Genomic DNA, 72,089 nt, shown 5'->3' with positions numbered 1-72,089 from the left:
ACAATGCAGGAGCCCACTGATCTGCTCAACAACAATCACTCATCACAACATCTCGCTACACTCTGTCCTTTGCTCTTCAAAAACATGCCCTTCAGCTCTCAACCTTCTATTCCAAAGGCTCTCTTGGCCTCTTACACCGCAACATAGGAACTTTCAACCTTTCTCATAGTAGCACTAACTCTCTCGGGGTCTTTCCTATGCAAAATAAATTTCCATGCTTTCTCTGTAGAACTGGTTCACTCAGCCTCATACAACAACACACCAACACACAAAGCTCTCCTCAAAACTCTCTCAAAAATGTTTCATTCCCCCTACATTGCTAAATGGAAATCAATGGTTTTGTTCTTCTACTGTGCTCTACACAATGATGCCTCTGATTCCTGTATCCTCACTGCCCAAGTGTACCTCGACATGGATCTACATTCTTCTTTTGCATTTGATTAGGCCACTACTACCTCATTAAACTCAGAGTAAGAGGTCCTGAGCATTTCTCCATAATGATAGTTAATTCTTAGTCCATCTGCACACTCTAGTGAGGCTCTTCATTCTTACTAACAACTCTCTGAGCTTATTAGTACTTCATCATGGATTCTCTACACTTCATTTAATTTTTGAGGCATGCATGGGAAGGTCAGGGTTGGATTTCTTTCAACTCAAAACATGCCAGATGTTTTTCCCTGCAAATCATGGTCCTCACTACCTTGACCCAAAAATCTATGTATATGTCTCCTCCCTTCGATAATTGTCATTTAATCCATCAACTAACTCCTCTACTCGATCATGGTCCTTGTTGTCGAATCATCCATTTTCCATATATCTCTATGTTGCCTTTAGCTCCTTATTGCTTATATTTTATCACATTCCTCCATGTGACCGCTGTCTGTGACCACCGACTTCATTCTCCTCTGTATTGCAGTATCAGAGCTCCTACATTTTGTAACTTTCATTATAATGACCTTCCGAAATAACAAGCTTCTGATTGGCCTTTAGCTCGTTTTTTCTTTAGGCCCTTATTTCATTTCCTCTATTGGACTACTGCTTGTGACCAGTGGCTTCATACTCCATTACGGTGTTATATCAGATCCCTTGCATATCGTAACTTTATTAAATAGACCTTATGAAATTGCGAGCTGCTGATTGGCCTTTAACCCCTTCTTCTTAGCCCCTTATCGTTTCTCCTCCATGGGACCGCGAGCTATGACAAACGGTATAGCCCTTGGGTGTTGCAATATCAGAGCCACCATATCTCATAAATTTTATTCAAATGATGTTACAAGGTTGCGAGGTTCTAAGATCCTTTTTCTTGGCACTTTCCTATTTTTCCTCCATGGGACTAGGCTCTGTAACCAGTGGCTTAGCTTTTAGGTGCTAAGGCCTTGTGTTCCTGCTGGGGGCCTATCTTCCTTTATTAAGTCCTCTTCACCCTTGGTTCCTTGGATCCAACATGATCAAGTGTCAAAACACCATCGGAGCCCCCTTTCATTAGACATTTCTTCATAGGGAATTCAGATAGGAGTTATGGAATATCCATCCTCCGACATACTCCATAATGCTTAGGTTCTATCCCCACTCTGCACCCTTGGTTCTCCAGGCTTCATGATCACGTGCTAGGCTCATTAGAGCCCCTTTCATTGTAACTTTTATTAAAGGGAATTTACATAGGAGTTATGAAACTCCAAGGTCCGAAATAATTCATAGCAACTAGGTGCTTAATCCTGCACCGCGCCCTCGATTTTATTAGACTCGCGTGACCAGGCGTCAGTCCATCAGAGCTCCTTCATACATAATTTTCAAATAAACTTTTAGAGTGGAGTTCTGAAATCCTTGAACTCTAAAATTTTTACCTTTGAGTGACGTGACGCTGACATCATCACTCTACGTGGTGCCTCCTCAGTAGTGACACGTGTCACCCAGATTAGGCCCACTAGGCCACCCAAAATGCCTAATCTTCCTGCTACATATCCTGCCATATGACCACGTCATGAGTGTGTCATCTGCAACCTCAGCCCCATAGGTCCAATAAACTACTGCCATGTGTCCACCTGGAGGAGAGAGAAAGGGGTCCATCAGACTTTTTTTTTTAGATGAAATCCTTTATAAATATTTGGTATGCATCCCTCAGAACTTAACATTATCAGAGATTTTAAATAATTCATTTGTGAAGAAGTTTAGAGGTTTCGATGGCCCAATGCTCCAAGGTTTCCATGATCCCATCCTTGTTAGAAAATTATACATTACAAAGCAATGGAACACATAAAATATATTGCAGAAATACAAACACAGAAAACGCATAAAACAAGAGAGACACAGATATACATGGTTCACCCAATTTGGGCTACGTTCATGGAGAAACAGCCAGTCCTTCCTTTTATATTATTCAACAAAATGATGAGATACAACCTACAACAGATCTAATGTAATTCCCTCTTTGCTCTCCCACAATCTCCTCTCTCTTTCTCACTCAGAATACACATCTACATAGACATGATACAATTCCCTCATATATAGTGAGGGGTTGCCTTCTAGGGAAAAAAACCCTAAATTAAACATAACTTCTATCGTAAGATCTATGCCTAATGAACAACCCAAATTGACTACGAAATTACAACATTTTACAAGGCAATTTTACATCTATTTTTAGATTTGGGGGTGCTGCCCCTGATCCCTCGCCAAGGGGGGGCTCCTGAAGATCGATGCTGCCCCCCTTGGACCCCCCTTGTAGCACAAATATTACAAGCGACATTTCCACCACATTACGAATTGGGGTCCAATGCGGTGATACCTCTGAATAAAGAAGATAATTAGGATCCACACCCAACAATCCTTCCAATATGCTGCCTGCTCATCCCTTTCGATATTGGGTCCCGATGCTCTAACCCTTTCGATATCGAGCCTTCCGAAATTTGGCTGCCGATGTTTTGTGGTCTCGAGGTTTCAAACCTCCGATGTTTCAATTTTTCGACCTCTGATATGTTGTCTTCCGAAATTGGCATACTTTTCATATTCCATTTCCAATATCGGGTTTCAAAATTCAGCCTCCTCTCAAGGACATCAAGGTCCTAACTTCTGTAGGTTTTAACCTCATATAGAAATTACCTGCATACGAATTCTAAAACACAGAAAATAAACAATGCGAAAGCATAACACATAAAACACATATACACAGAGATTTTCCCCTAGATCCCAAAACCGGGACTACCAGCTTGATTTTTCATTATGTTCCTTTCAATGTTATAATACATATTTATACATGCCGAAACATCTAATACCATGGACCGAAAACCATCGCATCCAAAAACACGTGCAAAAATCATGCACAAAACCATAGGTGGGTCCGCCCAACCTAACATAGGGTCCAAAACCAAAATTTTCCGAGGCGCTGCCCCAGACCCCATAAAGTGGGGTTACGAGTGCACCTCAAACCCCCTGTGACCCACCCTCGCTACACAATTGGCGCAACTAAGGGGGTGCTCTGCCCCCCTATAACCCCCCGGTTAACTACGTGGGCTAGTTGTGGAAAGAATATAACACAACCCAACATTCTCCCACTTGTTGTTTTTTTTCCACAAGGGGCCACAAGAGAGCTTAGTCATTTTTCTAGCCCTGAAACACCCATTGTTTCTCTACACCAAGAGAACTTCTCAAAGCTCACAGATTTTGTCAATGCATCTGCAATATTCTTCAAAGTGTCCACCTTTACCAGCAACACCTTTTTGTCTTCTACCATATCCCTCACAAAGTGATACTGAACATCAATGTGCTTTGTCTTTGAATGATATGCAGGGTTCTTTGCCAAGAAAATTGAACTTGGGCTGTCACAGTCTATCTTTATAGCTTCCTGTACTAACGCCATACTTGAACACAATCTCTACAACCAAACTGCTTCCTTGCTTGCATGAGTGGCGGCCATGTATTCTGCCTCTGTAGTTGATAGTGCCACTACAGATTGTTTCTTACTCATTCAACTGACTACACCTCCAAATAGGTTAAACACATACCCACTTGTAGATCTTCTCTGATCCAAACCTCTAGCCCAGTCTGCATCAACAAAGCCATGAATATCCAACACTCTGTCCAATCCTAGTCTTCCTTGGTAGCACAAACCATAATCACTAGTGCCACGTAAATACCTAGAAGCTCGCTTCACTGTTGTCTAGTGCTCCTTCCCTGGTTTTAACATAAACCTGCTCCATACTCCCACTGCATGTGTAATTTCTGGTCTAGTACAGACCATTGCATACATCATGCTACTGACTGCACTTGCATATGTAACACGGGACATGTCCTCTTCCTCTTCTTGTGTCTTGGGACACTGTTCAGCAGATAACCTCACACCTACAGGAATAGGAACCTTCACCAGTTTACTATCCTGCATATTAAACCTCTGCAGTATTGTCTCAACATACTTCCTCTAGTTTAACCAGAGCTTCCTCTTTGTACGATCTCTTTTAATTTCCATGCCCAAAATATAGTTTGCAGCACGAAAATATTTCATGTCAAATTTGGAGGAAAATTGGGTCTTCAAATCCTGGATAATTTCTTTGTCATTTCCAACCAGCAACATATCATCCACATACAAGACTAGATAAATAAAACGGTCAACAATTAATTTAAAATACACACAGTGATCTGCTTTGCTTCTGGTGAAGCCAAGTCCCCGTATAAATGTATCAAATTTTTGATACCACATCCTTGGTGACTGTTTTAACCCATACAGAGACTTCTTTAACTTGCATACCAGTTCTTTCTTACCCTTCACCACAAAGCCTTCAGGTTGCTTCATCTAGATCTCCTCTTCAAGATCCCCGTGAAGAAATGTTGTCTTCACATCCATCTATTCTACCTCAAAATCAAAAGCAGCAGCAACAAATAAAAGTAATCTAATAGAAGTTACCTTGGCAACAGGAGAAAAAATATCACAAAAATCAATTCCCCGCACCTGGGAATAACCTTTTGCTACCAACCAAGCTTTGTATTTCTCCACTTTTCCTTCTGCATTTGTCTTCTTTTTGAACACCCATTTGTTGCCAATGGGTTTCCTTCCAGCCGGCAACTTCACCAGATCCAAAGCCTCATTTTTGTGCAAAGATGCCATTTCATCAACCATGGCCTCTTTCCAGAGTTTTCCATCCTCTGAATCCACTGCTTCCTTCACAGTTCTAGGATCATCATCAGTAACAGACAAAGAAAAATTTGAACAGAAAGCAGATGGATTATACCTTTCTGGCTACCTTCTTTCTCAAACTGATCTTCTCACAACCGGAGTTTGTGGTTCTTCATCTTCTGATTCCTCCTCTTCTAAGGAGTCTGATTCTTCCTCCTTTAGCTCAAACTCAATCTTCTCAGGTTCCTTTGGTTGGACTTCATGTTTAATAACATGTTTCACCTCTTTGAACACCACATCTTGGCTGTACACAACCTTCCTTGTTACTGGGTTCCAAAGCTTATAACCATTTAAACCATCTTTATACCCAATAAAGATGCACTTTTAAGATTTACTATCCAACTTGGTTCTTTTCTCCTTTGGAACATGTACATATGCATCACATCCAAATACCCTTAGATGTGAAAGAGAGGGTTTCTTACCAGTCCATACCTCTTGTGGAGTCTTATCCTCCAACGCTGATGAAAGCGACCTGTTGACCAGGTAACATGCAATATCCACCGCCTCTACCCAGAATTCCTGTCCTAACCCAGCACCACTGAGCATGCTTCCTTCCCTTTCCATCAACGTCTTGTTCATTCTTTCTGTAACTCCATTTTGCTGAGGTGTATATGGAGTAGTCTTCTACCGTGATATACCACACTTCTTACAGAATTCTTCAAATTCCTTGCTGCAAAACTCTCCACCATTATCTGTCCTCAGCACCTTTATCTTCTTCTCTGTCTGGTTTTCCACCAGAGCCTTAGATTCTTTGAACCTATCAAAGAATTCAAATTTATTCTTAAGAAAATATATCCATGTATTCCTTGAGAAGTCATCTATAAATGATACATAGTACACAGACTTACCCAGTGATGGAACCTTCACAGTTCCAAACACATCACTGTGCACAAGCTCTAATATCTGTTTCGCCCTCTTACCACTAGAGGGGAAACTCACCCGAATCTGCTTCCCATATACACAATTTTCACAGAAATCAAAATCCAAAGAGCTATTACTCATACCTTTACCATGAAGTATTCGAAGGCCCTTCTCTCTAATATGTCCAAGCCTTTGATGCCACAGCATGGTCTTCTCTCCAGAGACCACTAAATTTTCTGCTCCACTTTCAGGAACCATAGAACTATTACACCCAACAATAATAGTGCTACCTTTCAGCTTGTACAGAGTTCCAATTTGAACTCCCCTCATCAATACCAGTGCTCCCCGAACTATTTTGAAGGCCTGTATCCTTCTCGAACACTGTTTTTACACCTGCATCATCCAACTTACAGAAATTAGATTTCTAGCTAATGTAGGAATATAACACATATTTCATTAAATTTGGAAGTATTCAATGGATCTAGAATATATAAATTTAACTAGATTAAGTTTTTTCAAAATGGGGAATTATAAATTCACATAGTTTACTAATTTTAATGTAGATATTCATCATTTTTTGTGAAAAAAATTATCATGATAAACTTTATTAAACAAATTCATATAAACTTGCAAAAACAAATCTTTCACGTCTTAATCTTGGATTCCTTACATTATCTATTTTCATATTTTTATGGTTTGTATTAAAATATAAGTTTGTTAAGGTTATTTTATGAAAAGAATGATGTGTATTTTACTATTATTAACCCATTTAATTATAATTTGGTATAGTAAATATCATGTATGTGTTAAGTTACAATTATTACTAAGACAATGTTGGCACAATTTAAAAGTCTATCACCTTTGCAACACTAGTAATATCATTGAAGATTTAAAAAATCTCATAGATCATCGAGTTTATACTCATATTGGATTTAAATTTCAAAATATTTGTGACGCTACCAACCTTCTTGATCTTTTAACTAAACAAAATTATGATGAGCTTGAACACTTCTTTTAATGCTTTTTGAGCATAACAATAAAATTCGAAATAATTTTGGGTAATATCTTTTTGCCTTCTTATATACCATATTTGGTCTTAGTGGATGATAATCATCATTATCACCATTATCATTTCATACTATTGTAGGAAATTTGCACCATTTTAGAGTTGAGGAGAAATGTTTTTTTAGGATCAAATTAAATGTTGAATGCGATAGTAGCATAATTTATTTTTATTTGTTATTTGTACTTTTGTGTTAAAAACTAAGTTGATTGAGGCTTACTTAATGAATAATAGATTAATATGCAAGATACATATTAAGTATAAAATTATTTAATGACAAATGATCATAGTAATGTGTCCAATATATACCAACATAGATCCATCTTAAGTACGAATGTAGGGATCAAATTTCTTCATGTGCAAACATTTTTAGTGTAAAATACAATGTGTTATTTTTCATTGTTGAAACTGTATTTTTGAATGCTAAATAGAGTATACATAAGACCAATAAAAATTTTAACCATAAAAACTTCTTTTTTATATATATAGATATATATGAAGTTGAAATTGACATAAATTAGTTAATATAGATCTTCAAATAGTTTATTTGAATCTCTAGCTGAAATATTTTTGAAAAGTATAACATTTAAACATCTAATTCACAATATTTTTTTTCTTCTAATTACTTTACAACATATTCATTTTTTTATTTTTCTATTTAAAACATAATTTTTATTTTAAAGGGGCACAAACGGACAGACAAACTTACACATATCCTCATACTAGGTTGTAGGATGAGCCTCTCAACTCAATTACTAATCATTTTAATGATTAAAACCAATCACGAATTAGAATAGTAACAAAGTAGTACAATTTGATTATTTTCAAATACAAGAGGAAAGAGAGAAAATTGACTAAACTATTTATTACAAATGTTTAGTTTTTGTTCCTGTAGTGTTTAAGGATATTGTATTGAAAACAACATATTAACATTCATCTAAAACTTAGATCTCTTACATTATTTCTATTATCATTAATATTTATATTTATGTATTAAATTTGACTCATGAATAATAGATTTTGTAAAAAAATTCTTACCTATAAAGTTTTTTAACAATATATTAATATTGTTTTCTTACTATTATTGACCATTTTAAATTGACACTAACTGCTTTTCCTAAGTTGAGTACAAATTTATTATAATAGTACAATGTTGGCACCACTTCAAAATCTATAAGAGGAAATATTTTATAAGTCTAGTTGTGTTGTTCAATGATCAAAATATTTTTTTTATAAATTAGAGTGCAACAAAATAGCAAATTTGATTTATATCAATTATAATAAGGAATATTAAGGAAAACTCACTTCAAACATTATTACAAGTGTCTAGCATCTATTCATTAAGTGTTTAAATGATTTATATTAAATAGAATACTAATTAGGTACCCCACTATTGTTTTAATAGACCAAGTTTAGAAGATGTTTTTAAGTGTATTATTGAATTTGATTATGCATATTTGATATGGTGAGAAGTCATGTTGGTCAAATAAAGCTTTGAAAACTTAAATATTTTATGGAAACTTAAATATTTTATGGCAATGTCATGTAATTTGTATCAACACATGATTACATTGAAATACTAAATAATATAAAACTCCAAAAATAATATGAAGATAATATTTTATATACAACAAATATTGAAAAGTGTGTCTGAATGTATATTAATAGATCCTTCAAAAAAAATTACATTCATGAATCATATAAACCTAATCTTAAGATATTTGTTCTTGCAATGTTCTTTCTTTGGCATCCATGCCCACACTATGGTATTAATTAGAATAGAACCAAGTTCTATGTCATCAGGATTTGGTATCCAATATTGCTCTAAAAAATTTCCATTGTATTTCCCTTACATAGGCTTCGACTAGTCAACCTTTACATTAAGATTCTCAATTTCATTATACCTAAAGATATCTGAGATGGATTTTGCCATCCAAATCATCTCTTCTGCATCCTCATTTCCTGATCTAACTAGCAACATCCTTCCTTTCTCAACATCAATCATCGGATTGAATGTTAGCTTTGGCTTGTTTCATTTGGATCCAACATATATTGGTTCATGTATCGCATTATCAAAATCTCCATCCATAATACTTGAGATTACATGGAGTGCATTACAATCAACATCAATGCTTTGCCTTCTCTTGGGCCAGAAATCCTCAGAAGATGAATCACTTCCATCTATTATTCTGTGATCATTTTAGATTCCATCTAATGTATCAAGAACTCTTTCCCAATACACTACTTTATTTTTCCATTCCTCTATAACAATTGGTGAATCCTCATTCCCGATAGTGTCTTTCCACATTTTTATGTATGATGTTATCCCTTCGTTTAGTTCTTTTAAATAGACATCATTCTGTTTGGAAGCTCAGAAAGATGTCTTCCCTATGGGAATTATCGGTCGACCTTCATCATCTCCATATCTCAACTTGTTCTGACCACTTAGTATCTCTAATTGATTCTTTGTACCTTAGTATTGAAACATCATTGAGTACAAGAAATTGGAAGTATTGGACATTAAGATGTCCAACTAGTGCATTTTTCGCTCCTTTGTGTATCCATTAAGGAAACTTTTGAAGTCATAGAATTTGTCAATAAGTATAGGTGGAAACACTCGATTTTCTTCAATTATGCAATATGTATCCATCATTTCAGGTTAAGAATATATATCTTTACTTTTGAGGTTGGAAGACATTCTTATGTAGGTTCCATCTATGTATTCATGGGTGTGCCCCACAGGCAAGAACCCAACCTCAATAGTGATGAAGACACCAAGTGCAGTTAAAAGTGATGAGACAACAAAAGATAGCGATTCTTATTATCACTTGCTGCATTGTCCAACTGTAACAACAAATGTCGAGGAAGAGGTTTAAAATCAACATTTTGAATTGTTGATCTTCCATGAGATATAAAATCATCCTTGTACACTTGACATTTTGAGTAAATAGACGTGTCAAGTAATGCATTTGTAAGTGGGTTTCTTGAACTTCCACTTTCATAAAGTGGATCACCATACATATCCATTTGTGAGTCTTCAAGGTCCCTTAAGCACTTTGCAAGGGATGTAATAGTAAATTGTGATCCCATATGTACAAATGGTAAAGAGAAATGACCAAAACCTCTTGTCTTATGCCCATGTGTAAGCATACCTATCAATGGAAAACCTAAATTTGTTCCTACAATAGATTTTGATTTGACACATTGCCTTGGGATTGAAGTCTTTGTTTCGTCCATTTTATCATGGATAATGCTCAAATACTCCTTTGGAAACCGCTCTAACATAATTATGTGGGCATAGTAGCATTATCTTCCACACATAGCAATCTTGTTATGTTTGTTCAACCTACCTCGTGCCTTTTCTTCCAACTCTTTTGTAGTTTCTGACTTCATTTGTGCTTTCAACACAATACATTCACTGCATTTACTGAAGTTGGGGTTCTTTGAAAATGCCACATCTCGAAGCTTAGTATCCCACATCTTGCTCATTGTTGATTGTGATATTGATGGGTAATTGAGCTTTTGAAGAGCCTCATTGATCTCTTTTAACAAATAATTTTGTGTGTAAGTCGAAGGAAGCAATCTTAAAGGAGAATATGTTCCATCTTCTTCAACTTGACATGTTTGGTTTGGTGAAAATTCTGAATTATCCATTACAATTTTGTGCAATATTTCTATGGCTGCCTTTGTGTGAGCTCATGCTTTGCATGTGTTGGTGTTCCCATGAATAACTTTGATCTATCCATGTTGGAAATAATGTTGGTAGTTATAGAATGTGCTTTGAGGAATCTTATGTATCTTATACCAGGCTTTCTTACAAATAATATTCCCATTAAATATCATGTCCTTTACATTTCTAGCAATAGGTGGTAGGCCATGGCCATGGCTCTTTCACATGACTGTGTTTGACATGAGTGAATTCAAGACAAATTCCCTAATACCATTTTTATTTATTTGTCTCATACCCTTCCTAGAACCTGCAATGGCCTTCCGATCCACATGTTGAAGACAATATTTTCTACAACATACACCTGCTGCCAAAAGTCGAATTGCTTTCACTTCATCTATTTTTGTTTGACATTTTGCGATCTTTTTTGTAGCCATAACTCGTTTAATCCTTTTATATGGCCTTGTTACATGCATATCAACTGAGTTTCTATCTATTTCATTACAAAGATACCCCTCCCATTTGTTTAAGGGATTTGTGTCCTCTATAACATCCCATATCACCATTTCCTTGGGTGGCTCCTTGAACTTTTCCTTGACCCTTGATATCACACCTTTGTTGTCCACCAACTTATTTATTGGCCATCTAACCAAAAAATATATAGACTTATCCCCAATTCTTTATATCTCACAATTTCCATCTATCTCTTCCAAAAAAACACCAAATTCCATTTCACCTAGTGTTTCACCCTCAACAATGTGCTCCTCGCAGACATTAACTAGCATTCCTTTGGCAATGCACATGCATGTTCCCATGCATTCATCTGTAAGAGAAACCTTTGTACATATGAATCTAACCCTATCTTGGGGAATATTTATTGCCTGATCATGACAGTGAGGCTCCAAATCTGATTCTCGCCAAATCTCATAAGATTCCAATGCACCCCCTAATGTATGCTCAAATCCTGTTGGATGTGGTAGAGGAGGATCATGTTTTAACACCTTCTCAATTTGAACCACTATGCATCCTTTATTTACCATATTTCTATGCACTTTATGCCCAAGCTTTGTATTGAATATGTAGCCCTCACCCAACTTCAATCCATGTTGCAAAAGATCTACCTTGTCTCCAATAGAAAATGTAGAAGAAACATTTGCACCTATAAACGAATGTAAATAAGGTTAGTATTTACTCAATAAAACATTTATTATACTATCAGTAATATTTAACACATGCCTCAATATTTTGATTTACCTATGTTGTGCCTCAAATCTATGATCTTCCATGGATGTATGTCCCCTTCATTAACATCCTCATCAATCAAATGTGGTTGAGTGATACCAATTATCAAAATTGTAACATAACCTGCATTAACCCTTTCTTCGACATAATAAGTTCTAGACTCTACAAGTTCGACCCTTCCTAGCCCAATGACCTGATCATTAATAAGGAGATCAACATAGTCCCCTTTTGCCAAAATTATATTTTCCATTGTAGCTTGTATCAATTCTGTAACAAAAATTAAATCGTAACATGTAATTAAAAGGTTGAACCATGTAAAGTGTGACTTTATATTTTCGCACAAACACAACTTACAAAAAAGTAATATAGATGCAATAATTTAAATAGTATGGTAGTCATATTGTATGTAATAAAACATTGTTTCCCACCATCTAGTGCCTACTACCAAAAATTACTTTACATACAAATTATACCAAAAAAAATATATGAAGACCGGGCAATTAGAGATATAGATAGTATCATAGAATGAAAAATATAACCTCGTATCAAACCACCAAGTTCCTATTTAACTTTAGAAATGACACTTGTAGTCTTGATGCATGTTTATGAATAATGATCATAAGAAATTTGTAGAAGTTGAAGAACCAAAACATGGTCCTTTGGAAAATATAAGAAATTCCAAGATCGATGCTACATAAGATGTCTAAAATCCCCATGAGAAGGAGAAATTATATTTATATTTCACTTAGTAAATATGTTTGATGTTTGAACTTGATAATCGAAAGCCAAACTAGAGGTTTTCTTCCAAATAAAAGTTTTGGTACTGTAAATACTAGGTAATTCTCATTTTTATTCTAAAAGCAAAGAAATTGCATTGGAAGAAAATTATAGTATACCTCAATAAGACATTTATTCATAAACTTCAAAATTATACAAAGCTCACATTATTCTCCATGGATCAAATAATTATGATTGGATTATTGTGTTTGTGCCAAAAGGAAAGCTATACCGTTATCTTTCCTTCCAACTCAAGCACAAATGTAGTGCCAACAATAACATATATTTATATACGATTATTTTGCACTATCATTGATCTTCATAAATTGTTCCAAATTCAATAAAAAGGCACATCAAAAGCTATAACTCTAACCATTGTGATTATTTAAACAATGTCACTCCTAGAGCATTGGTTGCATAAGCGTAATGGTGTCTATAAGAAAGTTACTAATCGCTAGGTATCCTTCTTGCATAATCACAAATGCACTGCCAAGAATAATATCAGAGCACTAACCTTGGTGAGAGTGAAATCTTGATAGTTTTCCTTTTGGCACAAGAACAAAGATCTAGTGCATTCTATAATTCCTTCTAACACAAATACAAGCACATTTCCAACAATAATTTTGCATTGCGAAAAAAAAATTAACACATGCAAGATTTACTTCTATCACAAACACAAACACATTTTCAACTGCAAGATGAAGGAAATTTAACACATTCTAACCTTCCTTCTAGCAAAACGACAAACATATTTCTAATAACAACATTGCATTATGAAGGAAATATAATGTGCTAGCTTTCCTTCTATCACAAGTAGAAGCCCATTTCGAACAACAACATTGCACCTCAAATGAAAGCTAACAATCAATATCATTCCTTCTACTACAAACATAAGCATATTGCTAGAAGCAACATTACATGGTCAAATAAATCTAGCACATGCTAGATTTCCTTCTAGCACAAACACAAGCACATTGACAATAACAATATTATAAGGTGAACAAAATCCACCACACGCTAAATTTCCTTATAACATAAATAGAAGCATATTACTCACAAAAACATTGTAAAGTAAAAGAAATCTTACACATTCTAGAGTTTCTTCTAGCACAAACACAATCACATTGTCAAAAACAACATTGCAAGGTGGAAGATATCTAGCATATGCTTGATTTACTTCTAGCATAAACACAAGCACATTGCCAACAATAACATTGTAGGGCAAACGAAATCCAATGCGTAATAGAATTCCTTCTAGCACAAACACAAGTACCTTTCCAACAATATTGCATTGAAAAAGAAATCCAATGCAAGTTATATTTCATTCTAGCACAAATACAAGCCCGTTGCCAACAACAATATTGCATTGCGAAAGAAATCTATTGCATTCTAGATTTTATTCTAGTACAAACACAAGTACGTTTCTAACACCAATAGTGCATTGAAAAATAAATTTAGTGCATGTTAGAATTCCTTCCACCATACACAAACATATTGCCAACATCAATATTGTAGGGTAAAAGAAATTTATCTCATGCTATATTTTCTTCTATCACAAACATAAGCATATTTCAAATAACAATATAGCAAGGTGAATTAGATCTAACATGATATTTGTACTTATATCTCAAACACAAACATGTCACCAATAACAACATTGCAAGGTGAATGAAATCTAACACATGCTAGATTTCCTTCTCTCGCAAACACAAGCACATAACAATATTGTAGGGTGAAAGAAACATACTGCATATTAGATTTACTTCTAGCCCAAACAAGCATATTGCCAAAAACACCATTGCAAGACAAAAGAAATCCGGTGTGATAGATTTCCTTCTAGCACAAACACAAACACATAACATTGTAGGGCTAAAGAATCTAGCACATGCTAGATTTTGTTATAGCAAGAACACAAACATATTACCAACAACATTCTAGGGCAAAATAAATCTAGCACATACTAGATTTCCTTTTAGCACAAGCACATTGCCAATAACATCATTGTAAGGTGAGGGAAATGTGGCGCATACTAGATTTCCTTCTAGCACAAACAATTGAATTGCAAACAACAACATTGCAATGCGAAAGAAATCTAGTGCACACTATATTTCCTTCTAACGCATATACAACCACATTGTCAATAAACTCATAAAAGGGTGAAAGGAATCTAATGTATGCTAGATTTCCTTCTAGCACAAACACAAACACATTATAACATTTCTAGATAAAAGAAAACTAGCACATGGTAATATTTACTTCTAGCACAAACAAAAGCATATTGCCAACAACCACATTGTAGTGAAAAAAAATCTAGTACATGCTAGATTTCTTCGAGCCAAAATAGAAGCATGTTGTCAATAACAACATTGCAAGGTGAAGAAAATCTAACACTTGTTAGATTTACGCATAGCACAAACACAAGCAAACAACAACATTTTTGCCAAACAAGTAGTTCAACAAGACGTGAGTAAAAAGGCCTTATAACTCCCTTTATCAGACATTGCCACTCAACATCTCGAATTTTCGAAGTACTCATAAAACCTTCGATAGATGGAAGTTTATTAGGAGATAGTCTTTTAGGCTTCCCGTGGCCAGAATGAATAAACTTTATCAGTAGAGATCTGCAAGATCCCACTCACAACTTGAGCAACAAATAAGTCCACACGTGAAGTTAAAGGATCCTTTCTAAGTCTTTGAAATTCCAACATTAATTCCACATAGGAATCGTGACCAAAAGCCATCAATTCCTTATTCCAAGAGGCAATAATTTGATTGTGTGTGTCATGTTTATTTTTAAAAGCAGTTACGAAGGCTTCATTTTTAAATAGATATCACCCCGCATTGTGGCATATAAGAAAACATACAATGATCATCACTAGCATGCTGACTGAGAAATTCAATGGAAGGGGGGATAAGATGCAATTATCTAAACAAACCCTCATAGTTTTTCCATTTTGGGACACATTTGTAGCAACACCAGCAATTTGAGCCAAGTTGTAAGACATATACCTCCTGTCCAATGCCACACTTGTCTGTCCGGAGCCAAGGGTAATGGCAACAAGCCATTTGTCAGTAATTTCGCTCCCATCTTCAACTATGCATACATCTATAGTATGCAATTTTGTCGCAACACTTGAGCTACTAAATAGATTTGATATTTGAAATTTTCTCCACTTTTTTTTCAGGAAATAAACTCCTTAGAATGGAAAATGTGGGACCCATAGAGACAACATATTTCTGGCATGGAAATGATAATCCTGTTTCTCGAGTTGACAATAACACCTTTTCAACTAACATAAAAACCAACAATACAACAAAACCATGATCTTTAAATTTGTTAAATAATCATTTGATTCTTTGATCACCACTTTCAACATCGTCTTTTGTAGAGTTAGACTTCAAAGGCATACAAATAATTGTAGAATCAGATGATCCCCAAGAAAGATTTTTGCTAACAGAAAGTGGAAGAAATTGATCTTGGAACCTCCGAGGCAAATTTTTACCTCGTAAATAATACATTTTTGCACTTGGTGATCTTGAAGGTATAAAATGACCAGGGTTCAAAGACGTATTAAGGACCAAACCCAAAGGATCAAATAAATAAAGAAATCCATCAGAAACTATCAATGGAAGGTCACATAGCAGGTAACAACTCAGTAAGCCTGAGCCATAGCTAAGGGTTTGACCTCGAAGTTTCCATGGAGGATTAAGATGGAGAATGCATATTTCCTCCATACTTAGCACAGTCTCTTCAAAAGTAATTATGAGAGCAGGCCCCTCGAATTCACCTAGATTAGGTTGAAGTAAAGATTGTCATGGGTGATCCCACTTATCATATATAATGTGTAATTTCTTTCTTTGGCATTGGTCTGCTATCTCTGACAGGTCAAACAATATAAGGTCGTCATTCCCATATCTCTGAAACAATTCAGTTATTCTAGTATGATCCATACAAGGCAAATCTTTTGACATTTCTTGATCTATAAATGACATATATCGTAGTGACTTTGCACCAAGTCACTCAGCCAAATCATTGCTTATAAATCAACAAAGTGTAATGGTGATTCTCTGTTGTGAAGACCCATATGAAAAGTGTTGTAATGATGATAAGACCAATGCAACTACTACTAGGATACCCACTCACCTTTCCCTTTATCCTACAAAACACTCCCAGGTGTGAAATCCTTTTTTTGCCAAGTGTTTGCTTGTAAAAGGGGAAAGTAATGAATAATTTAAACTGGCAGAATAACTTTCTTTGGGGAAAACAAGATGGAAAACATGAAGCCTCATCTCCTTACCAAGCAAGTAAGGCTAACTAGGCTTGATTGATATCCATGACCGAGGAACTATATTAGTGGTAAAATTTGTTGTTTGCACTATGATTGGTGATGAACCTTGAAAGACACACGTGCTATCATCTTCAAAATGTTAACAGTTACACATCCATGGCATCTCTGGTTCTTCCAACTTCTATGACATAATCAGTGTAGTTGAAGCCTTGGAGATTTCTGGATCCAGTGTTCTTAGAAGAATGTGGCAGGGTTAGAATTTGGTATCCAAGTAGTTACTCACCTTTATCACAAGCTGACCAACTGGTTTTCCTATTCTATATTACTCTCAAGATCTACTTACATGCCACAAACAAAAGAAGGTATTGTAAAAACAATCTCTCTCTGTTTCTAAAGGAAAACAATCTCTGTGAAATGACCAAAGATAATTTTTTGTTATTTTTGTAACAGTTGCCTCGAGAACATTGTCGGAGAACTCATAATCCATTGCAGCATTTGAAAATGACATGGGGCACTGATTCTCAAGCATTTCTTGTTTGTTAGAATGAACTAGGTCCTATAAAAGGTAAGTCTGTCAACCCAAAATTTCCTTGCACAACTGGAGGGTTAATCTAGCTAGACTCCATCATGTTGGTTTGTTAAAATTGGCAAATAGGGCCAAATTCCACTTTGGACAACTCCTATGGGAAAGATTATTGCAACATTAAATTCCTCTCTTCGATAAGACCAAAATCGATCTAAAGATCGCCAAATTTGGATAAGGAAAATGGGTTTTCGAATTTATGTTCTCTCAAGTAAATTTATAAGGTCGGCCTCATCCTTATGTCGACTCATCAAGCCTAATGGTCACGTCCCATGAGCCCCCATCGAATTGTATATATAGAGGTGTCCTCTCACCACATTTCGACACATCCAAGTGCATCATCCACACCTCTGAAAAAGGTGGACATCTAAGGCAAGGACGTAGGTGTCAAGAGTCAAGTTTATGAAGATGTTTATCTCTATTTAGGGTGCAGTTTCCTTGGGAGAGAGTCGCAGGTTTGAGGCACCATGGGTGGAGGCTAGAGGATTGTCTGGGAAGTTTAACTCTTGATTATGAGAGTGAGTTTCTTGTTGGATAGGGCCGCAGTCAGAGGTATGCTCATTGGGTATTTTTCTGTGCCATTTGGTGTGTTGCATCTCTATTACAAGCCACGGAAAGAGGGCTGCTACAACAACTTATTGGTAAGCAGTTTGGAGGGTGTAAAATCCTTCTCTCTAGGCCACATATGCCCAGGCTAGAGCGCAGCTAGGTCAAGCACTCTTCCATGTGTTTGGGACTGCTTTGTAATCTCTCATAGGTCCAAACTGCAGCAAGGAGGAAGATGCATCCGAGAGGGAGTTCTGCATGATGTTTGGGCTTGTCATAGTTGGATTTTTCTCTCCTACAGCAGGCCACAGCCCTAGCTGTGTGTTACAAGTAGGCCACAGGCCTTGACAGCCTTGGACAGGAGGTTGAAATGCTGGCAGGAGGCTGCAGGCCTTGGATCTCTTGGATGGGAGACTGTGACTCTTATCTTTTGTTTGATTAATAGTCCAAACCATCAGCAAATTGGAACAGAGGTGTTTGGAGGAAGGCCACAGTCAGGTAGGGGTCCAGGAGCAAAGAAAGAAGGTTGTAACAGTTATTGGCATTATCTCAGTTCATCATTACAGAAGTGTTTCAGCCCTTTAAGATCCTCGACCTGCATTGTTTCTATGACTCACATTTTATGATTTGCATTCTATAAACTCTGGCCTGCCTGGTGTTCATAAGAATCACTACAGATCTCTCAAGTCGCATGAAAATGACTCATTATGTCTACACAACACCTTGATATGTAAAATAGTCTGTTCAAACTCCATATTGGCCATGATATGATGGATAAGATATGACACATGGAAATTGATACTCTGCAAATCCCATGATATGACCACAATTCTCATCAATAACATATTTGTACTGTTGTAACCTTGTAGTATAACATAATTCAGATTTCATTAACTTCGTACTAATCAAGCTTGCACCTGTGATTATTATTTGAAGCTATCTAAACTATAATCTAGCCAGAGATAGCTTACTCCTGTAATACGACATTATCTCAGTGCCCTGAAATCAGTATCTATGACATATCTCCTTAGATCTGGGTTATAAATTGACAAGAACCTCGCATAGAAGTAACATTGACAAGGTTAAGTCTTTAGCACAGTAAACCCTGTAGCTGCTGGTATATGATATAAATATAAATGGCACAATCCTGAGGATGAAGATAAATGACAGAAGCATCATATGGGGTTCAAGTTGATCACACCCTGTATTGTGTCAATCTTTGAATATCTAATTTTATTAGTTGAAATACCTCTGTGGCTCAAATCTGAAGAATATAATTTGAGGTAGTATGTCCTAAGCTTTTCATCTTGTGAAGATCACCCTTGGAACACTATGATGATTACCTTGTTCACTTGATCATCCATAATTGATTGGTGGCTTACTACTATTGAATATTGCTATATCCCTTCTGGAGATTGAAATATCAAGTCATTGTCTCTAAAGCAATAGCTCAAAAGGTCACTTCAATTTCTTCTCTAGATATTCTATCGACAATACTTTCAGATAGTTACATTTGTTGAGAGTAGTTGTTGTATGAATTTTGCAAAGGCTGAGAATTGTGAAAGTCTTGACATTGAGATCACTATACATGAGTCAGTACTACTGCATACACAATTGTGAAATAACGATTGTAGGGTAGTATAATGCACATCAAGATTGAGAGTCGATGTTCTTGGTGGTGCCTAGGGTTTGTCTTTGAGTGAGATTTGTCAAAATTCTGTATAGCTGATTTACAGTATTGATAACTCATATGACAAGATGCATGTGGAAGAAGATGAAAGATGGAAGACTTGCTGATCAAAAGTTCGAAGGCTTGCTTAATATCTTAAACAAAGCTACCAAGGTTTTCAAAGTATTTGCCATATGTCTACAACTGAATAGAATATTAAAGCAGTTTCTTTGATATCCTGGGAAGTCAGAATATGTTACTATTAGTATGATTATGTATGACAGTCAGGGTACATCTTGATGATGTATGGGCTTCAGTTTTCCAGAAGTACAATACCTTCATCTGGCATATTCAACCTTGAATAAAATCTATTGTTGAGATTCATAATTTGTTGAGCAGTCAATATATCTCAGGGTCTATATTTGATGACAGGTGTATCTAGGTCTTTATAGTGATTAGGGATTGCTACAGAGTCAGTTTCAATAGATTCCCAGAAACTGTTATTTTTTACAGTTTTTTTTTCCTAGAAACAAGAGTTCCAGGGCTCACATGGCAGAGATGCTTAAGTAGATTGCTCCTCAAAGTGATTTTGTTTTGATAGGACCACAAATGTCACTATGAATTAACTCGTGATTTGTGTTGCTCTCAATTTAGATATTTCAAAGCTATCCATCTTCTGCTTTCCAAAAACACATGCTTCAGCTCTGACGCCAGGTCAAAATTGAAGCAAATTAGCATCATGTTATCACTGAAACTGGATCACATAGATCATTCAATAAGACAAAAATACTATGAAATGAGACACTGACAATTTTATTACAAAGATAGAGCAAAAGAAAATGGATTTGGAAGCACATGAACACATAATAGAGCTTTTAACACTAAACATTCCAATTCGTATGACTCTTTATTTGCCCAATAACCTTTCACTTCCTATAATCTCTCTCTCACCACATATGTAGCCAAGTTTGTCCTCTTATTGACTTGCCATTTTACAGACCCTCAAATTACACCCCACACAATTGTTTCATGTACACTAATTTCAAAATTTGACCATTACTTTAATGACCTAACATTTTAACAACAGAACCAAGGCAAGCCTTTCAGGACCTTTCCTATAATAGCTCACATCAAATCACAAGATCCCAAAATGGCTTTTCCTGGTTGCAGTCAACCTCTGACAGATATGTCACCTATACTAAAGTGACACAAGAAACAGGATTGTCATAATGTATGACACAAATTTGCATCATTAAAGATGGTGTGACCCACCATAAGCCTTATGCATTAGATAGGGAATTGTTTGCCGGGGAAAATAAAGTGGAAAGATGAATAAGGTGTAGGATGATTTTGGTGAGATTTAACCAATTTTGGGAACAAAAGGGTAATCACAACAAATATGCACAACTGTGGTATCATTAAAATAACCTATTTAATCATTAATGTTTGTGCACAAAGCTATCAATGAAACAGTGATCCTCATTAATCCTTAGTGACAAACAAAGAGCATCAAGACAAAGTGTGCTAAAATAGTCTGTAGTTGTAGCTAATACATGTAAAAATTACCTTAATGGCTTTCTTGGAAGTTGTCTAAATCAAATCCTGTTGGAACTATCCTACTACAGGAATACAAATACACATAAGAACCATTAGACTATATTTTCAAAAGGCTGTTCACCAAAACCCTAGTTGGTTATTAGAGCATGATAAAATTTATTTCCTGTCATATCTTCACTTTTATATATAAACTCCTGTGTATGCAAGTTCAGCCTTTTAGGATCTGAAGCACCCATGAAAGTGCCTCTGCATATCATTGATCACATAAAATAGTTTGAAAACAGTTGAATTAATACATGAATACACATTGAGAAACAAAATCTGCATGGCATGTTGGCAGAATATCGAATATAACAACAATTGTTATGCATAACATCAATAACTTAAAATATTGGGACAAGAGACAATTATCATTTTATATCATAAGCCTTTCTAATTCCTTCAAATCCACTCCAAGGTGCACCAAAGACATCATTTCAACTAGATTGCCTTCTTGCAAAAATTTACAGTGGTCATCAAATACATTAAAGGTACACACAACCACAGTTCTACAGATGTTCTGGGAATACCAAAGCCACTCCATTCCCTCCATCTATATTAAAGGTTCCTGAATCTATGAAAAGTTGAAACCCATCCCCCTGTCAAAATTGGCACAAAGAAGCAACCAAGGGCACCCACAATAAAGAATAACATGCATAGAAGCCAACACTTAGCACAGATCTGAAATCATGCTGCTAAGGTCTTGGGCTTATAAATCCATTTACCAAAATTATTTTCCCACATTTGGATAAGCATATCCCATTTTCCTCACGTGTTTCTTGAAAAGAAAAGGAATTCCTAGGAATTTAAAAATCTGGCTTGACTTGACCCAAACCCACCCTTGTGTTTTAAGTAAATCTGGAATCTTCTGTGAGCTCTACCTTTAAGTCAATTGGGCATGTTTTGTGAGCTCTACCTGTAGCAATAGGTTTTCACTCATTGAATGTTTAGAGATAAGGGCCTTGCAGAAAATGCCTAAGTAATCTATAACACATTATCAATTGACTCCAATCTAGAACAATGAGTTTTAGCCCATTCAAAAGATTATTTGGATACGGTTTGTGCAGATGAATCCACTTTAATGACACCTTGCTTGACCCTATGAGATATCAGACATACACTGGCCTCTGTTTTGCAACTTGATCAGAAAAGGATTAACTCTGGTTTACACTCTTTAAGAGAGAGGCAAGGTTAGGTCTTGGTGAATAATATCTTAAAAGCCTTTAGAGAAATTGGCTCAAATGCAAGAGGTAGAATAAAGGGATACCATGCTATCACGTAAGTTTTTTCAAAGCTGGTTTTGATGACAAGGATGTTATGGCCATAATGACTGGGCCATTCCATGCCTTCACAGACTGCAATAATATTGGCGATGATGAATCACCCTTTGATGAAACAAGTCTGCCCAAGTTTGATAATAATCATGAGAATATGCTTGATTATGAGCATTGAGCTTTGGTAAGACTATTACATGCGACATTCAACAAAGTGATAGGCTTCCAGCTCATAGTCACTTTGGAATCATTGGGTTTGGGTATAAACTTGATAATACCTTTGTTTAAGTTGGTTCTCAATGATTGCTCTTGTGATGGATTCTTTGTAAACCTATACAAAATGTTTGGATTGACAAAGTACTAGGTAGCATTATAGAATTCACACTGGAATTTGTCTAATCCCAAGACTTACCATCATCATTGATCATGTTTGAGAGGGTAGCAGCTAGCTTACCCAAGGTCAAAGACTAGTCACACAATATTCTGTGTGCTTAGTCTTTGCAATTGAAAATTATTTTGTAGGGAGAATTAAGAAGTAAAATGTTTTTCAATTTCATATTTTAAGCCTACCCTTGGTTGATTTGATAGTGGATATTATCTTCAAGCCTTCTTTTGAATATAGATCCCCTAACAATCCTTGCACTATGATATTCTGCAGATGATTAGATCATAAACAATCATACAAACAGAAATTGTTTTCCATTGAGAAGAATCTATATACCCCTCTCAAGGTCCTGCAAGGCAAGGACATAAATTGAAAAGAATATATATACTCTTCTCAAAAGAATATATATACGTTATGCATGAGGTTAATTCTATACTATCTTAAGGAAAAACAAAAGGCTTGGGTTAGATCCGGTAGTCCAAAGGGAATATCTTCTATTGCTTGTCTAATTGAGGGCTTTCTCGAGCACTGGGGCCCTGGTTTCCGATGATATGAAAATACCTTTCAAGACCTTGTGGTAGACGTACAAGAAGAAGAAGCTCCCACCTCTCTTGAAGATGATAACAGTATCACTGAAAAAGACCCTCCAAATTCACAAGATTAGTTCTTGGACAGGCTACTTGTGACCAACGTGGCCCCACATTAAACCCCATCCTCATCAAAGAACAACTATGTGTTGATGTATCTGTCCTAGATTCTATGAATGATTTGCATGAAAACAAGGAGCATGATAATAATTTTCACCATTGTGAGGATGCCAGTCATGATTTCCTACATGACAAAGTGATAAACAGAGGAAATGAAGAATTTTTTAATATTTCCACCGATGATACAACCCAAATGCAGTTCTAGACAGGTAGAAACCATGTTTCTACCCCAAAAGATCAACCATATGAAAAGGATGATGAAGATCACGCTTCCCTTGCTGATAATTTAAATCCTAAAAACACTTTTGAGGTCACAGAAATACAGTTCAATCACACTAATCCTATTTTCATAGATACTGAAATTAAGGGAGCTGTAGACTTTCATGGTAATATACTTGGCACCTCAACATTTCATTGTGAGTTTGAGGAGTAATGTAACCCCCACGTTGCACTTTGATGTTAATCATGATCGTGTAAGAAATAAATGGAAGTAATCATGATTTCCTACAGTTTGAGGTCAATAAACTCAAAAGGTTTTTCAAAGCCAGCAAAGTAATAATGTGACCATTATTATTATCTGAGTGAAGAAACAATTAATATTATAGTTCAATCCTCAAAGATCCTATATCATGGAATCCAACAGTCCTGCTATTTTTTATGCCTACAATCTAAATTTGTTCCTCAAGCCTGATGGGATAGGGAAGTCTCTTCCTTTTACTGTCAATATTCATCTGGAAGAAAATGTTATTGACATATGTGATGGATATTCCTTGGTAGACGAACAAAGGGTATGTTATAAACACACATTTATTGAAGCTTTCAGTCATACAGATCCATTTCCACCTCTAGATGGCTCTATTGTTGACAATAATAAAGTTGGACAACCCAGAATATTGATGAAACCTGTAATGAAACCCTCGATGACATATACAACTACAGTGCCGAGAATGAAAACGATGTCAAGAAAATAATTGATGAAGAATACAGGCTTGACCAAATAAAAAATTTCTCTCTAGACCACATCAAATGCAAAGATGTTCTCTTCTTCATGAACATGTGGACAATCATTCATGCACTAGATTTTTAAAAGGAAATGTAGACAACGAACCTCTAACAAATCCACATGAAGTCAATGCTGAGGGACAATTTTGGGGCCTGGAAAAGGTGCACTCTGGAATGATCGATGATATAGGTCAAAATGATCTTGAAACCAGCAAGAGGACGTTTTCTCAACCTAGTCATAAACAAGATCTGGCTACTCTGACAACTTAGCTTATGGGGTTTAGGGTTTTATGGTGATACAAGCACCGTTATGAAGTGTTGTGTCTTTGTATCAATTTCTAGGCATTATATTTCATAAACAGACTCTAAGACGTTACTTATAGTGGACCACTATAAAACAATCAGGTTCCATCTTTCTAATTCCCCTCACTGTGTGTTCAATTTTTGAATGAGAAACGACCATTTGTGGGTATTATTGGTCTTGTGGATCAAATGTGCATGACCTTGAAGGCTCTAATTTTTCAATGGCAATAGGATGAAGTTAAATTGACAAAAATGGACCTTAAACAAAAGTTTTTTACCATTACTTGGGTCAAACTTATCGGTCCATTCATCACTGCAATTACACAATATTAGAAACATCCAAACACCTCAAGTCTCTAGACAAAGAATCTGGTGTAAACTCATTGACTCCAGACAACAACAATACTAGAGGCGGGCATCAGAAATACCATTAACATCCAATGGGAAAATACGTTTTATACACGAAATCAAATGCAGTCAAAGTATTTTCTAATGTTAGAACCCTGGAAAATTATGGAAGACATACTCGTTCATTTTGATTAAAGGTCAAAATATTGATTATAATATAGTGCAAGGCAATTCCAAAAATCTCTTAATTGGAGACAGAATACACTTTCTATTAATATGTGTCCAAAGGTAAAAAACTACATTCATACATGAAAGAAGGAATTCTCTTAACTATTCAATACTTCCTAACAACTATAACCCATTCCAAAAATAAAAAAATGCCATTTCATCTAAGGATACTAAAAAGAAAATGGAAGAAATGAGTGAACTGACAAAAAAATTAAAACAGGTTCCCAATAAGATATTCTCAAAGGGAATCTATGCAAGTTCATTCATATTCTCAAAGTAGACAATGACATGAAAACTTTCTAGTTTGTAACTGAGGAATACCAGAGCACAATGAAGATGCCAAAGAAATATATTTTTAGCTTGCAAGTTATCCAGTTTAAAGTGCATGATGCTAATCAATACCAAATACAGAAGTGCACGCTGTGGTAATCGTGTCAAGATTCCTGCAGCAAGAGCAGCAATCAAACCAGTCGTATATCTTGAAAGTGCATGCCAAAAATACCTATAGCCCCTCATAACAGGCAATTTTGTATCATTGCCAAGATCCCTGTTCTTTCGGTAATCAGAATAGAGCACTAAAGCGAGGAGCATCCCTGGAATTTCCTGCATTGTGATTCAATATAAAGTTTAAAGAATGAGTAGGTGGATGTGAATAAGGTGCTCACTATTTATGAGTCCTCACTTTTAACAAACCATGACATCCATAGAAATATTGTTCATAAAAACATTTGTGTAAAAAATAAACTAAATAAAGCATTCAAACAAAATGGTATCTTCCCACTAAAAATGCACCAACTACAACAACAATCTGCTGATGGTTTAAACAAATTAAAGAACATGTTAAATAGTTAATACTGAAAGAGTTAATGACAGGTTAAGAGAAAAGACTTCATTCTGGAGCAACAATGACGTAAAGTAACTCTCTTTATTGGAGATCTTATACACAAAGTTTGGTGTACCTGAACAGGTATTAAATATCTTATAAATAAAGTTTGGTGTACCCAAACAGGGCCAAAATGTATCTCATGTATGCAGTTAATCTCTTACAAGCACCCTATGTCCATTGATCAATTCACTGTAATACTAAAATAGTAAACAGTTATATCATGGCCAAATATGACATGTAAGGTTCCTGAACAAAAACTGTCTGATAAACAAAGATGGAATATAGTATTATACTGGAATATACTTGATGAAACATCTAAAATCTGAAACCACCTGACTGTTACATCTTTATAAATTATTCCAAAAAAAATTATAGACAAGAACATAAACAAATAATTGTTTTGAAAATGGCGGAAAACGAAGAGGAAAAGAAACCCTAGCAGAGCTCTGATGGTCATCGATAATGGAATTACTATGGCACTGCTGCCAGGCACCTGACGGTAAGGGTTAACCTCCATGACTCGCCAGACTCCGTTCAACCTTACCTCCTTCCCACGGGCTCTCTAGCGTTTTCCGTTCCTATGGTCCTCCCACCTTCCTCGTAGTCCGTAACCACCATTGACCGTTTTCCTATCGGTTGCAATGGACCTGGACGAGGTGGACTATACGGAGGACCCCAATCCCCATGAGGTCATTTGGTCTCGCCATCATGCTATGTCGGGCTCTGGTCCTTTTGCTGCATCTCTGCGACCTCTGTCAGCTCCTAGCTCTGCACTGGACAAACTTGGGCCATCTGTGCCCCATCCTCTGCCCTCTGTCAACATCGAAGACGCCTCCAACTTGGACTACCCACCGCTTTCCCCGACTACCTTGAATCTCCTCGGTACCTGCCTGCAACCATCACCCACTTTCAATGCGCCACTGCCCTGTCTACCCCACATCTCCACCCCGCCCTACAACCCTTCCTCCTCTGGCATCCCCCCTCCTAGGACTACTACCTACCTTGTCCCTGCACTATCCGGTAGCACCCTTAATCTTGGTGGCCCATCTCCCAGCACCCCTATCCATTTTGGATGCTTCAGCTCCCCGGTCCCAACCCTAAATCGACCCCATCCACCCCACAGACGGTTAACCAAGGCATACGGGGACATCTTTGGGACTATCCGACGGCTCGCAGATCTGACAAGCTAAAGAAAGGAAGGTGCCTAAAAGCTGTCGACAGGGACATCAACCTATCCTTGGGCGAAGACCTCTCGATGGGGGAAGTTGTTGATACAGCGAAGAAGGTCTTGGTGGGCTGAGTTCGGGGGCGAAACTATACTGTGGAGAGACTTCGTCTCTAGACCTCAGAGATTTTGGGTTCTTTACTCAAAGAATTACCCACCATTCGGGTGCTTGTGCGAGGATGGTTTTCCCTTCATTTCCATAGGGAAGAGTACACGGACTGGATACTCTCTAGATTTTGGCATATCGAATTAGCCCATGTTCTGCTGAAAAGATGGGATCCCTTATTTGATCCTGAGAGGGAACGAATGGGAGCTAGGCCGATTTGGGTTCAATTACTAGGCCTTCCAATGCAATACTGGACTCCAGTCATTTTTAAGCGCATAGGCAACGCACTAGGTACCTATTTGGAACATGATCAGTCCTATGAAACGTCAGGGACTATGACTATGGCTCGCATCCTGGTTCATTTGGATACCATAGAAGGACTGGAGGAAAAGATTACCCTACATTGGAGGCATTTCTCTCGCTGACAAAATCTTGATTACGAAGGCGTTCCATTCAAGTGTAGACGATGCCATAAGGTTGGATATATTTTCAAAGAATTCCCACTGCTCATGCCTACTAGTCCGACTGCTACAAAGGGAACCAAACATCACCAGACAGAAGACCTGATTGTGGATGAGCAGCCCACAGGTTTGGATAGTCCAAAGGATGTGGCTGGGGTCACTACTCATCCATCCAGTGCTTCCCAGATGCCGCCAATCTCCCCTCCTATGACTAGATCCTAATCTGCTGTGGAGGCTGCTCCTACATCGGGTACAGTTTCTTCTCCCTTATCCTCTGCACTAAATTTTAATCAATATTTTTTCTCATTGGCATCATCTGCATCTTCACCTTGTTTGGTTACCTCTCCCATTACCTGTGCACGTGATCACCCATTGCCTATCTTTTCCACCACCCCCCCGGCTGTCCTTGGACAGGGGCTCCAACAAAATCCTATTTCCCCATCTGCTTCGGGTTCACATTCCTACAACCTCTGTTCCCGCCATTGGGAAATCCTTGACTCGCTTGGATTGGGTATCACACCCTCTAATGTTGAGCATAAACCCACCCGGGGGAGGCCTTCCAAGATGTCCAAAGCCATTAAGATTGCTAGGGATGATGTGGCTTAGGGTAGACAGAACACCATTGAAAGGGTACTTAGAGCACCAGACACCCTTGGCAATGTTCCGCCATGAAGTGGCTCTCCTTCAACTGTAGGGGATTAGCTAGTCCCTCTAAAAAATTAGCCCTTAAGAGACTCTTGAGCTGTGAGCCTTGTGACATTATTTTTCTTCAAGAAACCCTAGGTAGCTTTGAGCTGATTGTTAGGACCCTTCTAACTATCATGCCAGGGTGGCACTATCAAGCCCTGGATGTTGTTGGGAGATCTGGGGGTCTAGCTCTCAGGATAAACCCTCGAACCATCAAGGTTACATCAGCTTAGGGAGGTCAGGGTTTCCTGGGTATCGATATATTTTCAGCTGAATTAGGCAGAAATCTCTGTATTATGAACATTTATGCATCCAATCACAGTATATTGGATTTCTTGCAGCAGCTCCTTGAGAATCCCCTGATAGACCAATCCACTATTCTAGAGGGAGATCTTAATTTCTCCATCGGACATGAAGAATTCTGGGGACACCACTCGCAGCTGGATCCACTCTCAGATCATCTCCACATCCTCTTGGAGCAACATGGTCTTATTGATGTCCCTATGAACAAGAAGCTGCCAACCTGGCACAACAGAAGGACTGGAGATGCAACTCGGGGGAGGAGACTAGACAGGTATCTCATTCATGAAGATCTACTTAATTCCCTCACAAATTATAGACAGTGGGTGGGCACTAGAGGAATATCAGATCATTCCCCTATTTATTTGGAAGTGGCAGGCTCTTTCAAAAAACCTAGGGCTCCTTTTAAGTTTAATTCGACCTAGTTAAAGGACACTGAATATCTCAGGTTGGTTTTGGAATTTTGGAAGGCCCATCCCTTACCAAATGTCCAGAGGAAGGCTAAGAGTTTCTATAGTAACCTAATCAAACTCAAGTGATTATCCATAGATTGGGCCAAAAGGAAAAAGGCCAAGGAGGAACATAACCTTGGTGACATTGAAAATCAGTTGGCCACTCTAATGGATGAACAGGGAAGAGGGTACACCTATATAGCAGCAAAACTACACCTTGTGGTCTTGGAAACCCAGAGATCAAGGATTCTGCTGGATCGGGAAGAAACTTGGAGACTCAAAAGCAGGGCAATTTGGTTACAAGTGGGTGATGGCAATACAAAATTCTTCCATAAATTTGCAAATGGGAGTGTTGTAGGGAAAAGTATCCGATTCGGATGACCCTATCCCACTCTAAGGGTGATAGTACCTCAGCAACAACTGTAAATAAAACTACTTAAGGTTTACTTCTTTATGAAAGCAAGAGAGAATGAAGAAATGCACTAACCGTTGCCTTGCGCTTAATATTTGCTCCAATCTCTTCTCTTTGCTGCTTGCTCCTAGCTCTTTGCTCTTTTGCTGGCCCAGCTACAATGCGATCCTGCAAAATAACAAAGAAGGAAACTACAAGAAGCATGCATTCATAACTGATTCAAGGATTAGCATAAATCAAATATACAATCATCACAATACATCACTGAAACAAATGCATATAGAAGAACCTCAATAGCTTTTATTAATGGAAGAAGTAAAGTTCTGAGAAGGTTACAACCATTGAAGGCTCCAATCCAGCAACACCTCCCAGCAGAAAGAATTTCTCCTCTTCACCTCCTTCAAGCAATCACCCAATAGTTCTATAGTGAGACCAACAGCATGTCATTACTTTGCACAAAATTCCAGCCCCCTGAGCTCATAGGGGAGAGCTCAATATATAGATGAATTGAGAAAGGATGAGTCAGCTTGCAACTGATGTGTAGCTGCCTTGTGTCCTCCCTCTCTTCAGTTGATCTTCAGTTCTTGAGTCCACTTGGAGAACCTTGCTTCCACTTGGAGAAACAGAGCCTCTGACTCATCACAAGGCGAAATCCCTGATCCAAGTGTCATTTTTGGAAGATTCCAGAGCAATGACTCAGTGTGCCACTTGTCCCATCTCGCTCAGCGCAGGTGGCCTTTGTTCTACCTGCTTTGCAACGCAGGTACACCATGGAGGAGTTGAGTTTCAGCGCAGAAGCCTAGTGGAGCACCTGCTTTGATTTCAAGATTGCTTGTTTTTGAGTGTTTTCAGGTGGAGAACTGATCTGAGAGCTGTTGGTTTGCTGACCTTGTTCCTCTAGGGGTAGGAACATCATGTTTAGGGACTTTGGATCCCTTGGATTATTGACAATTCATGCCTGATGCTGCGAGGCACAAAATTGTCTATAACAGGGAGGAAAGCCAGCAATACTATCTAGCACATGCCTACAAAACAGTGTCTGATTGCTAAAACTTATAATCAGCTGGCACGGATGGGTAACGCTCACTTCAAGCAACTATTCAAAGCCCCACCAGGCACACCTCTAGCTGATATCATTCGCATTGCAATGCATTTTCCGAGATTTGTGGAACCTAACTTGGTGGAGGATCTCATAAAACCTGTTACTATGGGGGAACTAGAGGGCACCCTGAAGTGGTTTAAGAAGGACAAAAGTCCGAGGCCAGATGGTTGGTCCATGGAATTCTATCTTACGTTCTTTGACATTATTGGACCAGATCTACCCGATGTGATCGAGGAATGTTGTACATCGGGAAAAATGTATGAACCTATAAATTCCACCTGTATAGCCCTCATTCCCAAGACAGACTCCCTGCCATCCTTCAATGACTTCAGGCCTATATCCCTATGTAACTGCCTATACAAAATTATTGCGAAGATCATTGCTAACCGCATCAAGTTGATCCTATCGAGCAACATCTCCTCAGAACAATTTGCCTTCCTACACAATCGACAAATCCATGAGGCCATCGACACAGCACAAGAGGCCTTACACTCCATCAAAAAAGAAGAAGCTTAAAGGGGTGATGCTCAAGATTGACCTCTCAAAGGCCTTTGACAGGGTCCGCTGGTTATTCTTAAGGATGATCCTTACTCACCTGAGCTTTCCACTGGTTTTTATCAGATGGATAATGTGTTGCATTACATTTGTATCCTTTGGAACCTTAATCAATGGATCAGTCTCCCATTCCTTTCAGGCGGAGCGAGGAATCAGGCAGGGGTGTCCTCTCTCCCCATTGCTTTTTCTTATTGTGATGGAAGGCTTAAGCAGGCTGATTGCATCAGAAAAAAGAGCTAGGAGGCTCAAGGGTCTCAAGATCATGGAGCAATGCACTCTAACACATCTGCTCTTTGTGGATGACATGCTCATCTTCTTAGATGGAGGCATTCAAGACAACAACACTCTCTCTGAAGTGTTGAATCTTTTTTGTGCCGCAACAAGGATGGAAATAAATGGGGCCAAATCCACTATATCTCTCTCAGCTTGTACTCAACAGGAGACCTATCATGCACTCCAAAACTTCCCCTTCCAAAACTTGACAATGGAGGATGGATTGAAGTACTTGGGTTTCAGGATAAAAGCAGATGGATACAAAATTGCAGTTTGGACCTGGTTGATTGCCAAGGTGGAAAGAAGATTAAATATTTGGAGCCATCATCTACTATCCAGAGCAGGTAGACTGGTGCTCATTAAATCGGTTCTGGAACCAACACCAGTCTTCTGGATGTCTCTGGCCTGGATCCCCCAAGGTATATTACAAAGGATTCAGCGAGTTTACTGCCACTTCTTATGGAAGGGTCACAAGGAGGGAAAACCTTATGCGTGGGTCAAATGGAGTAGAATTGCAACTCCCAAAAAATAGGGAGGTTGGGGCCTCAAGAACCTCTCTGCCTTTCCTCAAGCACTTGCAGCCAAATTAGGATGGCTTCTCCTGAAGCACAAGAGCCTTTGGTCAGAGGTGGTTACCTATAAATACACATGGTCGCACACAGTCATGGACTGGTTAAGGTTACCTGCTTGGAACAGGAAAGGAATATCAATGATTTGGAGGGCTGTTATAAATACCCTTCCCATCATAAGAATGGGTCTTACTTGGCAGATCGGCAACGGTATGTCTGTCCGCATTGGGATTGATCCATGGATTGGTTGCGGCAACTCACACCATCTCCCTCTTGGCTTGATTGCCTTCCTAAATCATAATGGAGTGGCAAACATCACACAGATCGGGGACCTATACAACACCACTACATATACCAGTGGAGGCCCTGGATATACCAGATCAGTGGCATATGGAGTGGAGGAGATATTTGGTGGCTTTAATTGAATCCCATGTGAGACTAAGGGATGAGGATGACGAACTGATTTGGGGTTTTGCACAGAAGGGGATCTATACTCCAAAGGATGGATATCCTATTATCCATGCTAGCCATAAACCTGATTCTTTGGATAGTTGGTGGAGCAGCATATGGAAGCTAAAAGGCCCACCGGGTACTCGTCTTTTGATGTGGAACATCATTATGGACAAAACCCCGACCGGAAATAATCTCATAAAACTATCTTTTTAGGGACCTACATGGTGTGTATTATGTCGTGAGGAGGAGGAATCAAATCACCATCTCTTTCTCTCCTTGCCTACAACACAGCAGGTCTAGGCGCAGGTGTTACGTACTCTTAATTTATCACTTACTTGGGCTGGCGATGGTATACTAAATGCCTGGAACCGATGGTGGTCTTAAGCTCCAAACCCAAGATACCGAAATCTTCCATTAATGGTTTGCTGGCACATATGGATGAGTAGGAACAACAACATATTTCGTGGGAAGCATATAGTTTGGCCTTTGATTATTCCTAAGATTTGTAACAGTTATATGGAAATTCCAGTTGATGAACAGGTTGCCAAGATTCGAACCATCACCCCGGAGGTCATAGACAAAGCGCACCCTTGGGCCTATTTCGACGAATCAGCACAGGAATAGGGTTGTGGCAGTGGCATTATCCTCCATATATCTGAGACACATTATTTCCATATTTGTATGGGGTTGGGAGATGGCACAAATAACTTTGTGGAGCTCCTTACACTTCGTCATCTTTTATATTTTGCTATAAACAAAAACTGTATATATTTACAAGTTTATGGGGACTCCAAGATTGTTATTAACTGGTTCAACTGCATTTCTACATGCAATGCATATACACCTATAACCATATTGGATGATTTTTTGTTTTTAAAAACACATTTTGATCATGTTTCATGTGCTCATATCTACAGGGAGTGCAATGAACCCGCGGACCGACTTTCAAAAGGGGCAACGCATCATCCTAGAGGGGAATGGTTGATCAGGGAGCACACACCAGAACAGATCTACCAGTGTTTCCATAGACCATACATGGATCAGGAACTGCAGAGGGTTGACAAGCCCTAACTTATCTATTTCTGTTATTTATTTTTTGTCTACAAAACAGTAATCACCATGGGTGAAATTTTGAAAAAATTTGAATATGTAAATAATAATGTATATGATCAGATACTATCATCACACCCTTCTCTAGGTTTTTTTGTATAGATTTCTACAGTACAAAACAGTTCTCAAATGACCACGGTCACTTTTCTGCATATGCATATGGCATTTACAACATGTAATTTTCCTTGATAATGAAAATTACGATACTTTTCCCTCGGGAAAAAAAAATGTTTTGAAATACCTGAAATCTGAAACAAAATTCTGAATTTTGGAATAAAACGTTGAATATTTGACAATAAAGAAGAACAACATTCAAATATTTGTGGACAACCCTCAAAACGGAGCCTTTATTAATATGAAAAAGAAAATGCTTCAACAATATATAGGATAAAATGGCTTTTCCTGCCAATGGGCGATTGACTCACTGGTGAGGTGAACAAGTGTTTTGTTGTCCACCAGGGTTCCATTCTCACTTTGATCTAAAGGGATTAGATTGGGTGTATGTCCTGAGCAATTTTGGCAGAATAAATACCCATCAAGTTCACACCTTACGCCAATGAAACTCTGCTCCATGGTGCATGTCCTGAGCAATTTTGGCAGAATAAATACCCCTCAAAGTTCACAGAATAAATACCCCTCAGATTTCACACCTTACGCCAATAAATACCCCTCAAAATTCACACCTTACGCCAATGAAAGTTTGCTCCATGGTGCAGCCACTCGAGGCACATTTTTTGAAGCATTACCCCAAAATGCTTTCCTAGATAGGTTTAGATGTGAATCCATGCTTGTCCAAGAGGAATATGGACACTGCACTTGACCTAGGAATCTGTTTCTCACAGATTACCCACATGAAAACATTCCCAAATATGATTTTGTATCAGGGTTAAGAGCCCGTCTAAAGCCTTCAGGCAGGCTCACTTATCTCTTGCATGTGGGATAACCAATTTTACACAATAAACTTTATTTTGTTAAAATTTCAAATTAATGCCACTAATTTTTGTTACCCTAAAGTTGCCATTCAGCCTTAAATTTCTTTTTAAACCTAGTTGGCTCTTGTAACTCCAAACTGATTTTTCTTAAATCAATGAAGCCTATAAACATGTGGCATGAATAGTTCAAAAACGTGTGAGAAGTTGTTAGTAGCAACCTAGAAATAACAAAGATGGAGATTTTCCCTCCAGCCTGAGGCAAACTTCTAAAGACAATGTTAATGGATTCTCACCTTTTATTCAGAATGGGCAAGGCATACATTAGTCCTGGACTTCTCACAGTCTTTGTTTTATTCCTCTAATAAGTCTCAAATGAAGCAAAAAATATTTTTCACCTCTTATTAGAGTCCATTCTAAAAGAAATTACTCTTGTTGTTATATGTCTTAAAGAAGCCAGTGTGACCAACAGCATGTGAGAAATGGCATTCTGCTAAGACCTTTGCTTTGATTTGGAACTAGGTACAAGGTATACAGGGTATGTCGATAAGTGTAACTCATGTAGGAACTTCTTACACATGTAAGGTGTGAATGTGTGAGAAGTGGTTCAAGACAACTTTTGGTGACCACCTAGTAAAACTGTGAAATAATACCATCTTGTAATTTCACTTAGTAAATAAAAGTGAAAGATCAATTTCACTAGATCTCCTAACTCTTCAAAATCTAAATGAAATATTCTAGATATTTTTGGAATATTAGTGATTTGTATTTGATATAATCTTAGCTGTACACATAATTGTTGAGAAAAGGTGGTTGCTTAGATTAAAGAGATTAGTTGCTAAGATAGGGGAGATTAATTTTCTCAATTAGAGTCTGAGAGCATAAATAGAACAAGATGAGAGAAGTTGTATGCAAACATTTTTGGACATCAAAAAGACAAGAGATTAGAGAAAGATCAGCTGAGCAGATTCAAAGCACAGGAGAGGAGCCAAGGTCAGATCAGAATCCATATTGAACAGTGTTGTACAACAATTCAGTAAAGTGTGGGTTTGAGTATCCAACAAGGAGATAGAGCAGATCTGAGTGTCTAGGAAGCTAAAAACCTCAGTTTTGACGTGTCCTTGTAAGTTTTGATCATTAATGATAAGCTGATTTGAAGGACAGAATTATGTGTGTACTTGAAAAGCTATTATGAGTCCACTGTTTAGGTTTTCCAGTTATATGTGTGACTGTTGCATGTTTAGAATTTTATTCAGTTATTAAAGTAATTCAAGATCTGAGTTATTTGAGAAAAAAACACAGGACAATTGTCCTCTTGAATAATAAAAATTTTACATGGTATAAGAGGATCATCTCTAATTGAGATCCTCAAGGGTTTACAACAATAGATCAACTACCAGAATCAAAGACCAACAGTTAGAGGGTTTCATTATTGTTGCTTGAAGGACTAACCACTCTTGCGGGTATATTTTTGTTGTTTTATTTTCATATTTGAAAAGTTTGTAAAATAGATCTCAGAGATGGCAGCATCAAGTCTCATATTTGAGGAAAAATTAGATGGTGCCTCCAGATAGGTGTCATCAAAAGCCAAGGTAACATTGTTTTTGAAAGAAAACAATCTCTAAGATATTGTCAAGGATGTCATAATTCAGTCTACAGATCTGCATGAATTGGAATCACATAAAAATAAGGAAGTGAAGGCCCAAATTACTTCAGGAAAGGGTCCAAATCCTGCCTCAGGAAAAAAAGATGAACTCTGCCTCAGGAAGGTCAAACTGCATATACGATTAAAGATGTTTTCATGTATGATTGTTGCAAATGCTGGTGTGGAAGGTGCAGTGGTTGTTGGGAAATTACTAAGCAATATAATCTTGACTTTAGCTACGATGCTGACTAAGGTGAAGGCAGGGATTATTGATCCCCTAAAAGTGATCAGAGCTGTTTTAGTTGACACTGCAAGTGTGACTTCATTGTTAACCACAACAGAGTGCATCATTGTTGTGATTCTGAAGGATAAGAGGGAAATCCCAGGTATGAGAGACGGTATGGGTGGCATGGACTACTAAAGAGCATATCTAGACTGGTGTGCCTTCTGTGTGGTGTCCTGTTCCGAAAGTAGGGTTAAAGTTCAGGTTGTCTGGTGTCCTAGTTTTGAAGGTTAAATTTCAGGTCAATTAGTTTGACCCTTGTTATTGTCTCGAGCATTACATTTCCCATTACTGGGAGCAATTGCTTGTGTATTCAATCTAACTTAAAGGAAAATTTGTCGATTGCAATGCCCGACAGTTCTACCACCTATCTTTTCTGCAGGGAAAAAGCGTAATCCTTCTCAAGGAGAGACCAGAGAAATGTTTTCCGTTTTCACATACTGGAGATGATAATTTATTCAAAGAGCTAATTTTTGAGATGAAGAAAAAATACCTGTTTTAGGCAAAAACCATGGAAGATCGGGCCTTGCAAAATCCATGGAAGATCGAGCCTCGCAGAAGGAATTGCTGTAATTGCATAGCTTGTAAACATGTCTTATGGTGTGGAAGGGTTATTGCCAGAAGCACCACACCTGTTAATGCTCCACGACACTCCCCGAACAATTTATCTGTGTGCTGAAAAGTGTCCCAAAATGCTTCTAACACCAAATTGTTCGAAGCGCTTGAAATTTGAAAATTTTGAAAATTTCCCACCAAATTGTTTGAAAAGTTCTCCATCGATTTTTTATTTATGTAATAATTAAAAAAATTTAATGTGTTAATTAGGATATATTGATTTAATATTATTAATTATTTTATTTTGTTTAATTTAATGTGTTAATCAAAATTTATTGATTCAATATATATTAATTATATATATTTAAAATTTTTTTTATCTTAATAATATAAATATATTTTTAGTAAAATATATAAATTAAAAAATTGAGATGTATTTTTAAAATTGTTAGATTTTTTGAGGGAATGAAAGCACTAGCCCAACGTTAAGTGCTTTTATGGGACTCTGTTGGAGGGAATCATTTATGCTAATAATTATCATTGGATTCAGCATAAGTTGGAAGATGAATCAAGTGGTTTGAGAATAGAAATGCACCAATCTAGCCCTGTTTTAAACCGTTAAACATCCACCATAATTGAGGCAATGTTGAAAGGATTAACAACTGGTTGAATTTAGAAAAAGCATTTTCAAGGCTTGAGGTGTAAGTTGGATGGATTAATGACATATGATTGCTTGATTGAGTTACTATGCAGCCCTCAAATTGATGCCAACCTCTGTTAGTTCCAGGCTAGGAGTGGCTAGAGAGTGCTCAACCACAAAGACCAAGCCTGAATAATCCTTAAAATTTAAAGAGTTGGGACCAGGCTTGCGGCCTTTCTGACTTGGTGGTAGAAGGAGCCTCCTCTCCCTTAGTTCCCCCTTTCATCTCTGCAACGAGGGAGATTAAAGCCTCATTTGAATGCCATAGTCGCTTAGACGGAATCCCTCTTGTAGCATCCTGCCTTTCTACATAAGCCTTGAAAGCACAATTGGAATTCTTGTACGTTCATGGAGTTTGGTAGCAAGCATGACTATCAAGTTAGCTACTAACATCATGATACAGGAAGTCCCTTGCGAGAGAGGTTTTACAAATATTATGGAAAGGGGTGGTTATGAATTTGAAGATCCATGCTTTACTAGTTTTTTCCGCGGGAAGTGAGGGACAGATTCATGCCTACCCTATTCATCATGGCGAAACATTTTGACAAACATATCCCAAATGCCCCAAGCGTTGCCCCACTTAGCTCATTCAAGTGTTTCTTCAAACACTTTGCGAGCAACCAAAGAACTTGCAGGTTTGGGAAGTAACTGGGCAGATTGGACAACTACATTGTAGTAGCTCCCATACCCCAAGCAACCAACTCAATCCAAGAAACGATTTTTTTACAATTAGTACATAGGGTTTTAACTCCCTAAAGATTCACTCAAGCAACATACTCTACACTACAATGTCATCAATTGTTCTAATATCAAAGTAAGGCTAATACTTTTGTAATTATAAGGTATTTGGCTTACAACACCACCTTCATCTCAAAATAAAATGCCAAGCTTAGTACCCCACTATGACTAAGTACACCATATCTTCCTCTATCCACTTAGACAATACTTGAGAGGTATTTAACTACTCCAATTACCATCATGGCTTAGTGAAAAAATCATCTTTTCCGAGGTAAAAATTGTACACTAACATAGCCAAAAAAATTCCTAGAAGTAATATTTCTTTTCCATTTTTTCCCAAAGCCATCAAAATAGATTTTTTTCTTGAAGCACCTCTTCCTAATGTCACCTTCTACCTTTCCCAACCCATTTCCAAGTAATTTAGCATCCCTAAATAAGAATAGGGGAAATTTAGGGCCATGGTTAAAATCATTTAAATCACTTGAAGCCTTTTTGTAGGTTAATCCTACCCCCTCGATCACTAAACACTAATTTAACTTATTTACCATAGTTCAAAGATTTTAGACAATTATTTCCCATTATTTTATGTTGGCTCTATGATACACTCAAGGTTAATGGAATGTTTCCAAACATGGCCTATTATAGTCTAATCTCCTAAAATATTCCATCTTCTAGGAGCAAGAAGGTCTCACTTGAGGCACATATAATAATTCCCATTAAGTAATGCACAAAATGTCAAATATTTTAGCTCGGATCACATTAATATGATATTATTGGTGCCAATTTAAACCATTAGAACTAAAATCATTCAAATGAATAAAAACATGCATATATCACCCAAATATAGTACAAATACAAACACATCAGTAGAATAGTATTTCATTATACTAATAACATGCATGGTATTACATAACTCTAATGTAGAGTGAACACCAAAAATTGATAAAAAAATGTAACCCCTCTTACAAATTATCCCTAATATTGAATCTATTTAAGTACCTTACAAACCTTGTATATATAGGAAACTAGAGTAGTTGCAAAAGATTCAAAGTTATAATAGAGAATCAACCAACCATAAGCCACTTAACAAAAAAAGAGAGTACAAAAGATTTTATTTCTTTAGAGAGATACACAAATTATCCATAAAAGTAGGTGCAAAGAATATATGAGATGACTCATTAGCCTTGTGTACTTAGCCTTATATAAATCCACATATTCAACCTTCTACATGTTTACTTATACAAATTCATATTTTTTCAAGTTTTGTTGAGCTTCTCTCTGTGCCAAAACTTAGTAAAAGATGATACACAAAAATGCCTCGGTCATGCCTTCCAACTCATCCTTGAGTTGGGTTCTATGCTTCATATATGTCCTCCTCTTATGACCAATATTTGAATCGCGCGGCACATATCAAACTTTCACCTAGTAAGCATGGCTTGTACCTATGATAACTCCCCTTATCTAAATATTGGATTATGATGATCACAAGTAGGTAACTTTCTTTAAGAAGCCTTTACATGTGTAACTTTATTATGGTAGGAGTAGCATACATAGGTAGATCTCTAATATCCCTGTGGTTTTTTTATTACAATTGCACATGATGATAACTAGAATAACCATGGGGAAATATATACACATGCAACATAGCTACTTTAGGCAATCATAACCCTCATCTTAGCCACATTACTAGATACTCTTCCCAAAATATGTTTGATATCTCTTCCCAATTGTAGTTTTCAACTAAAAGGATCCATCAAAGCTCATCTCAGTTTCACATTGGCCTTCTCAATTCTAAATGTACAACTACCTTAAAAATGGTGATGTTGAAAAATTGGACCAAAATTATAGGAAAGACTAGTGGCCAAATCCTTCACTTACTTTACCTTCATTATCCATACCTAACTAATGAGAGCACAAGAACACATACTTATCTAGAAGCACCTATAATAATTTTGTGGGTTTAGCTAAATACCCTTTGGTTAGTGTTTACACATCAATCTAGATACTAAAATGATGTGCCTACAATCATAATCCACTAGGTGTATTTTCTCTTAAAAAACTATGCAAATATAGATGTCCCCTTTATGGCCAAGTTCCACCAAAATGGTTCCTCCTTGGTCTGGTTGCGTGAAGATGAGTGCAAACCAACTTCTTGTCATGGTAATAATCGCCAGCAACTGGTCCAATAAATATCCACAAATTTCCACAGTCCAATGCTTCAATCGCCCAGGGGTATAATTTCGACCACGAACCCTTCCAACAAGCACAATACTCTCAGTAAATGCATCTTGGGCCATACTGATACCTTCTTCGAATACCAACAAACGTCCCTTCTCATGCACCTTGGTGCATTTTGATTTTTTCTTCCCCCCTGTTCTCTATGCGTGGTCTATCGGGTGTTGTTCGTCCTCTGCTGGCTCATACTCATCCAAATCTGATGCTCTAATATCCTCAATACCAGGTTCCTGACGAGTGATGCCATCAAAATGTCCTGAAGTGCGAGCCACAGGAGCAGGTCGCTAGCCTTGGGGGTCTGCTTCTGATGAGCATGGTACATTATTCCCAGTATTTAGGACGCCATATGTATCAGTCCCATGAACGCTCGTGCCCCCAACTGCCACATAAGACGCCCCTTGTACATTTGTTGCGAGACCCTGTTGTTCGAGTTCCCAGTACTGTAACTTCGATGGTGATGGGATATTCAAGATCGGTTGAGCCTCGTCCTCCTGTAGTTGAAGAAAGTTCGGATTTATCATTGAGCCCAGGTGGGAAAACCCTAGGGCATTTAGGGAAACCTTCACATCATCCATCTCTGAGGTAAATGCGTTGACCTAGACTTCTGGTTCATGGTGTATCATCGGTGAAACCCTAGTTTGGTGTTGATGTGGCCCCTCAACCCAAATTTGGGAAGCCTCCATAGAATGAGAAGAATAATCCACAAGTTCCTTGTCGATACAAAATGATGTTCACATGTACCCCGTTATACTATCCCTATGTGATGTTGTGCATGACACCCTCTAAGAGACATTGTCCCAACTGAACAAAACGTTCACCTCCACCGTTCGATCCCCTTACTAGTTGACCGAGAAAACCCACAAGACCATAAGCTGCCAAATCGCTGCAGATAAATATAAACCAGGTGCACTGACTCTTGTTGGCTAGTGTTGTGACCATTCCCTCACGCTGTTATCGCTCCCGGGTGCAGGTGAAAACCCATCTTCACACCAAAAAAAACCCTAGGGTTAGACTGCCATGGAAATTCCTCTTGGATTCTTCCATATGATCTTCTCTAGATAAATTCCTTATTTCCATTTGATTTCTGTTCTATCTGCAATTTCTTATATAATATTGGAGCATCTCCATAGATTAGTTAACCTTACTAAACCAAACATTTTATTAGAAATAATCATTAATCTTATAACATTACGACTTCACTACACTTTTTAACCACACACAACTTATTTTTATGTCACCATAATTCACCTTTAATGTAACATGATTACATTGAAAAATCAACCAAAATCCCTTCCAAAAATTTTTCCTACATAGAAACAAACAAGAGTCATATGATTAATAATTCTTTACCATAAGCAATACCTCCTTATTAAGCCAAAGAAAACACTTACACATTTCATTTAATGGAATTTAATTCCAATTGAAAAACACAAAATCATTTCATTTAAGTTCCATTCAAGGTTTCACGGCATTTCTGCTTTTCAAATATCAAAATTCGTTCATTTCCCTCGCGTTCCAGGGTTTTTCAAATATCAAACTTTGTTCATTTCCCTCGCGTTCCAGGGTTTTTCAAATATCGAAATTCGTTCATTTCCCTCGCGTTCCAGGGTTTTTCAAATATCAAAATTTGTTCATTTCCCTCGCGTTCCAGGGAGGAAGGTCGCTTGCTTGCTTGACCTAATAATATTTTTCTTATAATTATAAAACCTTAATCTTTGTTTTTTACAAGAAAGGCTATACCTTACTTCCAGTTTCGTGAATCTGTGAATATCTGAATCCACAATATTTTTGAATTATTGAGAGGCACACTGTTCCTCAAATTCCCAATTTTATAAGGATTGTTTGCTCTTGGATATGGATGTGGATTTGTATAGAGATTTCTGAAATTTGGGCTCTTTATGATTGATAACAGGAAAATAATGGATGCTCTGAGAAAGCAGGCAAACAAGTTGATAGAACAGGTTGCGAAACAGTAGCAGGTATTGCATTATAGTCATTTTAATTTTATGTTTACTATTTTACATATATGGAAAAACCTTAGCCCTGCCGAGTAAGTTCATGCAGGTTCTCTACTTTACAATCTATTTTTGCTTGCTTGACCTAATAATATTTTTCTTATAATTATAAAACCTTAATCTTTGTTTTTTACAAAAAAGGCTATACCTTACTTCCAGTTTCGTGGATCTGTGAATATCTGAATCCACAATATTTTTGAATTATTGAGAGGCACACTGTTCCTCAAATTCCCAATTTTATAAGGATTGTTTGCTCTTGGATATGGATGTGGATTTGTATAGAGATTTCTGAAATGTGGGCTCTTTATGATTGATAACAGGAAAACAATGGATGCTCTGAGAAAGCATGCAAACAAGTTGATAGAACAAGTTGCGAAACAGCAGCAGGTATTGCATTGTAGTCATTTTAATTTTATGTTTACTATTTTACATATATGCAAAAACCTCAGCCCTGTCAAGTAAGTTCATGCAGGTTCTCTACTTTACAATCTATTTTTGCTTGCTTGACCTAATAATATTTTTCTTATAATTATAAAACCTTAATCTTTTTTTTTAACAAAAAAAGGCTATACCTTACTTCCAGTTTCGTGGATCTGTGAATATCTGAATCCACAATATTTTTGAATTATTGAGAGGCACACTATTCCTCAAATTCCCAATTTTATAAGGATTGTTTGCTCTTGGATATGGATGTGGATTTGTATAGAGATTTTTGAAATGTGGGCTCTTTATGATTGATAACAGGAAAACAATGGATGCTATGAAAAAGCAGGCAAACAAGTTGATAGAACAGGTTGCGAAACAGCAGCAGGTATTGCATTGTAGTCATTTTAATTTTATGTTTACTATTTTACATATGGAAAAACCTCAGCCCTGTCGAGTAAGTTCATGCAGGTTCTCTACTTTACAATCTATTTTTGCTTGCTTGACCTAATAATATTTTTCTTATAATTATAAAACCTTAATCTTTGTTTTTTTTTTAAAAAGGCTATACCTTACTTCCAGTTTCGTGGATCTGTGAATATCTGAATCCACAATATTTTTGAATTATTGAGAGGCACACTGTTCCTCAAATTCCCAATTTTTTAAGGATTGTTTGCTCTTGGATATGAATGTGGATTTGTATAGAGATTTTTGAAATGTGGGCTCTTTATGATTGATAACAGGAAAAAAATGGATGCTCTGAGAAAGCAGGCAAACAAGTTGATAGAACAAGTTGCGAAACCGCAGCAGGTATTGCATTGTAGTCATTTTAATTTTATGTTTTTCAAATTTGAACTAGGAAGGAAACAACAATGGATGCATATGCCACTGTTCCTTCATACTAGCGGGAATTTAATCCTTTTGTAATTATAAGGCTCGTAGGTAATGGAGCTGGGGCTCCCAGATAATCACATTGTGATTGTGTGAGGGATTTAGATTAGTTATGGGTTCTTGCCAACACATCAACGTGTTGCATTTGCCTTTAAACCATACCCACTTCACTTTGTATGTTAAAACTTGAGATTGAGTTATGACCATAGAGTTCCTTCCTAGTCTGCCTATTATGGATATGGATCATGATCATTTGGTAGTTGGTAGCTGCTCTATTATCAATGCAAAGTACATCGTGTTGTGGGGTAATGTGGCCTCTAGATTGGCAGCCTGCTAAGACTTGCAGGGAAGACCACCAATTATGTGTAACTAGCACTAGTAGTTGTGACACATCCATTGATTGCTGATGTAGACAGCTCTTTTTACAGTGAGCCTTGATCAGGGGTGATGCCAGCGTAACTTCCATACAATGGGATGATAGCAATGTTCAATGTCTCTCCTCAAAGAAATGTGGGATTTGAGGATAATAATTGAAGCAAAGGAACTTTACGTATCCTCTTTAGTTTACTATAACAACTACACTAAATAACCAAGAAAGGCACTGTGGCTAGCTCAAGTGCATGGAGAGCTATTCGTATTAGAGTCTATGCCATCCAGGCGATGTATGATTCAGTGTAATTTGCACCAATGATCTCTATTTAGTATTTGCCAGTCATTTTATTGACTACTGGACTGACAGGTCTCTTTACCTGATGAAATTGAAGTTATATTGAGTTTTGGAGCCATCGAGTTAAAAATGGGCATTATGCCCCTTGTCTTTCACCAAGACTTTCCCTTGTATTGTGAACATCACTGACTAAGAACCTGTCAGTTTCAATATTTCTTTGCCCGATAGCTATATTCAAATTCCAGAGGACATCTATCTTGAATAGGCAGAGTCTACCTCGCTGATGACTGTCGGGTGACTATGTTTATCTTCCTTTACATCGTGTCTACTAGGTGACATGAGAATGGCCTCCTTTTGAATATTGCCATTAATTTTTTCGTTAATATTTTCTTTTTTCTTTAAATATTTTGAGTATAACTTGCAAGATGCCAGAGCAAGATTGTTTAGGTTACTTCAATAAAAAAAATTCTGATACTAAAAATCCTCTGCTATGGTCTGTAAGTTGATTTGCTAGTGGCCATATGATTGTTTCTCTCTCTCTAATACCCAGCTATGTAGTGCACACTGCACTCTCAGTGGGAAGTTGCCATACATAATTTATTGTTTTCATTAGTTAAACTTTTCGACATGAAACTTTCCTTTTTCCATGGAAAAAATCTTAATTTATATTCAGTACAAAGAATGGAAATACATTCTTTATATGCTCTTGGCACGAGTACATAATGAGATGAAATATAAGGCCTTTCATTTTTAATATTTGAAAAACAAAAACCTTAACTAAACACAGCATATGAGTCAATTGGGGCTATTTTGGGTGGATTTGATCTGGTAATGGTGGCGCACTGCTTTGGTGGGAAGGAAAGAACAGAGAAAGAATGGAAGAAGATTTTATTAGAAGGTGGATTCGGTCGTTATAAAATAATCACCATTCCTGATTTCCAGTCTGTGATTGAAGCGTTTCCTTCTTGATTATCTGCTCTTTATGGGCATACCAAGTTTTGCACAGTGGCAGGGGAGTTCGACGGATGAAACAGAAGCATCGAAGCTTTTGAATTCCTTATGTGTTTGAATGATTTACTTCCTGCATGACTTTTTATTCATTCATATCCTTTCTGGCCTTCGCTCAGCTCCGAGAGAACTGAGCGGATTTGATGTCCCTGCAGATTGTGAATTGCCTTTAGGCTTTTGTTGCAATCGATTTGCTGTGATCGAAACATAAATGTTAGTTATCCATTTAATTATTTTAAATGATTGACGGAGCCCCTTCGCAGCTTGCATTGCATTATTGGATCTTGGGGGATCTCAGCCGGAAGGTCTGACTAATATTAAGGTCTTGATTTGAAACCAGCATTTAGTTGTGTTTACCCACCTGATCATGTTTGACAGTGGATCTGTGAATATCTGAATCCACAATATTTTTGAATTATTGAGAGGCACACTGTTCCTCAAATTCCCAATTTTTTAAGGATTTTTTGCTCTTGGATATGGATGTGGATTTGTATAGAGATTTCTGAAATGTGGGCTCTTTATGATTGATAACAGGAAAACAATGGATGCTCTGAGAAAGCAGGCAAACAAGTTGATAGAGCAGGTTGCCAAACAACAGTAGGTATTGCATTGTAGTCATTTTAATTTTATGTTTTTCAAATTTGAACTAGGAAGGAAACAACAATGGATGCATATGCCAATGTTCCTTCATACTAGGTTAGATTCTAGAGACGATTCAGTTAGTCAACATTGGTAATGGAGCTGGGGCTCCCGAATAATCACATTGTGATTGTGTGAGGGATTTAGATTAGTTATGGGTTCTTTCCAATACATCAATGTGTTGCATTTGCCTTTAAACCATACCCACTTCACTTTGTATGTTAAAACTTGAGATTGAGTTATGACCATAGAGTTCCTTCCTGGTCTGCATATTATGGATATGGATCATGATCATTTCGTAGTTGGAAGCTACTCTATGATCAATGCAAAGTACGTCGTGTTGTGGGGTAATGTGGCCTCTAGATTGGCAGCCTGCTAAGACTTGTAGGGAAGACCACCAATTATGTGTAACTAGCACTAGTAGTTGTGACACATCCATTTATTGCTAATGTAGACAGCTCTTTTTACAGTGAGCCTTGATCAGAGGTGATGCCAGCGTAACTTCTATACAATGGGATGATAGCAATGTTCAATGTCTCTCCTCAAAGAAATGTTGTAGGTTGACCATACCAATGAAGCTGTGTGCACGAATCAAGCTGCCCATGAAGCAGAACAAAATGCTAGTCCTGCACCAACCTCCAGCATGATCTATAAAATCTACAATCCCTTAAAAGATGCTTCAAGGATTTTAAACAATGACAAAAGGGGCATAAACTATCCAACTGCTTCCTTCTGGCATGGCGAACTTTGGAGGGCAGCCCTTGAACTACCAACGGAACAAAGACCCAGACCTTGTAGCTCAAATGGAAGACCATACACTGTGACTGACAGATCCATCGAGAATCCAGGTTGAATACCTCATACCATATGAGGGAAAAATCTCTACAAAAAATGCCATTTTGGCCTTTAACCCACTTGGTAGGTCAAGTCAGGCCTAAACATCCTACCTATATATGTGGAAGCTATCCACCAAGATGCCAATTCACTGACGATGGTCTGAAACATCTGAAAGCATCAATGATGAAGCCAATCAATGGGTCTATTCGAGTCTGCTTTCAATGATGAACCCAATCAATGGATCTCCATTCGAGGCTATGGCCTAATAGGTATAAAAAGCGAAGTATGGATAACACTCCCTACTAAAGATATAGCAAATATGATGCAACAGCTAGACCAATCTAAACATGGTCTCAAGCCAGAGTGAATGGGTCACAAACACTACTTGAACAATGGCATGTGGAATTGTTTTATTTCTCTTGATCATGCGGAAGCATATGGGTCTCTACACTCTATATCTTGGCACAGTTTGTCTCAAAGGCAAGGCCCTCACACCTCAAACCCATAAAGAACAATGGAGAAAAATGTGACCTCAAGTTGCAAATCTACAGAAGGGAATTTTCCATCCGTATGTTGAGAGTAGACCGGGCATAGTAACACACTGCACTAAAGAACTTCAGACGGGGTTTTCTCTCCAAAGAAGTCCAAAGAACCTAAAGAATATGTTATAACACCCTATAGGCGTATAAAAGCATAGTGCTATGATTAGCAAAGCATAGTGCCCTGGTTAGAGTTACAAAGCATTGGCTTAAATCAAGCCATTTGGAAAAAGTCGAAAGAAAATAATAGGCTTTCAGCGATTTATCGATCGCTATATACTTAGCAGTGGGCAGGTCTAATAATAAGAAAGAGGCCAGGTACTTTTTTCACTCATTTGATAAAAAAATCTCACCACTCCTTATCTTTGTTCTAGTAGTGGATGTTGTATTAACTAACTATTTATTAAAAACATCAACAATAGAAATCAAATAGAGAGCTCTATGGTTTAATGCCTAAATAGTGGATATCAAGCTCTACAACATCTTACTTTGATTTTTGATAAACAAATTGCACAATGAAAAGGATGCCAACTTTGATGGGTATTGCACATCCACCATAGAACATGTCGTGACTCCTTGTGTTCTCATTTCTTCCGTCAAAGTCCAATACAAGTGTTTAAACAAATAATGAAACTCCTCTTGCAAAGTATTTACAGTGGTTGAATTTAATGTGATTGTACATTTTTTGCATATAGAATATTTTTAAATTTGATTGAGAAAAATGATGTCAATTATTTAATATTTTGTCTGTCAAATTTTAAAATAACGAGTGTAAAATAACTTAGATTTTTTTTCTCCATTTGTTTACTACAGCGAGTCTTTTAATATTTTCCTATGCCGGAAACTGTACTATTGTGACAATATCTGCCCGGAGCTTATCATGAAAGAGACAAGGTGGTTGCAAATTACATATCAATTCCCAACATTGGGCGAGATGTATGCACTATATGGTAGAGTAATAAAAGCTATGACACACCTGCACATATGTCACTAAATTTGCAGTGGCTTTATTTAGAGTTGGCTCCTGATAGTGAAGAGATTCTTTCAAAGTTGGTGAATGTTCATGTTGATACTCCTTTCTCCTTAGTTTTTTTCAAATGTTCAATGGTGTACAATGTAATTAGGTAAATGTTTAATAATATTAATGGTGTAAAATGTAATTAATTTAATTACATTTTTTTTTTTCATTATTTTTGGGTGAAATGTTTGATATATTATATTATAATTTTGGTTACTTAAAATAAAATAAAAATAACATTATTAAAATAAAAATTCTAAGTTATTATTTATTTTATCAATTTTTGTTGGGTAGTTAAGGTAAATTTGAAATAAAAATAAAAATAACTCTATATTAAAATAAAAAGTTATTATTTTTTTTAATTAATTGTGGGTAGTTATGGTAAATTTGACTTGGTCAAGTAATTTTTTGAGCTCTGAGTTTATGAGAACCCATGGTATTGTCCATGGTGGTTTAATTCCTTTTGAGTAGATAAAAAGTTAAAATGGATCTAGATTGGTATTAATGATAGACAATTTTACAAATTGTTTAAATTAAATGCTTTTTAATTGAATAAATTATATATAAGAGAGCCTTCTAAGTCATATAAGTTTGAGTTTTTTTATTGAATTGTGTATAAATGTTAATATCTTTAAAGTTTTGAAATTTCAATAGTGATTTTAGTAAACTTTTTAAAAAATAATTAAATTTTAATATTTAATAAAAATAATGAAATTAATATAAGTTAGACAAAATTATCATTAAATCTAAAAAATTTAGATTTAAAATTTAATATAAATGTTATATTTAATTATAAATTATTCAACAAGTATTATTTATCAATATATTTTAAATTAAAAGAAATATAAAGTTGAATTATAAATGATTTAATAACTTTTTATATTAATACAATGTGAATTTCAGCTATTTAAATCATTTAACGTATTAGCCTAAATCATTTATCAATTATTGAGAGAGGTCAAATCTTTTGAAGTGAAAACCTCTTTTTTAGTGCAAAACCTGAAGAAATGTTTGCATGCCAAAAAATTTGATCCCTCTTAGCATTTAATAAATTCAGAATTAAGATGGATCTAAATTGGTTTTAATTAGTGTACCATGTCATTGCTACTCAACAAGTATTGAATCTTATTTATAAATTAACATAACATTTATTCTTAGGCTTACCAATCTAGTTCCAAAATGACATTGGTATGTTTACAACATTTGATTGAGTGATTACACTTGACTCAATTATAAGGTAATATTCAACTATGAAAGACATAATTCCACTAGGAGGGTGTGCTACCATTTGGTTCACTTTCCATATACTTCATGATAATTGTTCTTTTTGTGCAAGGTGTTGGTTCTCATTATTACCTTGATTATAAACAACATAGATAATAAATCATAAGACTAGTTCAACATATACCATTCATGAATTTTAGGGTTAGCATTGAATATAGTAGTAATACGTAAGCATACCCTTGTATGCTCCTCATAGTACAGTGGTATTTCCCTTAAAGTAAATTTTGTGATTATGTTGGAGTCCTCAACAATAACTACATCCCTTTGCATAGTGTCCTTGAGGAACCTAACTCCTTGATACATTGTTAGTGCTTCTGCTTGTTATTAGTTGCTTGTCGCTATCTCCAGGGAAATTTTAATTTATAGGGACCTCTTCCACTTAGCAAAACACAACGCAAGGTCTTGATCTCCATTGAATCCATTCCCTCTAGTTCCATAGTGTTGGCATAAAGAATTTTAGCTACTGGCTGTTCTTTGGGTATCCCTAAAATTCGTATACCTTGGCTCATTGCAGTGATGAATCAGACAAGTGTATAATGTGATTTCAAGGACACCTTATCTCATTTGCAGTGAACATTTCTACCAACTCCATGCAGAGGACCCTCTTTTCAATATGTTTTCAATTCTATGTTTTGAATTTTTTTTAATTAGAAATGTAAAATTAGAAATTTAATTAATTATATGTTTTAATTTTATTTTATTTTTAAATTAAAAATATAAAATCATAAATTTAAATGGGTCAAATTACATTATAATGCACTTAATATTTATAATATGGGTAGCCCTTTCCAAATTTATACTTTCCATCATATATTAAATATTATCCATTAAAATGAAAATAAATATCTACAAATTTTAATAATAACAAAGAATTTGGTATGTTAATATTTTTTTATTAGTGATTTTAAAATTATAAGCTACAATTTTTGAAATTATATTACATTTTTCATGTATTATTGTATATAATATTTATAAAATTAAATAAAATAACCATATATTTAATAATTTTTTTATTATTATCAATTTTATGGTTTGAAATTTTTCCAAAATAAAATATAAAATTATGATTTTAAGTGGTTCAAATTTCATTGTAATTCACTTGATATTTATAATATTTATGGGCTTTTCCAAGTTTATGTTTTCTACTTTATATTAAATATTATTGATTAAGATAAAAATAAATATCTACAAATTTAAATAATTGCATGGAGAGACTTTAGTCCAACATGAATGATTACATGGGAGACTTTAGCCCAAAGTGAATGAGATGTTCTAAGGTTATGTAATGTTGTTTAAACTTGTTAATTTAGTCAAATTACATGAATATAAAATAAAATAAAATAAAAGAAGAATTATAATTATTAATAATTAAACCATTTTAGATTCGTCTTAACTCTAGATTTAGATAGCCTACAAAGGGATCAAATTTCTCAAGGTGCAAGATTTTCTTTTAAATCCATCTCAACTCTAGATTTAGTCAGCATAGAGAGGGAATCTTTTTCTTGATGATAATGTTAGAGTTTGTTCTATTTGCATAGTTTGGGAAATCTTACAAAGACCCAGGATTTCACATGAGTGAGAGACAATTTACTTGATCTGGTTTATAAACATGTATATGCATCTCCTAGATGGGAAGGAGCATGTGGAGGGATATGGAGGTGAGTATGAGATTGTTTTGTGTGAGAAATCCATCACAACTTGATAGGTTTCTCACTCTACAATGTTTTTATGTGCTTGAGTTTGTGCTAAAAGGAAATATAACACATGTTAGATTTTCTTTGACATTCAAATGTTGTTAATCTAGCACACATTAGCCTTATTTAGTCCTAAAATGTTGTTGTGTTCTTGTGTTTGTGCTAGAAGGAAATATAGCATGTGTTAGATTTCTTTCAAATTTAAATATGCTTGTGTTTGTGTTCGAAGAAAATTTAACACAAGCTAGATTTCTTATACTCTACAATGTTGTTGGCAACGTGCGTGTATTTGTGGTAGACATAAATATAGTACTTGCTAGATTTCTCACTCTACAATGTTTCTATGTGCTCGAGTTTGCGCTAAAAAGAAATTTAACACATGTTAGATTTTATTTTACATTCTAATGTTGTTAATCTAGCACACATTAGACCTATTTAGTCCTACAATGTTCTTATGTTCTTGTGTTTGTGCTCGAAGAAAATATAGCATGTGTTAGATTTATTTCAAATTTAAATGTGCTTGTGTTTGGGTTGGAAGAAAATTTAACACAAGCTAGATATCTTATACTCTACAATGTTGTTGTTGGCAACGTGCTTGTATTTGTGGTGGACATAAATCTAGCACTTGCTAGATTTCTCACTCTACAATGTTTCTGCGTGATCGAGTTTGCGCTAAAAGGAAATCTAACACATATTGGATTTTCTTTTACCTTGCAATGTTGTTAATATAGCACACATTAGACTTATTTAGTCCTAAAATGTTGTTATGTTCTTGTGTTTGTGCTAGAAGGAAATATAACATGTGTTAAATTTCTTTCAAATTTAAATTTGCTTGGGTTTGTGTTGGGAGAAAATTTAACACAAGCTAGATTTCTTGTACTCTACAATGTTGTTGTTAGCAATGTGCTTGTATTTGTGGTAGACAAAAATCTAGCACTTGCTAGATTTCTCAATCTACAATGTTTCTATGTGCTTGACTTTGCGCTAAAAGGAAATCTAACACATGTTAGATTTTCTTTTACATTGCAATCTTGTTAAACTAGCACACATTAGACTTATTTAGTCCTAAAATGTTGGTATGTTCTTGTGTTTGTGTTAGAAGGAAATATAGCATGTGTTAGATTTTTATCAAATTTAAATGTGCTTGTTTTTGTGTTGGAAGAAAATTTAACACAAGTTAGATTTCTTATACTCGACAATGTTGTTGTTGGCAACGTGTTGTATTTGTGGTAGACATAAATCTAGCACTTGCTAGAATTCTCAATCTACAATGTTTCTATGTGTTGACTTTGAGCTAAAAGGAAATCTAACATGTGTTAGATTTTGTTTTACATTGCAGTGTTGTTAATCTAGCACACATTAGACTTATTTAGTCCTACAATGTTGTTATGTTGTTGTGTTTGTGCTAGAAGGAAATATAGCATGTGTTAGATTTTTTTCAAATTAAAATGTGCTTGTGTTTGTGTTGGAAGAAAATTTAACACAATCTAGAATTCTTATATTGTACAATGTTGTTGTTGGCAACATGCTTGTATTGGTGGTAGACATAAATCTAGCAGTTGCTAGATTTCTCACTCTTAAATGTTTCTATGTGCTTGAATTTGCGCTAAAAGGAAATCTAACACATGTTATATTTTTTTTTACATTGCAATGTTGTTAATCTAGCACACATTAGACTTAATTAGTCCTAAAATGTTATGTTCTTGTGTTTGTGCTAGAAGGAAATATAACATGTGTTATATTTCTTTCAAATTTAATTTTGCTTGTGTTTGTGTTGGAATAAAATTTAACACAACCAGATTTCTTATACTCTACAATGTTGTTGTTGGCAATGTGCTTGTATTTGTGGTAGACATAAATCTAGCACTTGCTAGATTTCTCACTCTACAATGTTTCTATGTGCTTGAGTTTGCACTAAAAGTAAATCTAACACATGTTAGCTTTTCTTTTACATTGCAATGTTGTTAATCTAGCACACATTAGACTTATTTAGTCCTAAAATGTTGTTATGTTCTTGTGTTTGTGTTAGAAGGAAATATAGCATGTGTTAGATTTCTTTCAAATTTAAATGTGCTTGTGTTTGTGTTGGTAGAAAATTTAACACAAGCTAGATTTCTTATACTCTACAATGTTGTTGTTGGCAACGTGCTTGTATTTGTGGTAGACATAAATCTAACACTTGCTAGATTTCTCACTCTAAAAATGTTTCTATGTGCTCGAGTTTGTGCTAAAAGGAAATCTAACACATGTTAGATTTTATTTTAAATTGCAATGTTGTTAATCTAGCACACATTAAACTTATTTAGTCTTACAATGTTGTTATGTTCTTGTGTTTGTGTTGGAAGAAAGTTTAACACAATCTAGAATTCTTATACTCTACAATGTTGTTGTTGGCAATGTGCTTGTATTTGTGGTAGACATAAATCTAGCACTTGATAGACTGCTCACTCTACAATGTTTCTATGTGCTCAAGTTTGCGCTAAAAGAAAATCTAACACATGTTAGATTTTATTTTAAATTGCAATGTTGTGAATGCTAACATGTTTTTGTTTAGGCTAAAAGGAAATCTAGCTTGTGCTAGATTTTTTGTTGTTGTGTAATGTTGTCATTTGAAATATTTATATGTTTGTGTTACAAGTAAATGTAACATAGACTAAATTTTTCTCACCCTACAATGTTATGTGATTATGTTTCCATTAGAAGGAAATATAGTATGCATTATATTTCTTTCACCTTGTAATGTTGTTATTTGCAACGTTCTTGTGTTTTTTATAGGAGGAAATCTTCGTACACTATTCCATTCTTAGACCACATATTCCATATGAAGGGCTTTCTAATCATTCCAGGGTTTAACATTTTTTATATTGTAACAACAGTCTATGTAGGCATGGACTAAAACCTCATCGTCTCTAAAAGGCAAGGTCAAATGTCCGAGGAAATATTATTATTGCAATGTTTTTATTGACATTGTGTTTATGTTTTTGCTAGAAGGAAATTTAGCATCCACTAGATTTGCTTTACAATACAATGTTGTTGTTGACAATCTTCTTGTATGCGATAGAATATAGTCTAGCATGGGTTACATGTCCTTTGCCTTGCAATATTTTTAATGACAATGTGTTTGTGTTTGTGGTAGAAGGAAATCTAGCTTGTGCTATATTTATTTTGTTTTGTAATGTTTTTCTTGGAAATATGAATGTGTTCGTACTAAAAATAATTCTAGCACATGCTAGATTTCTTTCACCTTACAATGTTTTTTTTAACAACATCCATGCGTTTGTAATAGAAATAAATCTAGGATACGAATATTTCTTTTGCTTTGCAAGATTCTTGTTGGAAATATGCTTTTGTTCGTGTTAGAAGTAGTTATATCACATTTATATTTCTTTCACCTTGCAAAGTTGCTATGTGTTTGTCTTTGTGCTAGACGAAGATCTAGAAGAAAATCTAATGATCGCCATAGTTAATGTTCTTTCATTGTGTTTTGCTTTTATTTTTTCGAAAGCAAACTAAGAATATACATGACTATAAGAGATAAATTTTGTGTATATATGATGTTGTTGTAGTCTCTACAATTGTTTTTATTTATTCACAATGTAATGTCTTTTGGAAATGTTCTTATGCTCGTGCTAGAAGGAAACCTAGTAGATATTTGCTTTATATTCACGATTAAAAGAACATAATAAATTATTTGGGGGTGCCCTTTTTCTAACCTTGATTAGCTATTATTGTGAGTTCTACACTTGTTATTGTTCTTGTTCATTTTGTTACACATATAATGATGCGAGTAGTTATAGTATTTATAAATTCATATTTTCTTCAATAATTTGAAACTGTGATAGCACTTTTTTACTTTATTTTCAGATACCATGGACTATGAAGCTAGTGAGAATTCAAAGGATGCATCCAAGGAAAAAGGAAGTTCAAGAAACACGACACCAAATTCTTTAAATGGTACGACAATTTTAGTTTATACTTTGTTACAATCGTTAGACATTGTGTTAATAACTTGTTGTAGATTAATAAAACCTATGGAAATAACCTTAGGAGTGGGGTTTTAATGAGGACAACCCATACTAACATGGGTATTTTTTTTTCCAAGAAATTTTAACTATGTGATAACTTTTGGTGTCATATACTAAACTTGCATAACATATGTACTCATTTATTATTGTGCGTGTAAATGGAAATCATGTATTATAAGGTTGTTTAATACTATTTGTTATTTCATGTCTTCCATAATATTTTTCTTTCTAGAAACCATGGAAATTGCTGGGCATGAAATTCGAAGTAAAGTAGCAAAGAGAAAAAGAAAAACAAGTGATATACAAATGATGCCCCCTTCAACTGGTATGGTGGTTTTATATTTTATGTACTCTTTTAGAAATGGTTGGATTAGGTGGTTTCTTTTCTTAGCAATTTTACCCACATGATAACTTTTGGTGTCATATAGTAAAACTTGCATAGCATATGTACTCATTTATTATTGTGCATGTAAATAGAAATTGTGTATTATAAGGTTGTTTAATAATATTTGGTATTTCATGTATTCCATAATTTTTTTTCTAGAAACTATGGAATCTGGTGTGCCTGAAATTCAAAGTAAAGTAGTGAAGAAGAAACAAAAAAAAAGTGATATACAAACATTGCCTCCAACTCGTATGGTGGTTTTATGTTTTATGTACATTCTCTTAGAAATGGTTAGATTAGGTGGTTTTTCAGTATTTATAAGAACATTATGTGACAATATTTGAAAATATATTTTCATTTTGATTAATGCAAATATTTTTTTGTTGTTATTTGCAGATTTGGTTGGTCCAAAAGCAAATGAAATGTTACAACCATCACTTAAGAAAAAGAAAAGTTATTCAACTCAAAAGGCAGTATTGATAACACCTTCTACTTTTTACTTTTGAAATGATTAAAAAATACAATACATATAATAAATATGAGTTTGTGCAAGATTGGTACATGATACATCCAAATAGAAGCTCCCATGAATACGTTTCCTGATATGTATCTATTTGGATCAATAGATGGAAACGAACCAGAGATATTAGGAATAATAATTAATTGCTATGCTTACAATGAAAATGACATTGACTTTCAAGTGGAAATGATTAAAGAAAATGAGGTAATATTAATTTCATGACAAGTGCAGTATACAGATTTTAGACCAGATCTGATTGAAGATTCAAGTACTCATTCAACAAATATGATAAAGAATTCAATGTTCAAGTTGGATAACTTTGAGAGCTTCTCTAAATTTGGACTAAATAGTTGTGTAGATCTTTTAAAACGCATCGCCACCGTTTTGAGATATCACTATGTAAGAAGTAAAAAAACATCATCTGTACTTCTTCATTTACAACAAAAAGGTAAATTTCTTAATAAAATACGAGATGATAAAATTGATTCTCAATTACTTGCTTTGAAAAGAGTATACTTATCTGATTTGGAGAACATAACAAAAAGTGATTTCAAGCTCACTATAGAAATTCAGAAAACTAGGAAATTTGAATTTGAGACAACTAACCTTGCAAATCAATGTGATGAGATTCATGAAGCCTTCAAGCATTGTTATCTATTTTCAAACTCCTTTAATAGAAAAGTGGTTGTTTAAAGATGTAAAGAAGCCCCCAAAGTGTTCAAATTAAGATCACAAGATGATTTAAATGTTCAAGTATTAGTGAAATCATTCCTAGAAAAATTTCAAACCTCATTAACCGTGCTCTTCTGATTCCATTTGACATCAATGAGCCTAATCCATTGGTCAACTCTATCAAGATTATAAATGAGAAAAATCTAAATTCTAAGAATATCAAATTTTGATAGTTGATGGTCAACATACCATTCAAGTAGCGAAAGAAATTTTAACAAATCCTACATATAATGTATCGAGAGATGCAAAAAAAATATAAAAAACGTAATGCTCGATTGTTGCATCCATCAGTTGAACTCACTGAGGTGATCTGCATTTGTTTTCAATTAAATTATGCAAATAAGGTATTCTTCAAAACTCCATTTATTGATTGTGTGTGCGTGGCAAGACATTTCTTAATTGCTAATGACAAATTAAAGAAAAGGAGGATTGGATGTTCTAAGACAGTTGAAGACAATGTATGTAATTTTAATTATTTTTACATTTAACATTTTATTATTGTATCTATTTTTATTGTAGATAAATGACTAAAGCTGATAATATAAGTCATGTTTTTTGATATTTATAATGATTTCTCATTACATTATAACACATTATTTAGTTTCATTTTTACATTGAATTCTTATTAGTTTATATTTATTATTTTATCAGGTTGATGATGAAATGTTGTGCTTATTCTTTGACTGTCCAATTACAATTTTTTTTCTGATAAAAAGATTCTCTTATATCTTGATGAACCTATTTGGGATAAATGGGACACTGTTTTTAACTGTTACCAACTAGGCACATTAAAGTGTTCTCTGGAAGCCAACCTGATTTTGAGAACTACAAGAGAAATAGTCTACACAGTTTGACATTAGCTACTCTTCGGCCCCTTCAGGGATTAACCATGGAAGAAATTGCTTCAACAACATATAATCTATTGGATGGAACCATTTGGTTTTTTATTCCAATTAATCATCATCAAATGCCCAAAAAGTAAAATATTATTGTTCTAAATTGAAAACCAACAAAACAATATTGGATGCAATGGTTACATATTGTCAAAGTCATGATCAAAACTTGAATGAGATGACTCTTACCACATTCAACATTCTTGAGCATTATGAAATTAATGATATCATATTTACCAATTTTTGCAACATGGTGGAGGGGTCTACTTATGTCAAAGGAACACATAATACAAAGATAGAGTCCCTTTCTCAGCAAGCATGTGGAGTCCTTGACAGAATGATAAATGGATCAACAAGTGTTCAACAAGTTGATAACAATTTTGAATTTGGTTGTCATTTTGGGGGCCCTCATCTTTTGTCAACACTTTTGCACTCTTTTCCATGTCAGTTGCAACCAATTTTACATACTGACCTTGTTGTTTTGGATACACTTGCTTTGAAAAAAGAACAATTCCACAAGGGATTTTACATTGAATTTTTTCGATTTCTTATCGAAAAAATGAGTTGAATGACTTTACTACAATTCTCTTAGTAAAACTTTGGTTTTGTAATGATGTACGTCAGTCTTTGGAAATTTCCATAAAGAACTCCAAGTTCAACTATAAAATGATTAGTGGCATTTATGAATATAAGTCCCAAAACAATTATAGTTATGATATAGTTCTTATTATACATTTCTATACTTCAGAATTAAAAGTTTTGGAGGCTATAAAATACTCTCACACATTTGAAGACACATTTGATAAAAATGAGAGAGATTATGATTTCTGGATGGATTTAGTGGAAAAACACCAACAATGTAGTGATGCAAAAGTGGTTATTTCTCTTTATGCGGAGAAAAATTTAATCAAGGCTTGTTGTACATATGGAAGAATAATTTCAAGTGTTGTGCAAACATGGCCACAAAGGACAATCATGTTAAATAATTACAAATCTTTTCAACTATCAAATCCGGTATCCATTAACTTCTTGGAAAATTCGGGTACTACAATTCATTTTTTTTTCTTACGATACTTTGGATACTATTTTTTTCATATTTCTTAATTGTTAAGGTGTTTACTAAAATGACTAACGACAGAGATTCTAAAATAGAGAATGATGAAAGTGGGAAGAAAAAAATTAATCAACATAGTGCTTATGTTGTTGAGAAAAGTATGGAGATGGAAATAGGAGGAGGAGGAGAGGAAGAAGTTATCATACCAGGTGCATAATTTGTTTGATTTTTTCTCTTGATAATTTTTCAATTTATTTAATTTCCATGTTCATAACATTTTTGGATGACTATTATAGGGAATTATGAGATGAATGAAATTAATCAAGACAATGACCATGGAACGATGGAGATAGAAATGGGTATTAATCATTGTAACTCTATCTTTTTTTATTTTATTATTATTCTAAATTATTGTGATTCATATCATTTCATATGTTGATTATAGTTGGAAATAAAGAGAATGCATATAATGACCAGGGTATTGTCCCACAAAACTACAATCAAGACCAAAATATTATTATGGATGATTATTGATGGTTCTTTTTTTGTATAGTTGTTTAATGCATTTTGTTCATTGTCACAATTTATAACATTTTTTTTTATGTTTATTTTAGTGACAAGAAAAGAGAACCAAGACATTGATCAAGTGAAAGTTAAACAAAACTTTAATCAAGAACAAAATATAACATTGATAGGTACTTATAATTTGTCCACTTGTTTTCCTTGTTATTTAATGATTCTATTCATTTTCACAATTCAAAATATTTTATATGTTTAATTTGGAAACAAATAAAGGTAACTAGGATGATGATGAGGTGCAACGCTACAAATATGAATATAATGTCATATCAGATACTTATAACTTGTCTTATTGTTTATCTTATTATTCTTCAAACTCAAATGCTTGTAACTACCATAACTTTGTATATTTTTTTTTATAGGAACAAATAAAAAGGATAAAATTAACAATCAAAGTAATGTTAAAGGTGTGTGTGTGTGTGTGTGTGTGTGTTTCTTTTAAAGGTTGCATTACTAATGTTTTTCTTGGTATTGGTATTTGATTGAAGGTTTAATAAGAAGTACAATTGGTATTTGATTGAAGGTTTAATATGTTTACTCCAAGTCTTATCAAGATGATAAAAGAAATTATTGTTTCATCTATAAATAGTGCAAAAACCACTCAAGGTAAGTGTATCATTTCAACAATTTTTTTAGTAATTTTTGTAACATGAATAAAGTGGTTTGACTATATTATTTTCCATTGTGTTGCAGGCAAAATAACTGAAAAGAAACTAGTTATTTTTGAACTAAAGTACATTTAATATCATAGCATCGATGATGAAGCAACAAACAAAGGGCATATTGAGAAAATGGGAGCTGATGCTGATTACACAATAGAGCAAAAATTATTTTGGATTCATCCACATGCAAAATCATTTTTTGAAATGTGTTTCAAAAATGAATCTCTTGACATTGAAATTTGGATGACAACTTTGAAACAAAGCACAACAAGATTTTTAAAAAAGTTGGTTTCAGAAACATTACGAGATAAACTTGTGTTTAAGTGGATTGCTTTAGACTGTAAGCCACAAAAGGGACATAAGGTCATTGACAATCCAATGAAAGTTATACACACTAAATCATTGAAAAAAGTGTGGGAAATGCATACCCAATATGATGCAACCAATACTATTATAGTTGTTTGTTTAATTGAGAGAGTGAAAGAGAATCCAAAAGAAAATGTGATTCTTGCCCCTCCATTCATTGGAGCAAATCAAGGGGATAATTGGTTGATCAATGAGCTATGGAGAATATTGCGTAAACTCAACAAGGCTATGGATGTGTGATCTACTTTGAAGGATGTTCAATTACATTTAGAAGTACCTTAAGATTACAAATGTTTATATCATGCTATTATATGTATGACATCATGAATTATTACTTTTATTTCTCAACACTAATAAAAGAATTGTTGATTTGGTTTTTCATTACTAAAAATAAAATATTTTGATTTTTATTTTTATTTTTGGTGAGATGAATGGTCATTTAATGTTTTCATATCAAATTTCCCATGCTATATATATATATTTTACAATGGATTACATTGTATGTAAAATTAATAGATAATTGATCTATTTGTTTTAGTTAGATCATTACAATTATTTGCTTTAAATGTGGTTTAAGTTATCGTTATACCTCTTAGAAATTAGTAATGTGAAGGATGACCCATTGCATTCTTATAACCCTTTTTATTCCATATAAGTTGAAAAATTATATTAAGTTGTATGTAGCACCAACAATAAACATACAATTTGTACTAAAAGAAGCACAAAAAAAACTAAGGTAGAAACTCTATAAATTTACATATAATTAATTAGGTTTGAAATTTAAAAATTGTATTATATTGTATGTGAAAATTAATATATAATTAGTTTGTTTACTTGTACTAGACCTTTGTAATTATATTTTTCAATTGCAATTAAATAAATCGTTACAAGTCTTAAAATCAATGATTTAAATGGTGGGTCAATGCATCCTTATAAGACTTTTATTCCATACAAATTAAATAAAGGTATTAGGCTCTATGTATAAAGTAAACATATTATTTGTTTGTTCATTTTAATCATATATAAATGTGAAATATAAGTTTTGAAATAGAACTCCTTGCAAACAAAGGTGCTATTCTTACTAAAGAAATTATAATAATTTACTTGATAAATGTTATGTGCATTATTCACTATTCACAATGCATTATTCATTATTAAGGCTAATGATAAATGTGTCATAGGTAAACGATTCAATCTTTTTGAAGCATAAGATATGTGATTTCTCAATCGATAGTTTTCATAAATTTATATGCTAAAATCAATTAATGGTTGTAACTGCAATCATATCATATTGAAAATCAACAAGGCACAAAGTCAATTATTCATTGTTTACATATAAAATGCACTAATATGAATGCATAAATGTGATATGTAATTTTTTAGATAAAAATATATTGTAAATAATTTTGCATTTCTTAAAAAAACATATATATGATGATAATGATTGATAAGTGGATTATCAAGGTTTGATTACATACTATCATGGATGAATTATGTCATTGAACTTTTTGAATCATAAGGCATATAATTTCATTATTTAAAGTCATTTTTTTGTAAATTTATATTTTAAATAAACTGAAATCATATCACTTGAGCTATAATTATATTATTGACTTGTACTTAGTTATGTCCATTAATATGAGTGTATAAATGTGATTTATAATAGCCATATACTATGATGCATTTTTTTGAAAAATAAGTCTTTTAATTTCTTGATAATAAGTATTAAGTGGACTATTTAGGCTAACGGGTGATGACTCATAAGTGAATACTACTTGTTAAATTGTAGGGCATTCAATTTTTAACACATATTTTTTTCATATAATCTTGAATCAACTATTTGTATATGCAATCATCTCATCTCATTTAATTTAATAAGGAATCCATTTATTGACTTTTATTTGTCTATCACATAATCTATTAAGATTGTATTAATCTCATATTGTATTGTTTTGAAACAAAACTCTATGAAAAACAAAATTCTCTTCTTAATAAAACATGGAATAATTAATTAACAATGTGTTAAGTGGACCATCTAGACTCATTAAAGAGATGGGTAAAAAATGATTGTATTTAAACTTTTTGCACCATAAGACATTTATTTTCCAATCCATATTAGCATTTTGTCATTTTCAATTTCTAAATAGTTTATTTGTGGTTTAAATAATTTCATAGAATCCAATAGGACTTGAAGAATTCTATTTGGCTATATGCATTGATAGAAGTTCATAAATGTGATGCAATTTTTAAATGGAACTCTTAATGTAAGTAAATATCTATATATATATATATATTACCAAACAAATTATAATTAATTAATAATGATTTTTAGGTGGTCTATATAAATCCATTATCGACTTGTATTTTCATATCATGAAGTTTAATCTAAGTGTGTAAATGTGGCACTTTAAAAAAAAATAAAACTCCATGTAATATGAAATGTTTTTCCTAACAACACATGGAATAATTAATTGGTAATGAATGTTAAGTAGATTGCTAAAGTTATTTCAAGGTACGGGTCATAAATAAGTGTACTTAAACTTTATGCAACATATGGCATTTGATTTTGGTAAATTTCAATTCTTAAATAAATTATTTGTAATTGAAATAATCTCATAGAAACCAACAAGACAAGTATGTATTAAATTATATTTAGAATGTATGTATGTATAAATGGAATTTATTTTTGAAATAAAAATCTCAATGTAAGTGAAAAATATATTTTTTAGAAAATTAATAATTTAAAATTAATTATTTATGAGTTCTAACTGGTTTATTCTATTTTGAATTGACAACTTTTTCTAACTATGCATTATTAAATCAATTATTCCTATATGTAATCATGTCATATAAGTCAATAAGTCAAAAAAACATTAATTGATTTTTATTTAACTATCATGTGGTATGAATATATAAATGTGAAACTGCTATTTCTAGAATAAAAAACCATGTAAAGAAAATGAATTTTCTAATAAAACATGGATTAATAAATTCACCATGAGCATTAAGTAGACTATTTAAGCTCATTCAAGAGATGGGCCATAAATGGATGCCTTTAAACTTTTTACACCATATGACATGTTTTTCCCATCAATATTAACATTTTGTAAATTTGAATTCTTAAATAAACTATTTGTACTTGAAATAATCTCATAGAATCCAACAAGACTCAGAAGTTATTTATTGAATTTCATTTAGTTATATGTATTCATATGAGTTTATAAATGTAATTTATTTTTGAAATAAAGCTATTAATGCAAGTAAAGATTTATCTTATACAAAACTATTTAGGATTAATTGATAATCAACTTTAAGTGGTTTATTCAGGCTAGATGAATGCCTTTTAATACATATTCAATCTTCAAAAACAATATCTTAATGATAATTTATTTGTATTTACATTAAGTATTTAATAATCAAAGAACACGGGGACCTATATAAATTTCAACTAAAATACATGAGTTATGTTTCACATTTATTTCTCCCCCATTAAAAATGCTTATCATTTTCTCTTCTTAGTGAACGTAATGGTCAAACATGATTTTCCATACAATTGGTTGACACTAAATTTACATCGAGACTATTATTGGTTTTGAGAATGTTTACAAGGAGAGATCAATATCCACACTACCATCAACTGTGCTAATATTTGAAAACCCTTGCCTCCACTACTTACAAGAAGTCACCACTAAAGTTTCTTGTTTACTTCAACTTGTGACACTGTCCATCATAATGGAATGACTTGAATACCCATTTAAGAAATCTCATTTGATGTACTTGGATTTGAGTGGAGATAGATCAATGGTACCTAACCTTCTTGAAATACCTATATCAACAATGTATAACTTTTATAGTGGATGCTGCATGCTATGAAGATGAATGATGACCGCCTCATTAGTGCTTCATAAAGGCACAAAGGGACCGTAGGAAATTGAGCACAAGAACATTTTACCAAGGTTTTAGTAGACTAGTCTCAATGCAATGCAAGGGACACCTATCCTTGTCGTTTACAATAAGATCCTCACATCACCATCATTCAATCAACAAATCCCCCATAGGTTGGGGGAAAGGGGGTTAGAGTTGCCAGACATAAAATTTAAACATTGAGGAATCTAGCATGTTATCCATAACTATAATATCTGTATTGGATGTTTGACATACTAATATGATTTAGCTTAAATCAATTTCTTCTAAGAGTTTGATTTCACACTCCTATTGTGTATTGATACTATTGTACATAACAACCCCATGTTTGACCTATTCATGATCTCTAATTGGTTTGAAATTACTTGCAAATTATTTTAATGTTGAATCAAGTTAATATGGCGATTTACAAAAGAATGAATGTTTTTGAAGGCCTTGTAATAAAATACTTCCAAATTTAATGAAATATGTGTTATATGTAGAACACCTGGAAGCATTCTAACCCTTCCACCTTGCAACTTCAACTTTACTTTTCCGCGACCCATGATTCTAGCCTTCCTGTCATCCCCCAAGAAGACATCACCACCATCATATTTCTTATACTTGCAGAACCACTCTCTATGGGGAGTGAAGTGAAAGGATGCACCTGAGTCAATCAACCATGCCTCATGATCTACATGTGTACTTGAAGAAGCCAAGTACACATCCCCACCTTCATCTAAGGTGTTTTTCACCTCTGTAGAAGGAGCCTCATCAGATCCCTTTCCTTTTTCAGGAGCTTTAGATTTACAGTCCCTTTTAAAGTGGCCTTCCTTTCCGCATTTCCATCACACCACCTTTACAGGTTTTCCTAGAGATTTAGATCTCCCACTCGATGACTTATTTTTGCTTTTGTTTTGGGACCGTCCTCGTACAGACAAGGCATCACCATTTTGGCTCTCCATATTTTTCGTCTCATCTCCTCTGTCAGCAAGGCTAAGACTATTTCATCAAACTATCAAGGTAGTTGCATTGCTACCTATTGCAATAACCAGACTATCCCGCGAATATGGTAGAGAACACAACAAACTGATGCACTTAACTTCATCTGAAATTTTAATATCAACAGATGCTAACTGACTTACCACAGTATTAAATGCATTCAGATGCTCTGTCACTAAGTCTCCATCTTTCATCCTCAGGTTATACAACTTTTTTCATAGGAACAATTTATTCACTAGAGACTTAGATTGGTACAAAGTCCCTAACATATCCCACAAAGCCTTCGTCGTAGCTTCCCCTAATACATTCAGCAATACTGAAACTGAGACACACAATCGTATTGTGCTCTTTGCCTTCCGATCCAACTTCTTCCATTCTTCATCTGACACTCCCGTTGGTTTAGTACCCAGATCTACCGCGATCCACTGATCTTTATCCATCAACAGATCCTCCATCTTGAGTTTCCACAACTCAAAACTCAGACCATTAAATTTCTCGATCTCTATCTTTCTACTGCTTGCCATCTTCTTTCACCACCAGAATCGATCTCGCAGATCTCCCACTGAACAGGGTCTACCACAAGGCCGAGCGAAACCCCTCAACAAGGTGTCCCCTTAAAGCCAAATCTGCTCCGATACCAAATGTCGGTTTTAACCCCGTACAAAAATTACCTGCATACGAATTATAAAACATAGAAAATAAACAATGTGAGAGAATAACACATAAAACACATATACACAGAGATTTTCCCCTGGATCCCAAAACCGGGACTACCAGCTTGATTTTTCATTATGTTCCTTTCAATGTTATAATACATATTTATACATGCCGAAGCATCCAATACCATGGACCGAAAACCATTGCATCCAATACCATGGACCAAAAACCATCGCGTCTAAAAACACGTGCAAAAATCATGCACAAAACCATAGGTGGGTCCGCCCAACCTAACAGTGGGTCCAAAACCAAAATTTTCTGGGGCACTGCCCCGGACCCCATAAAGTGGGTTTATGGGTACACCTCAAACCCCCTGTGATCCCCTCTCGCTACACAATCGGCGCAACGAAGGGGGTGCTCCGCCCCCCCTCTAACCCCCCCGGTTAACTACGTGGGCTAGTCATGGAACGAATATAACACAACTCAACAACTTTCACAGTCCATAAATTTTGATCTAGGAGGCCATTTGCAGACTTCCGCACACCATTGGAAATCTCTTTCAGAGAAATTTCTAGTGGAGAGGGCCTGTTGTAGGCTTTGAGCCCATATGATACCGGAAAAATGGCTACAAACTCTCTGATATTCTTTTCTCCTTGACTCTTCTTATTGTGCCTAGAATCTTGGACTCCCAACCACCATAGTCATCATTTTATGGATTCTCCAATAAGCTTGCTACTATGATTACTCTCTAAAGGGGGCACTGCTGCAACCATGTGACTCCTCCCTGATCTTGACACATCAAGAATATCAATGCTAGCCCAATTACCATCACAACTAGGTTAGGGAACATTGACATATGCTACGAAAAGCGTCCATGCTAGTTTGGTTGTCATTAATGCCAACACTTTTTCCAGCAGTATGACAATTCCAACTGCTCAACAAATCTCCCAACATGATTTTTGACCTCAATTCCAACACACTTGTAACAACTAGCCACCCAGACAATACCAATTGTACAACACCACTCTCATGGTTCCAGAAGAACCAACAAATATTTTCATGCTATTTATGAGAGCATTATAAGCCTTGAGATAAACAAGGATAGATGCATTGTATATGGTATGTGAACTAATTATGAATCATAAGGATTCTTGTTGGGATATTCAAAAAAATAAAGAGAGAGTCCCATGTAATTTCTAATCACTTTAACCAATAATTTTCTCAAATAGAAGAGAATTGAGAGAAACTCATGTGTGAGGTGCGTCGAGAAGATGTATCGAGAAGCTACTATATCATCAGTAGGGAATTCATCCCAAACAAGATATACTAGAATGGGTCAAGAATCGCTGCATGGAACATGACTGATAAAGTTTAAAGATTTATTTTATTTTATTTCTTGTTTAAAGCCATCAAAATGATGTAAGTCTGTAATAATTTTATTATTAAACTATGTTGTGATTGAGTTAACACACAAAAGTATAAACCATATTTACAATATGCACTTATATAGTAACTTGTGAATGGAAAGGGTATTTGATTCAAAAGTAAGGAAGGTGAAGCAACATATTGAGACTTCTAAGTTGAAAATGACATGATCACAATAACCTAGGTGCTCCAAGACACCAAGTAAATGCATCATCGCTTCGAAATGATGTTGTTGATACCCATAAGGATATTAGCTTTAGTGAAATTGAGCAAGTGTAAAGGAAGCAAGGGTAGATTCAATAGAAACATTTATCTGAAGGGAATGAAATGGGCCTAAATTATAGAAGGTGTCCAAATGGCTTTGAAATTTCTTGTACTTAATAGATGCATAGAGCTCAAGATTACTGCAAGTTACATGATTTGTAGAACTAAATCATGGAATGGTTTGTTGAATGGTACATTTTATAACAACTTCACAACTACAAAAATTCAAGTCTGATTGAAATAGCACAATAAGTGAATTTGACTTTAATAATTGCTAAATCTAATATCTCAAGATTTGACCTGAATAGGTGCAATATGATAAACGACAATGGATGTAGGATAGATTTTATCTATGAGAAGTCTAGCGGATTACAGAAAATATATATTTACATATAAAATCTAAATAACATAGTCATAGACTATGTAGGGGAAAGCTCTTAATTTGGTCTTTACAAGTCTAATGCTTTATGGAGATATCACAATCTGAAAATAAAACATAGAAACCAACGCTTATATAAGAACTTAGGTGCACTTGATGATGAATATGTATAGTGAATACTCTGAGAAATTTTTTATTTGAACATGACTTGAGAAATTAATAGTGGGTATAGATGAAGTGTGATCAGAAATAGGCAAATGACTGAGGAAGGGGAACGAAAGGACAATGTGATACATAATCCTAGGAAATTTAAATACATGATAAGACAATGTGGGTAGTGTATTGGCACCAACATTACCTATGCCTGTTTTCGTGTGTACTGCTAATAAGAGAATACAACATGCCACCAATCACTGGTATGCCAGCTGACAGACATGGAGATGTAAGAGGAAAGGTGACCCCCAAGAAACTCAATTAAAAAATTGTGAAATAGAGAGGGATTCAAACCCAAAAACAAAAGAAGGGGGTTACAGAACTTCATAATGAGGTGTGTCAGAAAGAAAGATGGTGAGATTGTGTAATGTAATTTCTTGACTATATTTACTGATTTAAGTATGCCTATGTCACTCAAAATTATACCTTTTAATTGTCATAGTGAGTTCTTTTCATATTATCTTATGCTTCTAGCTTTAATAGGTGTACTGGTAAAGATTTGAATAGAAAATATACGATGAACAAAAAAAATAAAAAATTTAATTATAAGACCCTGATTTTTGCATGAAACTAGCAGATAAGTAATACAAACAAGATTAGGTCCACTCAAACAAAGAACAACATAATTTGATATGTGGTAAGTTGAAGTAATTTTCTTAGAAATTGGTAATGTTTTGTTGAGGCATGTTTGACATCATGAAAGTATGGTGATGCTCATAGACTAAATCATTGGTCCCAAGCCGTCATGGGAGACAGGTAAGGAAATCTTGCTTGTGATGATAATAAGTAACATTACTATATGAGGGTATAATAAGCCAACCAATTAATCTCAGGTTGGAATAGGAGTATTTTATATCAATATTCCAATGAACCTTACAAGTTAAATATATTAAATCCCTTTGATTGAATGAAGTGGATGACAAGCTGTGTTCCGATATATAAGGAAAGATTTATACTATAGTAACATGGCAAGTGTGAGATAGTTAATATGCATACAATCATGAGGAAAAATACCCCATGACTATTCATGGAAGAAAAATTGTGTATAAGTTATATCAACAACCTATAATACAACCTATAAGATGATAAGGGGATCCTTGATTGGCGCTATGAAAATAGCCAAGTGTCCAATATGGCCATACCTAAGTTTAATTGGACGAAGTAGGATATATATATAAAAGCTATTTTTAAACACTACTTATGCATGACTAATGCGTTTGTGACAATTGTATTAAAATAAAATTAGTAATGTTATTTAGTACGACAATGCACTAATTTCATACTAGAAAAGAAGATGGCTTCTAGTATATTATCATTTCTACGTAAACAATGCAGACGGAATTGATACTTCCATAGTATGAAACTTATAGTGGAACCCCATGGTGAGGTCTTTGTCGATTGACATAGCCATTGGGTAAGGAAAGGAAATTACAATGATAATTTTATTGTGATATTAGAAACCCTTATTAAGTGCAGATTATCAATGCTTGTTGAATCGTGATGCATGTTGAAAATCCTTGCAGGGTATATAAATAATAAATGACGCATTTCTAATGGAGATGGAAAGGTTATATATATGTATACACATTTTTAAATAATGATTGATGGAAACTAATGACCACGATGATTGTGGATGTAGGTCAAACCAGACGGATAATCCTAGTCCTTTGCACATCCTCAATTAGACAAAGAGATTATGCTACAAAATAAAGTAGTTACCCAAGTTAAGTGAAATGAAAGCACTTCAACTAGGAGAGGTTACATGGGAAAATGAATAATATATGTGTGAGGCATATTCAAGCCTAATTTGAGGGCTAATAAAACACCAAGGATGATTTTTCTCTCGAGGGGGAAGATGTAACACCCCTAAGTAAAGCTGCAAATATTTTTGTTTTACCACAAATGACTTGGTAAAATTGTGGGCCAGGTAAAGGCATAGGAGGGATGGTAAAACATAAATGTTATTTTATTTATCTGAATTTATAACTTATAAATAATTCAAGATATGCTTAGGAATAAAATTATGGGAGGAAGTGCTAAAAGAGAGTTTCATATCCAGATAGTTAGAAAATAGTTATTCCTCTCCCTAGAGATAAATACTCTCACTTGGGACAAGGGAGCCAAGAGGGTGAGAGGGAAGAAAAACCTGAGGAAAACTTGAGGACTTATTACCTGGCTGGAGGAGGTCCAAGTGAGGAGAACAAAGCGGTAAGGTTGGGAATTTGCAGCAGAACGTTGTTAAAATTACACAAAACACTGCCAAGGAAAGATTCTTGAGCTGGTTGGCCAGTGGAATACAAAATGAGTCCCGTGTGCTCAGTTTAGCCCTGAGGCTGGACCTCTAAGGATCTAAGAATGTATAGGGTTGGAACTATTATGTTCACTGAACAATTAATTGTCTAGAGATGAAACTGGCTTAGAGGGAGAATTGTACGTAATTTCCATTCTCATTGGTTGGGTGGAGCACTCTTATCCATGTGATTTTTTGGCTGGACCAAACAATTAATAATGATAATTATTCAAATTAATATCAATGATGAATTATTTTTGTCTCATGCATGCTAGTAATATTTATTGTGATAGGATTTATTCATTCTGTGTATGTAAAATTTATTGTAATTACTATATAAAGGAA

The sequence above is a fragment of the Pinus tabuliformis genome, chromosome 7, assembly GCF_031772625.1.
Source record: "Pinus tabuliformis cultivar Carrire ecotype Pingquan chromosome 7, CPIR1, whole genome shotgun sequence".
Lineage (NCBI taxonomy): Eukaryota > Viridiplantae > Streptophyta > Pinopsida > Pinales > Pinaceae > Pinus > Pinus tabuliformis.
The sequence above is the reverse complement of the archived record's forward strand: the minus strand, read 5'-3'. Positions refer to the sequence as shown.